The sequence below is a fragment of the Castanea sativa genome, chromosome 9 (assembly GCF_040712315.1).
Source record: "Castanea sativa cultivar Marrone di Chiusa Pesio chromosome 9, ASM4071231v1".
Lineage (NCBI taxonomy): Eukaryota > Viridiplantae > Streptophyta > Magnoliopsida > Fagales > Fagaceae > Castanea > Castanea sativa.
The window spans coordinates 10,241,132-10,313,220 of NC_134021.1; the positions used below are offsets into that span (position 1 = coordinate 10,241,132).

The 72,089-nt window shown below is 34.1% G+C and overlaps 5 protein-coding genes and 1 long non-coding RNA gene across 8 annotated transcripts; 5 read left to right on the plus strand and 1 right to left on the minus strand.

The window, feature by feature from the left end:
• Positions 1-11,204: 11,204 nt before the first annotated feature.
• Positions 11,205-14,896, plus strand: LOC142608724 (putative purple acid phosphatase 20). The gene is made up of 5 exons (XM_075780414.1): positions 11,205-11,369; positions 12,339-12,630; positions 13,072-13,646; positions 14,116-14,207; positions 14,713-14,896. Exons 1-5 carry the CDS (start codon positions 11,205-11,207, stop codon positions 14,894-14,896), a joined length of 1,308 nt encoding a protein of 435 aa, XP_075636529.1.
• Positions 14,897-17,839: 2,943 nt separating this feature from the next.
• On the plus strand, positions 17,840-21,549 carry LOC142608725 (putative purple acid phosphatase 20). Its single transcript, XM_075780415.1, has 5 exons — positions 17,840-18,007; positions 18,675-18,966; positions 19,550-20,124; positions 20,800-20,888; positions 21,369-21,549. Exons 1-5 carry the CDS (start codon positions 17,840-17,842, stop codon positions 21,547-21,549), a joined length of 1,305 nt encoding a protein of 434 aa, XP_075636530.1.
• A 7,693-nt stretch (positions 21,550-29,242) lies between these two features.
• On the plus strand, positions 29,243-34,959 carry LOC142609482 (uncharacterized). Its single transcript, XR_012839617.1, has 2 exons — positions 29,243-29,424; positions 34,587-34,959. It is a non-coding gene; the product is annotated as an uncharacterized LOC142609482 (long non-coding RNA).
• An 8,047-nt stretch (positions 34,960-43,006) lies between these two features.
• LOC142611031 (protein LITTLE ZIPPER 4-like) lies at positions 43,007-44,853 on the plus strand. Of its 2 annotated transcripts, none has more exons than XM_075783038.1 (2): positions 43,007-43,122; positions 44,312-44,853. In XM_075783038.1, the coding sequence occupies exon 2, from the start codon at positions 44,350-44,352 to the stop codon at positions 44,581-44,583; it is 234 nt and encodes a 77-aa protein (XP_075639153.1). In that variant the 5' UTR covers positions 43,007-43,122; positions 44,312-44,349; the 3' UTR covers positions 44,584-44,853. The 2 variants fall into 2 exon arrangements, with proteins under 2 accessions (XP_075639153.1, XP_075639154.1); XM_075783039.1 differs by lacking the exon at positions 43,007-43,122 and adding an exon at positions 43,976-44,065.
• Positions 44,854-53,095: 8,242 nt separating this feature from the next.
• LOC142609527 (CAAX prenyl protease 2) lies at positions 53,096-58,485 on the minus strand. 2 transcript variants are annotated; one of them, XM_075781130.1, is made up of 8 exons: positions 58,118-58,485; positions 57,851-57,910; positions 57,475-57,687; positions 56,932-57,043; positions 56,379-56,450; positions 56,217-56,279; positions 55,089-55,166; positions 53,096-53,339 (listed from the first exon to the last, which is right to left on the minus strand). In XM_075781130.1, the coding sequence occupies exons 1-8, from the start codon at positions 58,319-58,321 to the stop codon at positions 53,206-53,208; spliced, it is 936 nt and encodes a 311-aa protein (XP_075637245.1). In that variant the 5' UTR covers positions 58,322-58,485; the 3' UTR covers positions 53,096-53,205. The 2 variants fall into 2 exon arrangements, with proteins under 2 accessions (XP_075637245.1, XP_075637244.1); XM_075781129.1 differs by lacking the exon at positions 55,089-55,166 and having other exon boundaries at positions 58,118-58,461.
• A 3,317-nt stretch (positions 58,486-61,802) lies between these two features.
• Positions 61,803-62,831, plus strand: LOC142611305 (uncharacterized). The gene has a single exon (XM_075783412.1). It carries the CDS (start codon positions 61,882-61,884, stop codon positions 62,644-62,646), a length of 765 nt encoding a protein of 254 aa, XP_075639527.1. The 5' UTR covers positions 61,803-61,881; the 3' UTR covers positions 62,647-62,831.
• Positions 62,832-72,089: the final 9,258 nt, after the last annotated feature.

Consider the following 72,089-nt stretch of genomic DNA (forward strand, 5'->3'; position numbering starts at 1 on the left):
CTTGTGCAAACTTGTTATGTTTTCACACACAACATGCAAAAATTCTTTGCTACTTTTGATACATGTGCAGGTACAATGTGATTTGGCCATCACAAGGAATATATGTGTTAATGTATGCACACTAAATTGTCTTAACTTGTTTTTTAAATATAAAATTAGTTAGACTTGTTTAGTGTGTATGTGTTTGTGTGTGTGTGTGTGTGTGTGTGTGTGTATGTGTGTGTTTTTGGATCTCTGAATGCTTTGCATGTGTTGTGAGATGTTTTAAGAGCTGAATATGTTGATTGGATCTCTATTTAAGTTGCTTACTTGTTGCATTCATATTTATGTGTTTTTCCTCCTTAAAAAACTCTTTTTTCTCAAACTCGACAACTTCTCGACAGATCTCGACAGATTTCTCTTCTATCGAGCTTTCTTTCTTCAACCTCGATAGAATCTCGACAGATCTTCGATCCATCGAGACTTCTGGGGTTCTTCTTAACACAATCTCGACAGCATCTCGACAGCTACTCGATCCATTAAGTCAATTTTTCTAAGCTCTCTGTTTGGCCGATAGATTCTTGCTAGCTTCTCGATCCATCAAGGTATTTTTGCCATTAACAGCACCTTGACAACACCTCGACGGATTCACTTCTGTCGAGATTTAGTGCTCGACAGATACTTTGATCCATCGAGTTGCGATTTCCTTATATAGATTGAGCACGAATCAGACTTCATATCTCACTTCTCTCTTCGACAGAAAACACCCCACTCTTGACCCAAAACCACTTTTCTCTCTAAAATCCCTCTACCCATCTTGTTTTCGGCCTATTCCAAGCTTGAACCACTTGGTAAGTCTTCTTTATCTCTCTTTTTCATGCATTTCATGCATTTAGACCTAGGTTTTGGGGTTTTCCAAAAATTTTTGGGGTTTTTAAGTTTTTCTTGAACTTTTTGGGTTGGGTTTTGTGAAATTGAAGTTATATGATCATGCATTGCATTCTCATTGCATTATAACCATGTTTCATGAATTTTAGATGTGCATTTGATTAAATATGGATTGTTTGCTGGTAGGTTTGGATTGGGTTTTGCCTATGATGCACTTAAATTTTGCACATCACATGTTCATGCATATTTCATGCATACGTCTCTTTTCTTTCCTTTCTTTTTTTGGTTTGTGATGTGATTTTCTCTATCTTTCCCTCTGTTGTGAAATTTTAAAATACTCGCAAGTATACGAACCGTACCGAAATATAATTTGACAAGAACGAGGTCGAACCTACAAGGACTTGAATGAACGTAAAAAAATTAATTAAATCTTAACCAAATTAATCATATTCTAGTTTAATAAAAATTGGTTGTTTTGAAATTAAACAAACTAAGCAAACAATCAAATAAAGCAAATAGTTAAACTAAGCAAAAGATATAAAGCAATAAAAAGATGTAAACAATCAAGGGAAAGGAATTAAGGTTTTGGAATCCACCTTGTAAGTCATATCAGCATCTATTTATGATCATTAATTTTTTTCAACTACTACATGATAATCTAGAAATCAATCTTGCTATCATGGAAAATATTCTCATTAAAATCCTTATTTTAAAAATCAAAAGCATGTTCTTCTTCTCTTCTTAAGTATAAAATCAAATCATCAATTGTATCTGTAGCCAAAAAAATCACAAGATATATCCAATTCTAAAAATCAAATCATAAATTGTATCCATTGACAAACAAATCACAAGCGATATCTAATTTTATAATCAAGAATTAATAATCCAAGCATTCAATTAATTAAGACAAATCCTAAATCATGAGAAAAACATGATTGAACTCATATCTAGAATCTCATCTCAGTCAATTGATATGAAGCAAGAACAATTTAAATCATTAAAGAACAACTATTGTGGAAAAAATCAAATCACATAAATATTATTGATAATCCTTAACAAGGTTTTATCCTCAACCCCAGTTATAAATTTAGCTACTTATAGTAATTAAAATAAAATACAAGAATAAAATACTAAACATTAAACTAGACAAATAAAATAAAACTAACTGTCATGGAAGAAAACCAAAGAAGTAGCCGCACTCTCTATGTTCAGCCCCCAGCCCTAACACTAGCCTTCCTGAATTTTGCCCTAAAGAACCTTTAAATAGGTCAAGGAATCCTATTACAAGTTAAATTCTCGTTTAGGGAAAATCCCAGATTTTTAGGCTTCACTTAACCGACGATTTTGGCCCATTTAATATCAGAATTAGGACTTTTGGTAAACTACAAAGTTGTAACCCTTTAAATTAAATTTCCAGCCCAACTTGAATCATCTCGATTGGACATCTGAGCTGAAATTTATACCAAAAATACTAACTGATGTGCAGGCTGAAATCCCAATCCGAATTGGACTTGGATTTGATGCAAATTTCATTTGATTCCCTGCTCCAATTGGACCTAAATTTAATTGGTTTGGCCTTCTTTAACTTCATCATGGCCTTTGCAAAATTAAATTCCATTAGCTTTCTTCTTTGCACGAATCCACTTATTTAATTCAATTCTCCTACAAAAGACAAATTCACGCAATAAGATTCAATTAAGCACAAAATTGATTATTTACCATTATTCCAAAACCAAATATAAAATGTATGAATTACCTCAAAATAAGTATGATAATGTTTTCTAACAATGATATAAATATGCAAAATTAAGCTATTATCAATGCACATTACCCTCTTTCTCTCTCTCTCTCGGATGGATAGACTGCATCATGGCACCCAAGGGACGCAAATCTAATTTGGCTCAGAACCCTCTTCAAGGTTCTAAGTCTTCTTCTTTTTATCTTCCCCCTCTTCATGTTCAGTTCTGTGATGAGAAGGCCCGAAAGGATTTCTCGGAGAACTTTTAGCAACATGGCGTTCTTCCAGAACGCCAAGTCATTCTGTCAGACTTTTCCTTCACTCTTCTCCCCGCCATCATTTGGACCTAGGGTTGGGCTTCTCTCTGTGAGAGTTCGTTGAGGTGTCCCGTCATGATTATAAAGGAGTTTTACTCCAATATACATGGCATTGATACCTCTGTGCCTTAGTTTGCTACTTACATTCGAGGTACACGTATCGTAGTTACTCTAAATCTTATATCTGAGCTACTACATATACCTAGGGTAGCGCATCCTAACTACCCTGGCTGTGAGTGTCTTAAGATTGTGTCTAGAGACGAGCTTCTGTCTCACTTTTGTGCCACATGGGGTGGTAAGCTTAATACCCCATGCTCGGGCTTTGCCAAAGGCCTAAGGTTCCTTCACATGGTGATGACATTTATTCTTACTCCTTTTTCTCATTATAACTTTATCACAGAGCCTCGTGCTCGTTTTCTTTTATCTCTTCTTGAGGGCCTCTCTATAGACTTCCCCTCTCACTTCATCACTTCTATCCTTAATGTCTATCAGGATACGGCAACCCGTGATAAGTTCATCTTTCCTTCAACTATCACGCAGATCCTTCGCCATTTTTCCATTCCCATTCCTGATTCTCTTTACTTCACCATTATGGGTGTCACCAGCGCCGGTTCTATTTGGTGGAGTGAGGCTCAGCTTCAACCAAAGTGGCCACGTGTAGAGTCTATCAATCCTACAGCTTCTGCTGTTCCTTCCACCTCAGCTCCTTCTTCCTCGACTGGTGATGTGACCCTAGAGGCTAGCATGGCGCAGCTTCAGCGTATGGATGCTCACCTTGATACTCTCTCTGATGAGTTGTATCAAGTGAACACCCATGTCGATCGTATAGCACAACGACAGGCTTGCCTTGGTGGCTTCGCTGCTTCTCCATCTCCTTCTGCAGAGGCTTCGACTAATGAGGATGGTGAGGATAGTGATGATGGTGATGAGGATGCTAGCTCTTCCAGTGATGACGAAATGACGCCCTCTCAGTGACTTGCCCTTTGTCATTCGTGACAAAAATGTAGAGTAGTTTTAGTTGAAAGTAGTCTTGTACTTAAGAGGAGAGTTGGTATAGGACATTTTTGGTAGGGGGAGTGTCTATACATTTTTTGAGGGATGTAATGAGGTTCTTATGTATTTCTCTTCTTTCTTTACTTTACCTTATGTATATTGGTCTTGTGACCATTTATTTATTGACATACATTGTACTTATTTTTTGATATATATGATGATGATGCATGTTTTCTCACCTATCTCTCCATGTGTTGTTTCTTTTCTCTCTTTATACACATGTTTTTTTTTTTTTGTATGAAATATTTTATTTCTGTTTCACACAAGATGCCTTAATAAGTTTTGTATAAGTGTTTCAAAAAGACAGGTTGTTAAAGTCTACCATGCTATGAACTCTCTTCTTGCAAAGTTTTTCAAGAGTTTGTGTTAGATTTAGATTTGTTTTGTAATTCAACAAGTGATTATGAGTTTAATATTTTAAGACTTCTCTTATAATTCATGTGTTTGTTATGGTTTTGTCATGATTGCCAAAGGGGAAGATTGTTAGGGATATATCTGATGTAATTGGCTAATCATTTGGTATAATTGGCTAATCCTTTGATAAAACGCACTTTACTTATAATTGGGTAGATCTAGGATGGTTTAAGACTTCAAGAAACATATTGTTCAAGTCAAGTGTTAAAGCCATACAAATCTGTCCAAGAAACAAGTGAAGAAGTAGTGTTTATTAAAGCTCAACAAATGTCTCAATAGAAGCCTATCTATTGAGGATTAATGTTGATGCTCGACAAAAGCTCGCCAAAATCTGTATCTATAAAGAATTATGAAATTAGAATTTCCAGATCTGATTACACGCATATTTTGAGTATTTGTGTAGGGTTTTTTTTCTCACAACTCTAGACATATATAAGGATTATTTTAAGGGTTGTGGCACTTGTTGTTACATGCATATTGTAACTGGAGACAGAAATTTCTCTAGTTCATCTTTTTCTCTAGAAGCTACTGCGTCTTTACACCAAGGGTTTTCTGACCAAGGAGCTTCTTGATCTTCATGTTGATGAACTGAAGAACTTTGCATCCAACATCTTCCTCTAGTTGGTGTGTTAGTTATGTACTGGGATCCGTGCATCATTGGTTAGTCACGTACTAGGATTCGTGCATTGAAAAGAGAGATTGCAGCTACAATACAAATCCAATTGGGTATTGAGGTAAAGGTTCAACTGTAGGTTGGTATTAGGTACTGAGATTCCTTTTACTTGTAACCACTTGTTTTGATAATAGTGGATTCTCGAGAATAGTAACCTTAAATTCATTCAGTGGAGTTTTGCCTCAGAGGTTTTTTACATTCGTAAACAAACCACCATGTCAAATTTACTTTCCACTGCATTTAGTTTAATTGGTGATTTGTTTGTACTACCACGCTATTTCATGTTAAATTGACTTAATTAATTAACTTAGATAATTAATTAATTAATTTTCCAAATGGGTCAATAAATTTTTGGCCTATGACAGATGATGACAAATGAAATCGGGATCCACCCCAAGAACTTCATACGCACTCCAGGCAAAAACATCAACATTCTTTCTAAAGAAAACTAATAACTCCTCTTTCTCCTGAAGAGGCAATTGAACCCCAACTTGAAAATACTTTTCTGCATCAGTGTCAACAATCACCCTCTCAAGCTCTTCACACATTACTCCCTCATCCCCAATATCTGGGGGTCCAATTACTTCTACTAGTTGCTACAAGGTCTCTTGTTGGGTAGCCAAGGTCCCCTCTTGGGACTGATGTCTGACAACGGTGACCAAGCACTGCCTTGCCATGGCCTGACTTCCAATCAACTCCCTCGACCTGCCTCCCAAGGGGTACTTCACCTTCAGATGCAAAGTCGAAGACACAGCCCCCATAGCATGGAGCCATGGTCTTGCTAGGATAACAGTATAAGGTGAATAGGTATCCACCACAATAAAATTTACGTTGACCACTTCTGACCCTATCTAAATAAGCAACTTTATCAAGCCCTTAGGGATGACCGTCTTCCCATTAAATCTCACCAAAGGGGAATCATAGCTAGCTAAGTCCTCGGGTTTCAAATTAAGTTCATTGTATAGGTCGGGATACATGATCTCCGCCCCATTGCCTTGGTCTACCAAGACCCTTCTTACATCATACCTTCCAATTCAAAAGGTTACTACTAGGGCATCATCATGCGGTTGATAAGTTCCAACATTGTCTTTATTAGAAAAGCTTAAAGTTGGTCGAACTTCCAATCTCCCTCGCTTAGACTCAGGGACCGTGTCCTCGATATTTGGTCTTGCTATGGACATAATCCCAGAAAAGCATCCCACAATCCGACTTAGGGATGCAAGAATAACAGTTATTGGACCCAGGGAATGTCTCGAGACAGACTCCCTCTGGTATGCCGGCCCAACCTGACTTCCCTTTTAAGAAGGCTGATTCATAAACTGTCTTAGTTTTCCCACATTGACCAATTAATCCAAGTAATCACAGAGTTCTACAATCCTCGATAGTGTGCCCATGATCCTAGTGATACTGACAGTAAAGGCCCTGGTTACGCTTCGTGGGGCCACCTCCCATTTTCTTTGGCCACTTAAAGTATGACTTAGCTTTTATCTTCTTAAGAATTTAATGAACAGGCTCCTTGAACACTGTACTAACCACTTGCGCACTAAGATACCCAGTATGTCTAACAAAATCCTACTTGGTTCGATTGTTATTATATCTCTTCGACCTTAAATCTCTTCAGTCAGGAGGAGAAATCTTTGCCTTCCCCTTTCCCTTGCTGCTGATCCTCCTCGACCCATTTGTGCTCGTCAATCCAATTTATAAGCTAGCACATGCTTCGCACAAGTTTCATTCTTAACGACTTTTTCAAATCATGCTTGATGGTGAGGCCAACCTTAAATGTCCTTATTGCCACATCTTCAAAATCTCCATCTATCTCATTAAATGTTCCCAATACCTATCCGAGTAAGTTTTCAGGGTCTCACCGTCTCTCATTACCATAGATAGCAAGGAATCCAAAGGACAAGGTACCCTACTACATGTAACAAATCGGGCCCCAAAAGCCCTAATGAGCTCTTCAAAAAAGCTAATTGAGCCATCATCCAGCCCATCAAACCACCTCATCACAACAGGTCCCAAGCTAGAGGGAAAAATCTTGCACATCAAAGCTTCATTCCTAGAGTGAATAGCCATCATTTGATTGAAACAGCTGACATGCTCCACAGGGTCGGTCCTCTCGTTATAAATAGTAAAAGTAGGCTGCGAAAACCAGCGAGGGAGTTTAGCCCTATCAATTCTGCGCGTAAATGGTGATTTAAAAATTTGACGCAAAGCCTTACTCATCACATCATTCCCCATGCTCCTAGGGGTCGTGCTTTTATCCTTCTTCCAGTGATATCGCTCCTCCCTATCCAACCGTGAAGACAAAGAAAAGGATTCACTAGGTGACGTTCTAGACCTTGGTCTGTAACTGCTATCTCCACTTGAATCAGTTCTGGAGCTAAAAGGGGATGCATCTCATTGTTTACGACGTAATTTTCTACGCAAATGGTCTATTTCTAATCTGAGGTTCTGAGTCTCCTCCCCATGTGAGACATGGCTTCTAGTTCTAGAGTGACTCCTACTGGTATGAGTTGTATATACACTAGGAGTCTGATTAACTTCACGATCTCTCTTTCTTTCAAGATTAACAAACTGATCTTTACATTGCGATCCCATTAATTCTTCTTTGTTTGGTCCTAAGCCCACTATGGCTGGTTAAAACTGTAAATGCTTCCCTATTCCTCACAAACGGCGCCAATTGTAAGTACTTGAAATGAGCTCAAGCCCACCAAGAACAATGGACAATGACCCACTAAGCCTAAAATAATGTATTTGTAAGAGAATGGGTTGATCTAGGGAATGACACTACAAATAAAAATGGACCACAGTTGATAGGACTCAAGACAGTAAGATTAAAAACACAGATTAATGGATATAACTCTCCTTAGTCAAGTCCGAGGAAGAGATGTTCTTATATTTAACCCCAGTTTATGTGTATACACATTGTTCTCCTTTTTCTTTTCTATTCCTTTATTATTACATGCCCCTTTTTCATGGTGGTCACTTCTTTCTATAGTCCTGCTCCCCTTCATCCCATCATTCCACCTGTTGATCTAGTAGAAAATCCTTTAGATGCTTGTCCCATTAGGACCTCCTGGAAGCTTGGTAGGTAGCTCTGAGTTGAATTGCCATTGTTTAGGTGTCATTTCTCCATAAATGTGGACAGTTTATTTGGTGCAGTGTATTTAATGTGGCAATGACAGCCTTCTTTCTAGATATTTTATCTTTTAAGGTTGACTGAGTTTTCTGCTACTTTCCTTGAAACTTATCCTTCCATAACAGTGACCTCCCTAAACCCCTCTTGAGATGGCCCAGCTCCTCAGTAGTCAAAGTTGACCCATTACTCTTTACCTTTGTCCTCGGTCCATTGATCCAAGCCTAGCAATCTCTTTAACCGTCCTCAGGCATGGCCCATAGACCAACATGCCTACTCGGACCTCCTACCCTCACAATAACATTTTGTAGTTTTTTCATAAGTTAATTATAGATTTTATTTCTAAATATTTACTATTTTATTTCTTTATTTAATACATTATATTTATTCTGAAAGCTATATGTAAGAGCACGAAATCTAGTGGCCCAAGCCCACTTAGAATAGGGAGATAAAAGTTCCCAAATTCAGCCCAAATCAATAGATATTTGTTAAGAGAGTGGGATGAACAAGTTTGGATTTCGCCTGAGGACACAGATAGAGTATGAGGAATCAGAGGTCTAAAATATAAATGTTCAAATGAGTCTTTATAAATTTGCCCAAGGACAATGATTTTGAATTTTACAAGTACTGTTCACTCTCTTTCTCTTAGTTACTGTTCTGGCTATGACCTATTTTTCTTTGATTCTTTTCTCTGGATCCCCCCTATCTGAGAGTCCCTTTCCTTTATATACTCCATGGCCACTTGCATCTTAGCTCTCCATCTCCAATCCTCCTCAACCTCCTTAGGACACTTGTCCCTCTAGACTTCTAGTAAATGTGGTTGAAAGAGCTGATGAACTGTGAATCTACTGTTCAAGTCACTTCCTCATTAATGTAGCTGATAAAACTGTTGCCAATTATTTAATGCCGAGAAACAGGTGAGACTTTACAAGAAACTTTCCACAAAGAACCATTTAACTCCTGAGGCACCCACCTTCACCCATTATATCCCCCAAGGACGATTCGTCACTTCCCATTCTCTCCTTAGATCACCTCACTCCTCGGGTCGTAGATGCTCCTTCAAGAGGAACAATTGAAGGCTACAACGGTGCTTCTCATCTTCGGTCCTTGGGTTCCCACACTATATATATTGGTTGATTTGGATTAGTTTTTTCTTTTTAACTTTAGCTTATTTCTTTATGTATAACTTTTTGAAACCTCAATTTTTTTAAATACAACCATAATTTTTCCAATTTTCAACCAGTAAACAAGTAAGATTTAAGAAAAAAATTTGAATTTAAAAGCATTTATAGGTGGGTTAACTTTATTTGAATTTTGATGTTTAAGGTATAACATGTATACATGTTTCCTTTTCTTCTTCTGTGCAATTAATAAACTAGTAGACTATTACATTTAATTATCGGACCATAAACTTAAGGATTTAGATACTATTCTCAACTTTTATCTTTGACTCCCTCTCCCCCCCCCCCCCCTTTTATTTGTTATTGAAAAGATATAGAAAAGAAGAAGTACGGTAAATTTTGTTTTTATATGAAAAAATATGGATCGTTCTTAATTTCTTAATTAGTTGACTCAAATATAGGATGATTGGAATGACAATTCGTTTTAATATTCCAAACCTAATTGAGCTAACCATTTGCCAAATCTCGCTAAAACAAATCACTTACATAAAAATAAAAATAAAAATAAAATAAATAGAGCCATGATGGAGTGAGATTTTAAAGTAATAATTTTTCATGGAAACAAATCAAAACGTTTATAAAATAAAAATCAAAAACAATAATCTTGACGTGATTTTTGCCCTTTTTATTTTTATTATTTCTTGACTTATAGGTAGAAGGAGAGGGTGGGTACAACTTACAAGGACTTGAACTCCAAATATAAGATGATATCTATTCCTATTTCCCTTGTCTTCCGCAAGATAGAAATGAAATTCTGCTAGTAACAATTTATGAAAATTTTGTAATTAAATAGAACTGAAACGTTAGAATATTTTTCTTTTAAATTGTAAATGCGAGTTTTACTAGAAAATACATATGTATAAATAATATACAGTATATTATGCGTAGTTTACTAACAATATTATCAACTTGACGGGCATTTGTTAATCTTGTTTGGCCATATTTATGTTGAGTTGTTGACCACACATATTTTAGAAAATTATCTTGGTGTGCATCGGCAACTTATAATGTGAAATATTTGAAATAAAATTGAGATAAAAGGAAAAGAAAAAAAAAATAGTTTATTTTGAAATGTGAGAAAAAAAATACTTTCAATAAGACTTATCATTGACAAAAATAAGTTGAAAGAATATCTCTTAGCATCTCTTATCTAGCTTGGCCAAAAAAAAAAAACACCATTAAAAAAAAGCCATACTTTTAATAACGTTTTTCATTCACCATTTTTAGATTCTATTGACCTATTTTTTTAGATACTACCAAACACAGCAGTTTATCCAAATGGACACCATAGATGGGCAGTTCTAGAAATTTGTTTTCAGAAGCTGTCACTGAAAAGGAAGCCATGGCCACAATTGCTTGCAACCACCACACCCTGAAAAAATGTTTAGCAAAAACACCTATCCCCAGCAAACTCAACACTTTCAACTATTATCATACTATTTTGTGCCACCTACACGACAATATAAATATAGATAGTAAATAGGTATAGGCTCTTCAATATCTCATCAAAAGACAGGTTCTTCAAAATATAAATAGTAAAAAGAAATTTTCCATTTTTGAATCTTAAGAGTATCTAAGGTACGTACATTCCTTTTATGATTCCTTTTGCTAATTATGTCATCATACATTGTCATGGCTTTTTGCAATATATAATAACACCAATCCTTGTATCCAGGGAGACAACATAACTGGAGAGAAAAGTATTCACAAGTGAGCCCTCCTCTTATTTTTCGAGGGCTAGCTCTCTGTGAATATATAACTTACTCTCATTACGTTATTATATAATCTTTTTCATCAAAAACGAAAACTCTAATCTTTAACCACAATGGGTTTGCAAGGGTTGATGCTGTTTCTAACATTTACAGTGGTCTTGGCCTATGCCGGATCCATTGGTGGCGTTTATTCATACAATCGCCCACCTATGCGCAAAGCCCTCGTTGCTCGTCACTTGGATGAAAAAGACGGCATAGATGAGTATAAACCGCAACAGGTATTAATTAGTTTTTATTTCTGTGAAAAAAATTAACGGATACCTAAAAATATTTGGTAATAGACTATTATTAGATATTTTTATAAGAAAACAAAAAATTAATGCATATTTTTTTTTCTTCAATTTTTTTATATTTCTCATGAAAGTTGAATTAAACTTTCGTAAAATTTTCAATTAACAAATGTTTTAAGGATATAAAATTCTTATTTTTATTATGAATATGCGACCAAAAATCATGGAAACAAAATTTTGTGCCTTTTTTTTTTTTTAAATCAATAAAACTATCCTCTAATTGTGTATTTGTGGGGAATTCTCTGTTGCATGAAAAACACCCAATGGTGAATGTTTTGTTTTTATCCCAAGATAAAAGAAGTAAACTTTAGGAAATGCATACTAGTATCAATAGAAACAAATTTGTTGGCTTTCATGGGATGAGGAAGTTTGTCTACTAGTTAGGTTTAGGGCCAAAATTGGTTATTAAATTTAATCTTAATTTGATTTTCTTACTTATCACTAAGAAAGAAAGATGAGATGTTGCGAATTTCTAGTTTCGTTTGAGAAAATGTTTTCATATAAGATTTGATTCTAGAAATGATTTATTAAACTCTAATAAAATCTCTTGTGATCTTGTCATCAACATAGAGTGAGAATTTTTTATTTTTTCCCCCTTTTTTTCAACCTTAAGGCATAAGTAATTAAGTATTACTTGAAACACTTTAAGTCATTCTCGTACAAAAATTGATTGTGTATATATCGTACAATTCGTTGCGTACTCTCTCTTTTCCTTGATACAATCAAAATTTTAAAAGCAATCAATATCGATTTCATCCTTTCCATGCAAATACTAATAGTTAGTGAATGTTGATCCAGTCAAAGTGCACCGATATATGGTCGAAAGTGTCTATTATCAACATATATTGGGCCTGTAATGGTTTATACCTTCCAATAATAATGCTTTACTGCATGCAGGTGCATACATCTTTCGTTGGCCAAGACAAAATGAGGATTTCATGGATTACTAAAGCCTCAACCAAGCCAATAGTATATTTTACAGAAACTACTGGTGTATACCAGAATTCCGTACTTGGGACTTCATCTTCGTACAAATACATGACGTACAAGTCTGATCAAATTCATGAAGCAGTAATTTTTCCATTGAAACCTGATACAGTTTACTTCTACCGTTGCGGTATAAATTCCAGCAAAGAGTACACTTTAAGAACTCCCCCAGCTCAATTCCCAATAAGATTTGCTGTAGTAGGTATGTAAAAGCTGACTATACACACATTACTACCAAGAGAATGTTACACACATACGCATATATATATATATATATATATATATATATTAAGTTATAATTAGTGAGTAATTTAATTTGAAGACCTAAAGAGTTTTTACAATATAAAGTTTTAACTAATTAAAATATATTTGATAAATTACAGTAACTAACGTTTTAAACTTACGGATTTATAAAGAATGAATAGTGATTATAGAGGTTTTTTTTTTTTTAAAGATTCAAATTTCAGTTTTAGTTTTCAACTATTAAGGAACAATTTCACTAAAAGAAATTTAACCTCCTGAAAACACTTTTAGAGCCCTCCAAGATCAAAACCCTTGAGAGCTGAGACACACCCATATGTTTTCCATATATCACATTCATATATACCATTTTTACTTGATGTTCAATGTATATATAATGCAGGTGATCTTGGACAGACAAACTGGACCAACTCAACCCTCCAACATATAGCAAAATCGAACTACGACATGCTGCTATTGCCAGGGAACTTAGCATATGCCGATTTCTTACAGTATTATTGGGACTCATTTGGAACGCTTGTGGAGCCACTGGCTAGCAAGCGGCCTTGGATGGTGACCCAAGGCAACCACGAAATTGAGAAGTTCCCATTGTTTCACAAAGAAAAATTCACAGCCTATAATGCAAGATGGCGCATGCCATTCGAAGAGAGTGGCTCAGACTCAAACCTATACTATTCTTTCAATGTAGCCGGGGTTCATGTTATCATGTTGGGTTCATACACAGACTTTGATAATACTTCTGCACAGTATCATTGGTTACAGGCAGACTTGGGGAAAATTGATAGGAAGATAACTCCATGGATCGTCGCGGTTGTTCATGCACCATGGTACAATTCCAATTTCGCTCATATCGACGAGAAAGAGGAGGTTGATATGAAGGAATCCATGGAGGGCTTACTTTATAAAGCTCGCGTGGATGTTGTTTTTGCTGGACATGTAGATGCCTATGAGCGCTTTGTAAGTCCCACTTTACCCTACTTCATTGCCCATCTATGGTGCTTGACTGACTATATGCTCTATGTACAACTCAGGAAATTATTAGGTATTCTTAAAAAAATCTGCATCAAATGAAAAAATATTTTTAATTAGTTATTCTTGATAAGATAATGAAATATTTTTAATTTTTGTATTAATTGACTTGTTTCTTTTTTTCAAAAAAATAAAATGACTTCTTTATATTAATTTCAACATTCGACTGTCACCTTCATTGTGTTAATATAAGAAAAGTTTTTGTTTATATATTTTTTTATGTTCATGATGGATCCTATCAAATATTTAATTAACATGTAATTCACCATAATTATGAAAGTAAAAAATACCATATTAATTACCATACTCTAAAAATACTTAATAATTACTCATTAAGTAGTAATAGAATTCTGTGTGACTAATATGTTTTCATTTGTCATTGTTGCTTCTCTCTCAGACTCGCGTTTACAAAGATAACCCCGACATCTGTGCTCCAGTTTATATCAACGTTGGGACTGGCGGTGGAAATAGTGAAGGCCTTTCATTCACGTAAGATTCTTCATATCTTCTATATCATGGCTAACCTTGTGATCAACATAATACCGTAAAATAATGCTTATAGTACTTGTAGGAATAGGTAGTGAATTGTCTAGACTGAAGCTAACTGACCATCTCTTTTATAGCTTGGTTTTGAATTAAGCAATAGAAATACTTTATTCCAGTAGATATTTTATTTTTATTAATTTGTTACATGTGAGGAGTGAGATTACAACCCTAGTTTTTCTTATAAAAATGATCAAACAATACTACTGAATTACACGACACTCAATCTAATAGACATTGATTAAGAGTCATTTTTTCCATTTGTTTTTGGTTGAGACACCTACTCAAATAACTCGCTATTAATTGCATTTGCTTTGGTTAGATGACATTGTTAATCTGAATCATAAAATTGATGCATTTAAAATGAAAATGATTTTATACCCATAGCAAGGACAAACACTATTGTTTCATTTCATATAAAATTTAACTTCATGCTTTCTTGGTCTTATAGGTTTCAAGAGCCACAACCCGGAACATCAGTTTTCAGGGAAGCAAGCTTTGGGCATGGGGAATTCGCCGTGGTTAACTCAACCCATGCGCACTGGACATGGCGCAGAAATGATGATGATCAGGCAATTGTTAGAGACATGGTCTGGTTGATAAGCCGATCATCTGACTCAAGTTGCAGTACTTAAGTGTAGAACTAGAACCAGAATTTGAAATTTTCATGTTTTATTTACTTCAGTAGATTATAAGAAAAAAAAAAAAAAAAAAGCTAAAAATATATTAGTCATGTTTCTCCCACTAGTCATAATTCATAAATATGCATGAGACTAATTGTTTACCAGAAATAATCGCTGTTCCTGGAAACATATTTCAGTTTCTTCAAATTATTTAATGTTAAAAGCGTGATAAATAATAAATTTTCCATTCTTCTGTAGTCAAATCTAGATTGATTTTTTTTTTCCAGCTTTTTAAAAAGGAGTAAGCTAATAATTTTGACAAAATATTTGTATTCGTATGTAAGTTATACTTTTATTTATGTTGGAATCTTCAATTTTTAATGCAATATTATTTTAAAAATTTTCACTATTGAATCATAAGTTCTTATCAACATATTAAAATTTTAAATTTCATGTTAATCATATATTATTAATTTATTATCTACTCGATAAATATATGCTATACATAAAGTGTTAAATTAAAAAAATAAATACAAAGGAAGAAAAACTTGAATTGTAGAGAATTTATAGATAAGATACCGTGAAGGTATCAATTAATGAATCAACACGTGTTTACTTCTCCCATAAAAAAAAATAAAAAACTCATTTGCTTCTTAAAAAAAATCAACTCATTTGCTGGCCAAATGGGCCGCTTTTTTGTGATTGTATTGGGCTGGTGCCCTGTCGCTCTCTTGTCCCAGAGTGTTTTCCGTAAACGACGTGATGCATAGTCTTCTTTAAAGTTTAAACTACTTGTAGCCGTAGTCTTGAAATACGAAGAGTTTTTTAAAAACGACTTTTGGCTGGTGCATTTTCTTAACTTCCAAATTTAAACGACACGAAGTCTCGGTGAATCCATATGCACCCAGAGGTCTTACTCGTAAGTAATTATATCAAAAATGAAAAAATAATCACCGCCTATACCAAAAACTGATTGGTGTCTTGGTCTGATGATAAAAAGCGATCATCAGGAGAGGACGCCATAAGTTGAAACTCTCTCAAAAAAAATGAAAAAATAATAATAAATTTTTGTTATTAAAAAATTTAAATAAAAAAAAAAAAAAAAAAACTTGACTAGACGAAATTGGACCGAAGTGAACACCTTCTTTATTATTTGGTTTGAATTAAGCAATAAAAATATTTTATTATTTGTGTTACACTACTTATCATTTTTTATCGTATTAATATTTTAAACTTTTTACTATTGGGTCATAAGTTCTCATCAATAGATTAAAAACATAAAATGTTGTGTTAATTAGATATCATACGTTAGGTAATCAATAAATTTATGTTATATGTAAAATTTTGAAATGTAGAGAATTTAAAGAGTTACCATGAAGGTAGCAATGAATCAACTCATTTACTTCTCCCACAAATTTAATAAAAAAATCATTTAAAAAAAAACGGACTAGATTGGACCGAAATGGACTGAACAAGACCAAAACAAAATGGACCGAATAATATATATATATTGGCTGATGACCTAAGCTTGTATGTGAGTGTGAGAGAGTTGGAGCTGGAATCCAAGTTCACTCTCTCAAATCATCATCAGCGAATATGCCACATCACCACTGGCCTCCACCGTAACTAGTGCTGTGATTACAAGAGCTAGGGTTTCTTCCAAATTTCAATAAGCAGAGCAACTATAAACAACTAAATTTCAAGATTAACAAAAATCAAACAAATAGTTTCACAAATATGAATTTGTATTGATGAATATATGGTACAATTCTCTAAAATTACAAAAGAGCGATCTACTTGAAAGATTTGTTGATTGGAATTGCAATAATATGATTTTGATTTGAACACCAAATATCCTAAAATTTGGTTGAAGAATGGATTGAAGATCTTTTAAAATGGAATTACAACGAAACTCTAGCTATAAACTTGTTAGATATTCTCTATTCTTCATGTTCTTTGTGTGTTCTTCATGCGTACTTAGTTTTCGAAGGTTTATGGTGAAAATTCTTCAGGGCTTTGGAGGCTTAAATCTATAGATTTTTTCTTCAAAACACATGACATCATCTGATTGGCCGAAATGTGTTAATTTCCAAGATAACACATGTCAGGACTCAATTGGATTGACCATTGCCAACACATGTCGACGTGTGATTGCCTCTTGCGTAGTTTACTAACTATATTATCAACTTGATGGGCATTTGTTAATCTTGTTTGGTCGTGTTTATGTTGACCTTGCACATATCTTAGAAAACTAACTTGGTGTGCTTAGGCAACTTTTTTGTATAATGTGAAATATTTGAAATAAATTTGATACAAAAAGAAAAATATTAGTTTATTTTCAAAACGCGATAAAACATATTTTTAATAAGATTTTTTGTTGATCAAAATGAGTTAAAAGAATATCTCTTGGCATCTCTTATCTAGCTTGGCAAAAAACATCAACAAACAAAAAAACCATACTTTTAATAGCGTTTTTCATTGACCATAAATATTTTTCTATTGATCTATTTTGTAGACACCAAAAATGGCAGTACTAAAATTTCGTTTTCTGAGGCTGTCACTGTCACTGAAAAGGAAGCCATGTCCAAAATTGCATGCAACAACCACACACTGACAAGATGTTTAGCAAAAAAGCCTTTACCTAGCAAACTCACCACCAACAACTATCATACTATTTTGTAGCACACACATGACAATATAAATATAAATAGTATATAGGCTCTTCAAATTCTTATCAAAAGACGAGTTCTTAAAGTTATAAACAAAAATAGTAAAATTGCTTTTCCATTTTTGAAATCTTAAGAGCATCTAAGGTACGTACATTCCTTTTATGATTCTCTATGCTAATTATGTCACCATGGATGGTTATGGTTTTGCATAATATATAATGAAACCAATCCTTGCATCAGAGGAGACAAAACATAACGGGAGAGAAAAGTGTAATCTATAACCACCATGGATTTGCGAGGGTTTAGGCTGTTTCTAACAGTTGCAGTGGCCTTGGCCTTTGCCGAATCCATTGGTGGCGTTTATTCATACACTCGCCCACCTATGCGTAAAAACATAGTTGATCGTCACTTGGACGAAGAACCAACTCCAATTGATGATTATGCTCCACAACAGGTATCAATTAGTTTTATATATATATATGGAAACTCTTGTTTTCTGTATGAATCTGTTTCTGAAATTTGTGCTACTTGTTTTATCAATAAAACTATACTCTAATTATGTATTTACGGGGAATTTTCTTTTGCGTGAAATACAGCCAATGATGAATGTTTTGTTTTTATCCAAGATTATTAAAAAAAAAAAAAAAAATAGGAAGGAAAGCTTCATGTTGAATCCTAACCATTAGGAAATGCATACTAGTTTTAATAGCAGCTTAATTTGTTGACTTTCATGGGATGAGGAAGTTTGTCTACGAGTTAGGTTTGGGGCCAAAAAACCAGTTATTAAATTTAAACTTACTTTGATTTTCGTACTTATCACTAAGACCGAAAGATGAGATGTTTAACGTCATGTGTAGTAAGAATTTCTAGTTTCATATATGATTTGATTCCAGAAATGATTGGTTAAACTCTTAAGAAAATCTCTTGTGATCAACTTAGAGCCAGATTTCTTTTTTTCAACCTTAAGGCTCTAAGTATTAGTACTTGAAACGCCTTAAATCATTCTCTTACAAAAAATTGATTGTGTAATAATAGTCCAAAGTGTCTACGATCAACATATATATATTGGGCTTATAATGGTTTATATATACCTTCCAATAATAATGTGTTACTGCATGCAGGTGCATATATCTTCAGTTGGCCAAGACAAAATGAGGATTACATGGATTACTAAAGCCTCAACCAAGCCAATAGTATATTTTACAGAAACTGCTGGTGTATACCAGAATTCCGTACTTGGGACTTCATCTTCGTACAATTACATGACGTACAAGTCTGATGAAATTCATGAAGCAGTAATTTCTCCATTGAAACCTGATACACATTACTTCTACCGTTGCGGCGAAAATTCCACCAAAGAGTACTTTTTAAAAACTCCCCCAGCTGAATTCCCAATTAAATTTGCTGTTTCAGGTATGTAAAAGCTATCTATACACATGTTAATACCAAGAGAATGTGACATTCATATATATATTAATGAACATTAGGTTATAATTAGTGAGTAATTTATTTTGAAGACCATGTGTCTTTTCGGCATTACTATAGGAAGTATAATTTTAAGAGTAGAGTTTTGATTAAAAAGTTTTTACCATATTAAGTTTTAACTAATTAAAACAGTTTTTAGCATTTTTAGTATTTGACAAATTGCAGTAAGCAAAGTTTTAAATTTATGGAATTATAAAGGATTAATAGTGGTTCATTGTGATTTGCTCTTAATGTGATGCATATTACGATTATGTAATATTAAGGTTTTTGGTTTATTTTATTTTTCTAACATTACCATAATCTAAAATTACAAAATATATCACATCATCTTTTTAAATAATATAAGATTGTATTTTTGTACAGAGATTACATTAATATAAAATTATAATAATGTAATATTACGTGTAATGTAAGGAAAGAAACGACCTCTCCGAGAGTTGAGACGCCCGTATGTTTTCCATATTTCATATTCATACCATTTTACTTAATTTTCAATGCATACATAATGCAGGTGATCTTGGACAGACAGAATGGACCAACTCAACCCTCCAACACATATCACAATCGAACTACGACATGCTGCTATTGCCAGGGGACTTAGCATATGCCGATTTCTTACAGTCTCTTTGGGACTCATTTGGAAGGCTTGTGGAGCCACTGGCTAGCAAGCGGCCTTGGATGGTGACCCAAGGCAACCACGAAGTTGAGAAGTTCCCCTTGTTTCACAAAGAACCCTTCACAGCCTATAATGCAAGATGGCGCATGCCGTTCGAAGAGAGTGGCTCAACCACAAACCTATACTATTCTTTCGATGTAGCTGGGGTACATGTTATCATGTTGGGTTCATACACAGACTTTGATTTTGAATCTCCACAGTATAAATGGTTAGAGGCAGACTTGCGGAAAGTTGATAGGAAGGTAACTCCATGGACTGTAGTGATTATTCATGCACCATGGTACAATTCCAATACTGCTCATCAAGGAGAGAAAGAGTCGGATGACATGAAGAAATCCATGGAAGTGTTAATTTTTCTAGCTCGCGTAGATATTGTTTTTGCTGGACATGTACATGCCTATGAGCGCTTTGTAAGTCCTACTTTACCCTACTTCATTGCCATCTGTTAAATTTAGTTTTGTCTGCTTGACTGACCATGCTATATGTACAACTCAGGAAAATTATTGGGTATTCTTAATAAAAAATAAAAAAAACTGCATCTAATAAAAACAAATCACTTAATAAGATTATTATGAAAAATCCACCTTGAATGAGAAAGGAAAAAAACACAACTTTAGAAATATCTAACAATTACTTACTTGTTTCAATGGAAAACTTTGTATGAAGATGATTTTTCGCATTTTTCTATATTTGGTAGTATTAGAAAAAACTGGATAAAATAAAAAAAATTATTTCTTAACTTTCTTTATTTAACTTAGTATGAGATAGAGTTGTTTTCGGCAACAAAAAAAAATCTAGAATACAATACTATTATCTTAAATTAAGCTAAGTAAGGAAAATAGCTCTATCTAACACACTAAACTAAAAGAGAAAAGTTAAAAAATAGTTTTTCAACTTATTTTGAGGTTACTACCAAACGTTTGTAAGAAAATGATATAGTTTACTACAAAATACTCTTTGAGAAATGATTTATTTTCCAAAAAAATGCTAGTGTCAAAACAAACAGTAGTAGTAGTAATAGTAGTAGTAGAATTTTGTGTGACTAGCTAATATGTTTCCATTTGTCATTGTTGCTTCTCTCTCAGACTCGCGTTTACAATGGGAACCAGGACAATTGTGCTCCAGTTTATATCAACATTGGGGATGGTGGAAATCGTGAAGGCCTTGCCACCTCGTAAGATAATTTATATCTGCTACAACCTTGTGATCAACTTAATACCGTACAATCGTGCTTATATTACTTGTAGCAATTGGTAGTGAATGGTTTAGATTGAAGCTAACTAACATCTTTTTTATCGCTTGGTTTTAAATTAAGCAATAAAAATACTTTATTGCTTATATTTTATTTTTATTAATTTGCTACAACTAGTGAGTAGTGAAATTATAACCTTAGTTTTTCTTATGGAAGAAATAAGGAGATACTACTAAATTACACGATGCTCGGTCCAATCGATATTAATTAGGAGTCATTTGTTCCATTTATTTTTGTCTCTACTCAATTAAATCACTATTGCATTTGCTTTGGTTAGATGAAATGGTTAATATGAATCATAAAATATGGATTCATTTAAAATGAAAATGATTTGTATACCCATAGCAAGGACAAACACTACTGTTTCATTTAATTTAACTTCATGCATTCTTGGTCTTACAGGTATGAAAATCCAAAACCCAGCATATCCGTTTTTAGGGAGGCAAGCTTTGGGCATGGGGAACTCGACGTGGTTAACGCAACCCATGCGCTCTGGACATGGCACAGAAATCAAGATGATCAGCCGATTGTTAGTGACTCAGTCTGGTTGAGAAGCCATTCATCTAACCCCATTTGCACTTGAAGAGTAAAACAAAAGTGTGAAAAAGTTGTGTTTCATTTACTTCAATAAAATAGAGAAAAAGAAATGCGCTTGAAATAGTAATAGGTATTGTAATGTAATAATTGTTCTTATAGTTTAACTATTCAATAAACATTATAATATAATAGTTATTCTGTTGAATATATTTTCACAATTTACTTTTGTAATAAAGAAAAAAGAACAATACACAAATCTAAGAATAAGTAATAACATAAATAAATGTAATAGGCAAAGGCAATTAACAAATATTGAAAATATATATAAAAAGAAATCTGCAAAATAATTAACAACTCACAGACCAAATGCGTGAAGGATGAACAATTCAGATCAAGTCTTGTGTTTGACACAATCTCTTTAAAGTATATTTCACCCCACACAATCACTGTGGTGCTTTGAGACTCACGACCGTCTGCCTCCTAGGATAAAATGATCTATAGTACGAAAACAAAGCACACAAGGTCGTGCTCTGCGAACTACTCAATATCTCTTTATCTTCCTTTGACACAAAATGAAATGCACAAAATATTCTCACTGTGAGAGTTTTCTAAAAAGGTTGTTTTTATGAATGAGGAACTATAAAAAATTATACGTTACTGAACAGACACTTTGTTTCAGTAATAACTGTTGTGCACAGACTAATTGACTCAAAAACTTAAAATAAAAAAATATTAATTTAGACAAGTAGGCTCAGTCCAAATATGCCAAAAGCCCAACCCAAAGTCCAACTCATAAGCATATAAACTCATATATTATCTCTTTCTTTTCCTATGTGGGACTCAAAATTTTTACCACTTATAATAATATCTGCAAGTGAACATAGAAATCATCAATTTCTTATTCACTTCATGTTATTTTTTCAACAATCCCCCACATGAATAGAAATTGATAAACACAATGCAAATGATGATGCAAACACACAGAGAGTAGAAGAAAAGTTACTGTATCGAGAAATAGCTTGTGGTTTTGAACTTTCATTTGTGAAAGACTATTGGATATACTAGCTAACCAGTGAACATGATGTCTTGAACTGTTCAGCCGTTTGTGTATACCAAGACAATAGAATTCACATAGCTCCTTTTCATACATATTTCGTTCTTATAGTTGTGTTCATTTCGGCCCTAAACGTATCCTGGTAAATTTATAAAGTGCTTTAGAGAATTCAGCCTTAAAACTCTCATGGAAGCGGCCCACTTCACACTCATATAGGTGATTCTTATCAAGAGTATCCTGCTATACACCACTCGGAATTCCAAGATATAAGAATCACTAAAAACAAAGCTTACCCTAAACATCGCTTACATGCATCACTATTTCATCATAGGAATGGGAGGGAGATGTTATCTCTATATTGATAAAACTAGTCTCTATGATTCGGTTGTCTCTTTCAACCTAGATCTTAGAATCTCCAGTCAACTAGGTTGGGTTACCATCCCGGAGACTTTCAAGTAATAAGTTTTAACCCCATTCCCCTCAATGAGCATTTTACTTGCTCTCTACTCAAACATTTGGCTAACAGATCCACTATATTCTCTTTCAACTATATGAAGTCAATGGAAATAATTCCATTAGAGAGCAATTGCCTCACGGTATTATGTCTTCGACAAATATTTCAAGACTTACCGTTGTACATATGACTCTATGGCCTATTGTGGAAACGGCCACGTGACGCTTCTCTGGAGAGGTTTTTTTAAGGAAAAGAAATGTTTGATTTTGGAAGTATATTTTTTTTTACTAAGAAAATCATGAGTCTGAAAAAAAGTTGAGGAGTCGCCACTTATTTTATTTTTTACTTTTTCAAGGGAAAACAAAACAAGAAATAAAAACCCTTTCTTTTTTATTTGATTGACTCAATAGATAAGAAAAACGGTCTACGTCCACCAAAGACAAATTTGGGGGTCAAATTACGCCGTGGGAAGGTATGAGGCACCCACGCACGCCCGATATGTCTACCGGCATCTACTAAATAAGTAAGGACTATTTGATGTTCAATTAATTGTTCAATAGGCACAATATTATTAACCAAATTCATTACACCAAATCAAGCAAGTAGTTGATTTTATGGCATGGTGGCCTAGAGCTAGATCATAACATAAGATAACGATAAATAAAAAGAAGCGGCAAGTTAATAACAAAACAAAATGATGACCAAGAAATTAACAAGCATGTTAAGAAATTGATATAACAACTACTATAAAAAACATGTGTAAGCTTAAACTCTTTCAAAATATAATCTGAGCAATATGAGAACATTTCATTTTTAGGAAACTAGAAGGATTATAATTTTTTAAAGAAAAGAGTGGGGCTAAATCTGATTAGCTTGTGGCTTAGTTTTGATTTGAAGTAAAAGAAAAAATTTTATTTTTATTTCTATTTGTGGAAGCCGAAAACATAGACTTGATAAAAAAAACAAAGTGTATTTTTATTCTTGTTTGTAGAAACCGAAATCAAGGACTGCTTTGACCTGAAGTAAGAAATAAAGTATGTTTTTTTTTTATTGTTTGTGAAACTCGAAATCAAATATTTGCTTTTGCCTTGAATTAAAACATAAAGTATATATTTTTTATATTGTTTGTAGAAACCGAAATAGTGGAAGTTGTTGGGAAAATCATGGGTCTAGGCAACTTGTAGAGATTAGCTACGGTGAAAGAAAAAATAATAAAAAATAGAAATAAGAACCTATGTCCTCATCCCAAGCCACCAATGCACGGTCCATCTTTTAAGAAATCACATGCTTACAAGATTTAAACCCACTCTTCCTTTTAGCTTTCTTTTATTACAACCAATTTTTGCTCTTTGTTCACAAGGCAGCCAAGCTTCAACTTTAACATTCAGACTGAAAATGAAACACCCAGTAGAACAAAACAACTGAAACACACAAGAATAGAGAATGGGAGGGTTGAAAACATACACAGAACCCTTGGACAAGTTTGACGGCGACTCGCCTGAGACAAACGGTGTTCTCTGATGGATGGTCCTCCCCACCACATGACGCTCGACCGGCGACAGTTGACGGAGAGGTGCTGAAAAATCCGTGTACAGTGTGGGGTTCGTCCCCCCTCAGGACCGGATTTTCTCCCAAGAAATCTCAATCTCTCAATGTTTTTTTTTTTGTTTTTTTTTTTAAAGCTTTTTTTTTTTTTTGAAGATTAGAATGCAAAGAGGTGTGATCAAAATGAGTTTTTGAAATGAGGAAAAAAATGGGTCTCTTCTAGTTCTAGAATCCAGTGGAAAACAAAAAAAAAAAAAAAGTGGTCTCCGTCCCCTTGTTTTCCTTTCTTTCTTTTTTCACTCTCTGTTCTCTCTCCTTTTTTTTTTTCTCCCGACCTTATATGGTCTGCCCCTTCTCTGTTTTCCTTTCTTTCTTTTTTCACTCTCTGTTCCCTCTCCTTTTTTTTTTCTCCCGGCCTTATATGGTCTGCCCCTTCTCTGTTTTTCAAAATTTCAAAATCCCCGCCTGCTCTCGCTAGAACAGTGGTATGACAACCAGGACAAAAATCCCTAGAGGAGGGCATGCTGGACCTGCTTAATGTGGGAGGTGTCTGTCTTGTGTACCCAAAGTGTACTCTTTCACCATTTTGTTGTGTTTTTTGTCCTTTTCTTTTTCCCCACTAAAGCTAGGTTTATACCAATATATTTTGAAATAAAATGCAATTGTTTCTAAGTTAAATTAACAGAGAAGAAGATTGAGGGACAAAACTTGATTTTTTTTATATAACTTTCAAAAATTAAGGATTTTGTGAAAAAAAAAAAAAAAAAAAAGAGAGGCATGCATGGATTAAAATAAAAACGGTTGGTTCAAATGCACCTTAAAAAAAAAATTGACAGTTAAAACTAAGAATAAATAAATATAGGAGTTAAAAAAAAGTAAAGAATAAAATAAAGATGTGCCAAATAAGAGAGAGATTAAGGAGTTATACATTTCATTTAATCAGTTCATCATTGGGGGGATGCATGCGCAAAAGATATGCATTATAATTGAGGAACGAAATAGGGTGTCTACACCTACCAATAACTGATTTGCTATCACAATGTATACAAATAGAGGGCACAGGTTTCATCCACATTGGTATATCTTCCAAGAAATGACGAAGTCACTCTGCTTCTTCTCCTACTTTGTCCAATGGGATAAATTCTGATTCCATTATGAATCTAGCAATGCATATTTGTTTAGAAGACTTCCAAGATACCACTGCACCACCAACTGTAAAGACATATCCACTCGTGGATTGGTGTCTTTTGTGTCGGATATCCAATTAGCATCACTATACCCTTCTAGTACAGCTGGATACCGGGTGTAGTGCAACCCATAGTTTAAGGTGTATTTCAAATATCTCAAAACCCTAACTAATGCCTTCTAGTGGTCTTCCCCTGGATTACTAGTGTATCTACTCAACTTGTTGATAAAATATGCTATGTCCAGTCTAGTGCAGTTCATTATATACATAAGACTGCCTATTATTTTCGAATACTCCAATTGAGATATGTCTTGCCCTTTATTCTTAGTTAGATGTAAATTTACATCTATAGGTGTTCTCACTGAACTGTCATCATATTTCTTGAATATCTCAAGAACTTTCTTAATATAATGTAATTGAGATAAGACAAGTCCGTCAGATTTTCTAGAAATTTTCATTCCTAGTATCACATCTACAACACCTAAATCTTTCATGTCGAACTCACTAGTCAACATTCTCTTGATAGCTTTAATGATATCATTATTGCTACCTATAATGAGCATATCATCAACATAGAGACACACAATGACATAGCCATTTGCATTATCTTTAATATACACACATTTGTCACACTCATTGATTCTAAACTCATTTGACATCATTGCTTTGCCAAATTTCTTATGTCATTGCTTTGGAGCTTGCTTTAATCCATAAAGAAATTTAACAAGCCTACACTTTTTTTTTTCTTGACCAGGAACAATGAACTCCTCTGGTTGTTCCATATAAATCTCCTTATTTAATTCACCATTCAAGAATGTTGTTTTTACATCCATTTGATCTATCTCTAGGTTATGCAATGTTGCAATAGCTATCAACATCCAAATGGATGTTATTCTTGTAATAGGTGAATATGTGTCAAAATAATCCACACTTTCCTTTTGTTTGTAACCCTTTACAACAAGTCTTACCTTATACTTGTCAATAGATCCATTTATGTCAACAATTTACTTTTGTGATAAAGCAAAAGAAATAATACACAGATCTAAGAATAAGCAATAACACAAATAAATGTGATAGGCAAAGGCAATTAACAAATACTGAAAATATATAAAAAAAGAAATCTACAAAATAATTAATAACTCACAGACCAAATGCGTGAAGGATGAACAATTCAGATCAAGTTTTGTGCTTGACACAATCTCTTTAAAGCAGATTTCGCCCCTCACACAATCACTGTGGTGCTTTGAGACTCACGGACGTCTGCCTCCTAGGATAAAATGATCTACAGCATGAAAATGAAGCACACAAGGTCGTGCTCTGCGAACTACTCAATGTATCTTTCTCTCCCTTTGACACAAAATGAAATGCACAAAATATTCTCAATGGGAGAGTTTTCTGAAAATGTTGTTTTTATGAATGAGGGACTATGAAAAATTATACGTTACTGAACAGATACTCTGATTCAGTAATAACTGTTGTGCACAGACTAACTGACTCAAAAAATTAAAAAAATAAAATATTATTATTTGGACAAGTAGACCTAGTCTACATATACCAAAAGCTCAACCCAATGTCCAACTCATGAGCATATAAATTCATATATTATCTATTTCCTTTCCTATGTGGGACTTAAGATTTTTACCACTTATAATAACATTTTCAAGTGAACATAGAAAATATCAATTTATTATTCACTCCATGCTATTTTTCCAACATTCTTATGGTTTTATTCTTCTCTATTTATTTTTATTCTTTTGAGAAGAATAAATATTCTTTATTTTGGTTATGTTTTTATTATACGAAATAGTCATTTCTTATGAATAGTTATTTATCAATAGGTGCAATAATATCTATAATTAATTTATTTTTTAAATAAACAAAATTTTCATTTACACGGAACAATTATAAAAATAAAAAATCATAAAAAATAACTCATCTCTCTCTCAAATTTTGAAGAAAAAAAAAACTATTTTTAAGGAAATATAATTGTATAAGTAAAATATTTCCTGAAATAAATTTTAATTAAGCTTTATTCTAATATTACAAACTCACTACCAAACTTATGAATAAGTTTAGTTATTCCATTACAACATATTTTATTCGCAACAATAAAGATTGTCATATCATAATCCTCATTCAATATACCAAACAAACCTTAATTGTGTACCAGGAAATAATCACTGTACTTGGAACCTATTTCAACTTCTTTAAATTATTTAGTGTTAAAAGTGCAATAAACAATAAATTTCCCATTCTTCTATATATATTAAACTAGAGTGAGTTTTTTATTTATTTATTTATTTATGGGGATTACACTCCCCTCCCATTAGGTTTGGAGAAATGATTTTCCAGCCCAAACCTTATAAGGGAAAAAAACGCTCCCCTCGCTTGAGATTTTAAAAAAATAACACTTCCCCCCAGTTGTTTTTATATTGGTATCAGAATATTCAATCTTTTTAATATGATTCCCTTTACCAAAGTTTAACCATGATTAGTAAAAGCATAACTAAAAATTTTAAAATAATAATGCAAATTTTATCAAGCACCAAAATATTTGCAATAACAGATCTCTCCACAACCCGTTGAAAAACTAAAAACTAAGAAAAAGTCATACTAAATATTTTAAATATTCTTTAATTAAAATTTTAAATCTATTGATTTTGATTTTGAAAGGGGGGATAACCTACCCTTAAGCAAAGAACAGGTTAGCATGCAACACTTTTAATATCAATTTAATAGAATTTGATCAAATGGATGTGAAGGAATAAAAAATAATTCCTTCAAATTTAGAGTGGAGTATCATTTCCCAAAATCTCAAATAAGGAGGGTGTACTAACCCTAGTTTATTAAAGAGGAGTAAACCAGTAATTATAACAAAATATGTGTGCTAAGATGTAAATTACACTTTTATTTATGTTACTCCACTCATCAATTTTTATTGTGTTAATATTTAAAATTTTTAACTTTTGGATCATAAGTTCTCATTAACATATTAAATTTCGTATTAATTAGATATTATTCATTATCTATTCAATAAATTTATGTTATATATAAATTTTTAAATTAAAAAAAAAAATGACTAGACTAGACCGACCAAACTAAACATCTTTTTTATATATATACATAGAAAGAAACACATTTTTTATTGCTCGGTTTTGAGTTAAATAATAACAATACTTTATTATTTATGTTACGCTACTCATCAATTTATATTATATTAATATAAGTTATCATCAATGCTTTAAATTTTTTTTTGTTAATAAGATATTATTCATTACTTAATCAATAAATTTATGTTATATCTTTCTCCAAAAAAAAAGTTATGTTATATGTAAAATTTTAAATTATAAAAAAGAAGAAGAAATGTAGATAATTTATAGAAAATATATGGTGAAGGTAGAAATGAATCCACTCATTTACTTCTCCCATAAATTTTTATATATAAAAAAAAAATAAAAAATAAAATCTTTTGAAAAAAGAAAAAAGAGAGAGTTGGTGAGAGATAGAGGGGAGTTGGCGCTGGAATCCAAGCTCACTCTCTCAGATCATCACCACCGTCGTATATGCCACGTCACCAGCGGCCTCCGCCGCAGCTGGTGCTTTGATTACCGGAGCTAGGGTTTTCTTCCAATCAGCAGAGCAACATTGGCCTTTCAACTTTCATGGAAAAAGCACTTCTCGTGTACTCTCTCTCTCTCTCTCTCTCTCTCTCTCTCTGCACTCTGCTATTTGGTTTGTTTCTTTTTTCTGATTTGGTTTTGTTTGTTCAGAGAGAAATTTACTTTATCAAGACTTGAATTCTAATGCAAATTATTACACATAAAGAAGTTGAATTTCTCGAAGATTACAATTGCATTAAGCATTTTGCCTTATAACGTAGAAATCAAATTTAGTCCCAACAATAAGTCAATAAATAGTAGTGTGCATAACACTTTGATTCCTAGCATTTAGTGTTAGAATCCTCTCTGTTTGGTTTTGTTTGTTCAGAGAGAAAATTACTTTACTAGGACTTGAATTCTAATGCAAATTATTACACATAAAGAAGTTGATTTTCTCGAAGATTACAATTGTATTAAGCGTTTTGCCTTATAACGTAGAAATCAAATTTAGTCCCAACAATAAGTCAATAAATAATAGTGTGCATAACACCGTGATTCCTAGCATTTAGTGTTAGAATCCTCTCTGTTTGTTTGATTTTTGAAACAGAGAGGGACTATTTCAATCAAGGTGAGGATTTATGATTATTTTTAAAGTTAGCCCAACTCAAATCATGACCAGAGTTACACACTTACACTATCTCTAATGTTGGTTACTTTCGCTTATTTCTGCAAATTGAGAATTGAGAGAAACGAAGCCCCCCATGAGTGTAACCGGCTGGTGAGCTCATTGGTCTGGGGCATGATGTAAACCTGGAGGTCCCATATTAATTCAATCCACCGCACTATGGGGTTTCCAGTGTCTCATGAGCAGGGAGTAGAATAGTTTGGTCAAAGGTTTTGGACACTATTATTCTTCTCCTTATTATGCTTCTCGAGCTCATTCGCCTATGTTTTTTTATTAATCCATTCAATACATATAAGCTGGACACTTGACAGAAGCAAATGGGAAATATATACACCTCCTGACCTCCATGTGTGAGGGTCTCTTAATAAGTAAGTGAATTTCTTTGAAATGTGGAAATAGAGGCACAACTGTAGTACATGGGAAGTATACGAAGGAAGATTCGAAAAGGAAAAATACAAAGAAATTAACTTCTAAAACTCATACCATCCAGAAAATCCAAGAAATAAAGGGAAGAAAATTGAGTAGCAGTCAAGGTTCAGTCCACTCATAGAAGGCATAGGAACTTGAGTAGGCCATCAGTAACTCCCTCACCACAAAAGTGTGTGAGTTGCTTTTTTTCTTTTTTTTAAATGCACTACTTAGGTACAATGGAGCTACCATCCAAATGTGAGTCCCTATTAGATTAGAACATGCAGCACTAATCTGCAATTACTATACCTAGTCTTCTCAAATTATCAGTTATCAAAACTTTTCCCATGCTATAGTTCATGTGAAGAAAGCAATGCACCTCTTTGGTGTATTGCTAATGTTGAACCTCAGTTGTATTTTTAAAAATCTTGTAATCAATTTTGAGTTTCATCTTGTTCTTTTTGATCGATAGAGGCTCCGTTTTCATTTTTTTTTTAAAGGCATTTCAATTTGCTTTTTTTTATAGGATTCTGTTGATAATCTTAGGTTCTGTTTTCTTTTTCTTTTTTTTGATAATATATGGGAAAATATGACATATTTATTTGCATTTTTAGTCAAAACAAAAATGTATAAGTTTAAATCCTTGCTTTGTGTGATCTAAGAGAGAGAGAGGGGGGTTACTTACGCCTGATAAAACTTTTTACTTTTGATGTCTAAGGTTTCAATTTCAAGAATAAAAAATTTTAGGATGAAAAGTATCCTTTTTTTTCCTGTGCAACCAAAAGGCTTAAAATTTATTAATTTATTTTTTCCAATGTCATAATCTCAAACATATTACAACTTCTTTCAAAATACGGGTTAAACATTAGCATTACACAAGGAGGTGCATGGAGGAGTATTTGGAAAGTAAGACTGTAAGAGCTCCACCTACAGTTGCTTTTTTCACATGACCTATAGCATAGGAAAAGTTTTGACAGCTGATAATTTGAGAAACGGGGTATGGTAATTGCAGATTGGTGCTGCATGTTCTAATCTAATGGGGATTTAGTTTTCTTATTATTTGGGGTGTTGGGTAATGCCAAAATCAATGACTTCTCTTGGAAAGGTAGTTTTAGCAAGTGTAATTCTGGAGAGATTTGGATGGTAGCTCCATTGTCCATAAGTAGTGCATTTTAGAAAAGGAGCTTATGCACTTTTGATGGGAGGGAGGGAGTTACCGAAGGCCAACATAAGTTGAGTTCCTATTTCTAAAGACCTTATATGACTGGACCTTGACTACTACTCATTTTTCTTCCCTTTGTTTCTTGGAAATTCTAGACGGTATGAATTTTAGAAGTTAATTTCTTTGTATTTTTCCTTTTTGACTATGTCCTTGTATACTTCCTGTGTAATTTATCACATTTCAATGAAATTCGCTCACGTATTAAAAAACCATCACACAAGGAGTGAATTTACTTCCCATTTGCTTCTGTTAAGTGTCCAGCTTATATGTATTGAATGGATTTTATTTTACCGAAGTAGACTCTGGTTTCTTTTCCTGATAGGCTTACTCAATTATGATGAGATTTTGGAGGCAAGCATTTTGCAAATACATAGGTAAATACACTTGAAGATTACTCCTGTCACCATGCTGAAAGCAACTTTGGAGGGCTATATTTGTGTTTGTGGCTCCAACGGGGAATGCCCCTGTGGGAGTATGAGTTTCAGTCTTCATGCAGTAAAATGGGTGGAGATCATATATTTTTTTGTCAAAACTCCACTCTTTCGAACTTAGTAGATAGTATTCCAAAATAGCAACCTTGTGTACATCTATACGGAATATAAGAGCAACAGAAATTGTCAATTTGGCAGAATGGGGAAGACAAGGGTTCATGATAAGTTGTTTTGGGTGTATTGATTCTAAAGTAAGCAGGAACTTTTGAAGGGTATTCTGAAGAGACTATAAGTGTTCCCTTGTTTTAGGGAAACACTAGTAACTTCACCAAACCTTCTCGGTCATCATTTGACAGCAAAACTTGGTAGTCTCATAGGATTTTTCTTTTCTATCTGTATATCACGTTGAGGCTTTAGATACATCTAGTGAACTGTTGATTAAGGGAGATCATGGTAGGCTTGCAGCTTTTCACATTGAATCCAAACTGTTTGAGGTTGTGATGGATGAAAGGGTAATGTTTTCACATTAAGGATCTATGAGGGGGAAATACTATCTGTGTTCTACATTCATGGGACGTGATAGTACAAAGTAGCTCTTGGCCATGTTGGTTGAGCTCTTCATGCAAATTGTTCCAAGGACTATATAAGGACTAACAGAGAGGCAGACAAAGTCTTCAGGGCCCAAATATGCACCAATACCTTTGGAAAATAATTGAATTTAACTGGGTGCAGCAGTGGTGGTTGAAAAACGACAGTCATCATCCTAGAAGGCGATATAGGGAGTTGAAGAAGTTAATCTACTCAATGAATTATGAGGAAAACCAAGGTTTGAATCCCCCTCCCCTATTGTTGTGACCATCAAATTTAAAAATAAATAAATAAAATTGTCCAAATGATAAGGGGAAACGGGAAAGGGTAAAGAATTCTAATGAGTTGGAAGGTGGATGTTGTCTGTTTGCAAGGAACTAACAGAGAAACTGTCCTAAGTATCAGGGGAAATCAATTTGTTGATTGGCTCCATTGGGGCTTCAGGAGGCATATGGATGTGGGACACAAGGATAGTTGTTAAGATTGATGAATTCGTTGGTGAGTATTCTATCTCTTGTTGATTCAAAAATGTAATTAATGGCTTTTCTTGGGTATTCTTTGGATTTGAATCTATGGCCCAAATGTAGACAAAGACAATCTGATTGTGCAGGAATTAGTTGGGGGGCCCTTGGTATATAGGAGGTGATTTCAACGTCACCAGATTCCAAAGTGCAAGAGACACCTCAACTATGTGGGTGTTCTCAAATTTTATTTTTAGCTTGGTCTGGTGGATTTTCCACTAGAAGGGGGGCATTCACTTAGTTAAGCAATCAAGCTAATCGACTTCATGGAGGAGTAGGGATTGTTATTGTTTGAAGAGAGAAATAATAAAGTAGCATTGGAAAAGATCATACTTATGGAAGAAATTAGTTAGAGGCAAAATTCTTGGACAATTTGGCTACAAGATAATTGTCTACAAGAAGGGGATCGCAAGATGAGTTTCTTTCACCAAATGGCTAACTCATACAAAGGAAATTATCATATTGGACAGCTGAAATTTGAAGAAAAAATATTAAGTAGACTATAATAGCCACCTTCCCTTCGTTTTAGAAAATGAGAGATTCTCACTAAGAAAGATAGCCCTCACTAAGGGATATGGAATCCTTCTTTGAGCTTTATTTTTATTTTATTAATATAATGTACTATTTCCTTGGATTAATTATGGGGTGCATATATCAAAAATTCAGTGTGAAAGTTGAATGAAATGCCGAGAGCTTTTATAGCTCAACTAACATCTTTTGGTGTTTCTAATGGAGACATCTAAGATTCAAATCCCCCCTATTTCATTATAACTATCGAATTATCAAGTTGAAAAAGATTATTTTTAACCAACAGAGTTTGAGTTGGATTGGTACCTCACCAAGTCTTATGGCTTGGGGGTGGAGTTGGAGTGCTGCAGGGTGCAGCTTAGATTACAATATAATATAAACTTTCTAACCGTTTCTTAAAGCTTGGTTACCGTGGCATAATATCTTGTGAAAAGCAAGATTCATAGTGCTTTCACACCCATTTTTCTTCCATTCATTCCCCTGAAGTTCTATTTGGTCATGATTCCCCAAGACTTTAATGTAATTTGAGTTTGTTTTGCTCTTGCTAGACAAGTGTTGCCCATCGCAAATGCTTTTCTGCTGCAGCTTTTTTGTTCTTTTATTTTTTCCCCCGGCATATTCTTTATTATTAGCCAAAAGAATGGTGCCATGAGATATTCAAATGTAATTGAAAGCTAATCGATATCACAATTTAGCGTAATTTCTGCAGCATTATCTGTTTTGTTCAGCTGTATTATAGGACTTTTCTCCCTCCTCTTTGTCTTTGGTTGGGACATTAGGATCTTTGTAATCTCAGTAATTTCATAATTCCCCCTTTCATATTTTACTGATTCCATTACTATATCTGGTTTTATCCATATAGTCTCAAGGATGATTTGCAACTGGATATACTGGACAATGTGAAAAATATGATAGCTGTGGAAGAAGTTGGATTTGATGTCCCCCAAAAATGAGTCAACAAGATTTCAACCACAGATCATCTCCTTGACATTCCTTGCAACCCATCCACAGGCCAAAAATGAGATTCTCTTTTTTGCAAAGTGAAATTTTGTAGACAAACATCGTTATGTTCTTGCCTATCAATGTGGCGTACATTGATAGTTCGTAATTATTATCCTTGGGCCATTAAAGACACCTTTGCCACAATTTATGCCTCCTAAAACCCGAGCCTTATGCTTTGTAATCATAATGATGTTCTAAAAAGTCAAATATAGTGATCTTCTTGTTTTATGAAACTGTAGTTGTTGATGTGAACTGGAGTTTCCTCAAATGAGTGTAGAGAAGAAATCTTGGTTTCTTTAATCTTTATGGAACGTGTGGATGAGGTACACAGCGGTGGGGTGGTCCCTTGTGGATTGTCTTAGAAGTTAGAACTATTTTTAAAGTTTTGGCCTTTGGAATAAAAAGGAGATAAAGCATCATTTTGTTTTGTATTTTTTCCCTAATTTAAACTTAATGACAATTCGTTATCACAATGAAATGAAAGTATGGTCTTGTGTGGAAACTGTTGTGCCCAAGAATATCATGCTGCCACAGAGACCAGATTGTTACTGTAGAGTGTAGACTACAGAGTTAGGATGCATGGTACTGCTACGATATGGCAACACGAAATTTTTTTGAAAAATTATAATATGATACAACAAATAGGACATTGTTATGATATAAATACAAAAGTACAAAATGGGTATAATAGCTCAAATGAAATGTTTGTAAAAAAGATTAACCAAGTTGGATTACGAACACAGAAGAATACAATTTTGAGATAGCAAATTACTGTTTTTCACTTTAGATATGTCAAGCTTACCCAATAAAGAATGGATTAGGTTTTTGGCTGTTAACCAAAGATTTTCAACAAGCATGATGGAATAACAACTTTTCCGTAGGTAAAAGCTCACAAGGATATGACTCCACTCCACAGTCCATCCACAGTGCAAAATAGATGATTGGAAATTTGGAATTTGGAAGCACTAGGGATGTATCAGTTCAACAATGGCATTGATGATTATGATCTCTGTGTCTTACCCGTGCACAAAGTAAAGCCACTCAACACTCGTATTAAGGTGGCCATGGCCGCAACTATGTCATTAATTTCATTCAAATAGTCAACTGCTGTAGACATTAAAATCTGATTTCTCTTTTATTTTAGGTATCCTTTTAGCATTAGTGGTAATCCTTCAACATCAAAGCTCTTTTTTGAGAAACAGCCTTGGGGCCCAGCTCAGATTATAGGATGGGAGCAGTTGAGATTTGAGATAAGTATTCCATCTGGATCTTTGAAAAATGAAAGAACAAAATCAAAGCTTTGAACAAATCTTAAAAAAATTAAAATTATACTAGGAACACAATTTTTGGCACAACTTTGTGACTTGTGATTGGTAAGGATATGTTTGTGGGCCATGTGGGGACACACACCAATCACAACTTTTCATGTAGCGAGTTGTAACACAAAGTTGTGCCAAAAGTTGTGTCCCTAGCATAATTCATAAAATTATGACCCTTATTACACTTTGTACTCTGACATTAAGTTTACTATTAACTTGGATGGAAATTCAATATTTAGGATTCAAAGTGTAATCAAGATTATGGTTTAAGATGGTAAAGTGTAATTCCTCCTTTGTTTTTAAGGGATTGAGAAGGTGTACAATTAGGTCCTTCATGTGGTGACTTGTTTTTTCATCCAAGTTAATTACAAACTTGATATTGAGGTGCAAAATGTGTAATAAAGATTATAGTTTATGTTGTAAAATGTAATCAGATGTATAATTTAAGGTGATAAATTATAATTATCCCCTCCCCACCTTTTTTTTAGGACATAACTCTTGGTTTGTCAATAATTGAATCCAAATATGTTGTTAATACAAAGATGTAATAAGAAAACCCTCTTTAAGATGTAAGTAAACGACAATGAAAAAAGAAAAGAGAAATAATATGTCCACAATATTTTTACAACAAATCCTATGTAGCAGGATGTTACTGGTTATTATTGTTGGGACAAAAAAATAATCTTAGTGTTAGGTTCAAATTTGAACCAATAACAACTAACCACCTATGATTTATTGTAAAAATGTTGTAAAAATATTGTGGACGTAGCACCTCTCAAAAGAAAAAGCTATTAATATCTAGTTGTGATGATTCCTCCATGACCCTCCCAAGCATTGATCCTAAAGAAAATCTCAAGAAGTTATAACTCAAGCCGTATGAACACAAAGACAATGCGTTCAAGTTGGGTACCATGAGTACTTTTTTTTTTTTTTTTTTTTTCAACTTGTGGTCCCTTAAAGTCAACATTACTAATGGTAACTGATGAGTGATCAAAGGCCTAAGATCAAAGAACCCCTCTTAGTTCACGTGTAGGATTCGTATATTCAATGCACTTGCTAACCCATAATAATTGTAAAAAAAATTCATCATTAGCCATGCAGGGATTGGTATTATGTGAAATCATTAAAATGACTTCAGAGAGGAAAAAAAAAAAGTGGTAGAGACTTAAAGGCTCTCACAATAATATTGATGACCTCATGCCCATGGCCTGGTTTTAAAAACATAACCTAACTCATTACCTGTGGGTCACGTAAACTACAAACCCTGCCAATCAGATCACAACATGAGATGGATAAAATCATAGAACTTAAAAAGTTAGGGATTTTTTTTTCTTTGCTTTTGTTCGATTTGATAGAGAATAGGAAATCTTTAAAACTTCACGTGTATATTGCATCATGTTGTCCAATCATAATACACGGGTCAAACACTTAGCTCGCCCCATGGGTGAGGTAATCATCTCTCCCTCTCTCTCACACATTTTCTTTGGGTAAAAAAATTGAAGGGTCATTACCACACTGCATAATTGTAAAATTGTAATTATAGGCAATGTGGAAGATGATGATAAATATTCATGAATGCCTCTGTTATCTGTGGCCATGCAAATCTTTTGAGCACTGCCAAACACATTTATGAAAATAAACAACCCCTTTACCCCCCCCATTAAATCATAACCCCAAAATCATTTCTTTTTTTTCTTTTCTTTTCTTTTTTTTTTACAACTTTTTAAAATTAAAGGACGGCTTAAAATTGCTGCACGAAAAAGAGAAATGCTTTTTATTTAAGAGGGGTTTGAAGGATTACAAGAGGAAGGAACCATTATTATTTGGGGCTTGCCATCATTGTTTGTGTTCAGAGAAGATTTATAACCCTGGATATTCATTAACAGTTTTGAGCCAAAATTTATTTACTTCCCTATTGCACGTTTTGACAGAGCCCTTTTGCCCCCCTATACTTTGACTGTATCGTAGTTTGAATGACGGATGGGCTGACCTGGTAAAAAATGTTGCTAATTGATGTGTGGACAGAACTGGATGAGATCAAAGCTAAGAGCATAGGTTGTGGCGTAGAGCTTTTCTATGAGCCAGAAATAATGAAATATGGTTTAGACTTTAAATGCAATGCAAGTACTCGTAGTGGTTATTCAGCAAAAAAAAAAAAAGTACTCGTAAGTGCTTGTTTAAAACTTTAAATTAAGACGTACTCGGACAACGAAATTTGTAGATAATTCAATTTAATAAAGAAATTCTTGTCAACTTCGACAGTGTGATAATGTGACAAAAGTCACACAACCATAGCAAGTAAAGGAGAATGACCCCTTTCAAATGTAACTAACAATCTTTTTGGAAATCAAAATTCACTCCATATGGTTTTGTTCTATTACAATTTAGTTTAGGAGTGGCAAAATTTAACACTACTCATGAACCCGACACGACTAACCTGCTTATAAACAAGTCATAGGTTGAGGTTAAACGGATTCGGGTCATATTCGAATTGACACAGTTAACCCGTTTAATAAACGGGTCGGGTTCATGTTCAGTATTCGAACCCATCTGACCCGTTTGACCCATTTAGCTTATAAAATTTTAGTTATTTTGATATTATTACTTAATTTATTGTTGTTTTTATATGTTTATTACTATATTTATAGTTGTTAATGTATTTTAATTTTATATACATGGGAATTGATAAAGATTATATTGGTTAACTATGACCTATTGATTAAATAGATTATAAAACGGGTCATTTGTATTGACTTTTACATAACTTGTTAATTTAATGAGTTAAACGTGTCGAGTTGACCTGTTTAATCAATAGGTCGTATTCGGGTTGAGAATTGCTGACACGTTTAGTAAACAAATCGGGTTCGAGTCAACTCATATAGCCGAATACTCATGACTCGACACGATACGAACCTGACCCACGAACACAAATTGACACCCCTAATTTGGTTTATTAACTCATTATTAGAGTTGTCCTATGTGCTTAATCTAAACCTAAATTGCTCACATCAGGTTAATAAAGGAGCCAACAGCCACTAACTATAGGTCAAGACGTTTCTAGTTTGAGTGGACAATGGTCGGATTCATTCAAAATCGTTGAAGGAGCAGTAGTGAGGTGAGTCACGGGATTTAATCAAGATCTCGTTGGATTTAAGACTAAGAAAGAGAGCGAGGACAACGGTTGAGAGAGAATTGCGATTTCCAGTGGGTTTTATGATATTGGGTCAATCAATTCAAATTTTTGTCAAGTTTCAAACCTTTAACCTGCCACTCAATCCACTCACATTGGTTGTTGAAGCCAGAGACCCACTATTGACCGCCTCTTTGCATAGATCGAGTCGGTTTTATTTCGGGTGGCGCCAAGTTAGATACTTCCATCATGTGGCTAATTGGTCTGGATAGCCCTACTTGTAATTGTTATATTTGACTCCCCAAAGGTTTGGAATTGAATGGAACTAAACTATTTTATTTTATATGTTTAAAAATAAATTAATAAAAGAATTTTTTTTTTTTAAAAAAAGTAACCTTATTTGAGATACCACTAACATGAAAAAGAATAAGATTAATAATTTTTTTTTTAATAATATTACTTCTTATATCCTTTCTTTTATAAAAAGTAGTGTTGTTATTTGTTGATGGTATCATGGTAATATTTGAAACTTATATAAATATATATATATATATATATATATATAATTGGAATCATAGTTTTAAAAATCGGATCGGACTAGCTAGTTCAACTTGGAACTGAGCACTAATCTGGTCTTGTAAAAAGCGCTATAACCAGCCAAAACCAGTCAAAAATCGGGAACCAAATCTAAAACTAGTTCTTAGACCATACTAGTTTTTAAAACCATGATTGGAATATAACTCTTGGTGTCCAACTTTCATTATTTTGAAAAATATCCTTATTGTTTAGTTTAGGTTTATTTTCTCAAAAATACAAATTAAGGTGAAAAAAAGTATTGTAACAAATGATTAAACGGCAAACTAGAAAAACAAAACCCAAGTTCACATAACTTATTACCCACTTTTAGGTTATTTTTCTTAATTTGAATTTAAATGTTTCTTACCTGCACGACATCAGAGTTCTTAAATAATAATAAAATAAAATAAAAAAGAGAAGGACGAGAAGAAACAACCACCACTCTTTCTTGTCTTAAATCTTAATTAAGAAGATAACAAATGTCTTAGGAACTATTTTTAACAACTTTTTATGGTAAAGAAAAAAGTAACTAACTTTTTTTTTTTACAGCTTTTAATATTTTCCATAAAAATTGTATTATTAAAACTTTCATAAAATGGCTTGCAGGCTATTGACAAAAGTAAATATGGATTTTCAAATGTATGGTAGAAAAGAGTAAGATAAAACACCTATTTTGACTTATTAATAAATATACAATTTCATACTAATCTGCAAAAAAAATTTAAAAAAAAAATTGAAATTAAACTCCCAAATAATTTATAAAAAATTATAATTAAGTTTTTCCCCCTCTTGAATGCGATTAAATATCTATGAAGAGAATGTTTATTGGTTACATAAGGGGCAAAGGGAAAAAGAGATAAGTTGATTGGAGTTTTTTTTTTTTTTTTTTGGTTAAGAAATTATTCCTAAATAAATAAATAAAATTATTAGAAAAATATCGCATCATTTTAATTTATTATATTATTGAGATAACAGTAATCATATTTATTATCATGTTAACCTATAAATAGTCTATTATGTCAAGAGTTTTGTAGCTCAATTATTTGACACTTCTTATTTCTGTGATATTTCCAATAGAGACCTCAATGAGTTATATCTCTCCATAACCCGCCCCCACCATCAAATTATAAAATAAAATAAAAATCCATAAAAATTAGTAATAATTTTAGTATTTTTTTTCATAAATTATCAAGAATTTCAAATTGGTTCCCTCAATCATAGGAGTGGATTTTCCAATTTCTTCGTTCCTTCTTCTTTTTTTTTTTTTTTTTTTTTGGGAGTAAAGTTCCAATTATTTGCAAACATCACAACATATGATTTGATTGGAAGTTCCTCTTTTTATTTTAATAAAGATATAGTTTGAAGACATTTTCCATCAAATGGTAGTGGTAGACAACACAAGGACAACCTCTCCTACTTTCCTTTTTATTTGTTTACTAATTTATCTTTTAGGTGGACAAGAAAATCAGCCAATCACACCAATAAGTTGGGAGTCATTTTACCATGCAACCTCCAATTCAACATTCTTTTAAAAAAAATACTATTGTAAATATCATGTTTATCTATTATAATAAACCAAAGCAACTATCCTAAAAATCCAACGTAGTATCTTTCTGTATTTTGCACTAGCTATTATGGACACAATAAAATTTAAATTTATAACTTTCATTCGATGATATTTATTATCATACAATTTCAAAAGTAGGGGAAAGTGCTTTAAAAGAAACAAACTGTGAAGTATATATGCAGCAAATGACCTTTTTATCTCTAATTCCTCTTGGTATTTTTTTTTGGGTAAGTTTTTAAATTTCTTGTATCTATGTAGCACTATTAATTGAATTTTGTTCTTCAATAAATAAAAATTGAAGAAAAGAACCGTTAAGGTTAATAAGGTAAGTTAAGGCAGTGCCAGCCCATGGATTGAGAACCCCATAATTACATTGATGTAAGTATATAGCCCCCCAGATGAAGAGTGATATATAAACGAGCCCCACGAGGGGGCACCAAAAACTTGTTGACAATTTCACCCATTCAAGAAAGACCCATCCAAAACACCACCTGTCCACCATGATGTTTCACGTTAAGCTACTCATAACCCGTGAGGGCTGGCCCCAACTCTCTCACCCAAACCCTCCAATCCATTATTTCAAGCCTATAAACCCCTATATTTGGCAAAAAATTATGCTTTACTTATGATACTAGTTTGGCAAATATAATTATGGGAATAATAACGTAAAACAAAACACCATCAATGGTGCAAAGAGTGCAAATTATAGGAGGTAAAAATGGTGTTTTAGTTGGCATGCAACAACATCCCCTAGGAAAGCCTTTCACAAGGTACTCGTACTAAAACAACATTGCCATCATGTAATCCTTCTTTTTTCCTTCATTTGTGGAAAACCCTTTTCTAAAATTTCGCATTTGGGTTACACAATACACTCCCCTAGGCACATAAACTAAAACCCATCATGAATAATTCTTGAAACAACATATTGTCCCCAAGACAATAATAAGATTTTTCCAATTATTTATTTATTTATATAATTACCCCCTACACATAGATGTAATCTTTTTGGTATGACTCTATAGTTGGGAATAATTATTAGACAACAATGACATACGCAAATGTGTCTTAAACACACAAAATGATTATTACCAACAGTTCCCAACACCAGGAATTTTTTTTTAAAAAAAAAATTTGGAAGAGAAAAAAATAGACTAAAAATAGAAGAAGAGGAAGACATAGATAAATAAAACAAAAGAGTAATTGATGATGAAGGAAGGGGTGTGGTGGATGGTGATGATGGTTCGAAGCCAATCCAAACCATCATTGCGAATCTTGGGACGGCCTAGCCCACCATCATTTTAGAAGCCCTAGCCAGAAGTCACATAATTGTCCCTCTCATACCCATAATGCTACCAATTTATGCCCCAAATGTCCTTTTACTCTCTGCACAAACCCAAAAAACCCATCATAATTCCCATGACGCCAATTTCCATCATCATATTCATATTCATAGAGAAACCATAAACACAAAAAGAAAAAAGAAAAAAGAAAAAAACATTAAAATCTTTTGGGTTCCTAAGCCTAACTCGCCGCCTTACATGCTTACAAATGCATGATTGCTGTGTCAGAAAGAGAGAGGCATGTCTCCACACCCTCTCTCACTCGCTCGCTCGCTCGCTCAAACTCAACCCCCATTACTAATTTCTCTCTCTAAGTTTTTTTTAGCTCTATAAATTAACACCCTTGTTTCTTCACTTTGTCACGCACTTCACAAACTCACTCACTACTACAACTCTTCGTTTTTTTTACTGCTGCTTCTTCTACTTCCTCGGCCAAAGCTCTCTCTCTAACCAACCACTAAAAGGTGATCTTTTTTGAAAACATAAAGAGAGAGAAACCAAGAAAGAGGTCCCCACCTCTCTCTCTCTCTCTCTCTCTCTCTCTCTCTATCAAACTTCTTTTATCTTCTATTCTTTCACTAGAGGGGTACTAGTTTTAGTGGCAAATTCTCAACTAGTTCAACTAGTTCTATGTCTATATGCTATATGCCATACTCTCTGTCTCACTTTTTCCTTCTTCTATTTTGTATGATAGTTGCAAGAGGGGGTTCGCATTGTTGTGTTTTCTTTGTTTATCTTTAAAAACCTTATTTTGTGGGAGAGAATGTTCTTGTCTTTTGAATGTTTCCCACCTTGGATTCTCAACATTTGTTTCTCTCCCCACTTTTTTAAATGGTCTTCTTGTCTTTATCTAGCTGTGGCCGTCTTCTTCTTTTCTTTTTTTTTAATTTTTATTTGTATTTGTATGTATAATTTAACTTTCGGTCCACTGCTTTATTGTTTAAAAGATGCAATATTCTTTGGTGTAAGTATGCATGTTTCGAATTGTACTTATAGACACAAATATAAACACAAAACAAGTTTAAATCTTCATTTTGGAATGTTATATGAGCTTTATCCTTTTCTTTCTTGTATGGACAGCCGAAAGAAATCTAATGAGTGCAGATTCAGACAACTCATATTCCATCAATATATCCTCTTTTTGTTCTAAAACAACCAATTTGCTCTATTTATTTGTCAGGGTGGTCCAAATATTGAGTTGCTCATGCCCTCCACCTACTCTGCTTTTCTGTGATATAATTGCCATTCTTGCTCTCATTTTTTTTTTTTTTTAATTATAACTAGCAAAGCATAGGGTACAGCAAGAAATTTCCAATTGCTACAGAATCTACAGATTTTGATTTGTCTTTGGACCTTTAGTGTAAGATCGCACTGGCTCCACTTCCACCTTGTATTTGAATTATTTGGGTAACTTTTCTTTAAATACTTATATAGGTTCATATACCATTAGTCCATGACAAAACTGGGTGCACTTCAAAATTTTCCTTTATCATTTTATATGGCCGATTAATATATATCTTTGTACACTTTCTGTATATTTTGTTACAATAAAATATAGTATAATAGGATTTGTCTCATGTGTTGTATTAAGAAACATTATCCGAAGATACTCTTTCTCATGGTTCTGATTCTTTTTCTCTTTTTTGGTTTCAGGGGCATTACAAGCAGTTAGGAACACATTTATCATAACAATGGATAGGCTGAACTCAAAGCTGTACTTGCAGAACTGTTACATAATGAAAGAGAATGAGAAGCTAAGGAAGAAAGCACAGCTTCTTAACCAAGAGAATCAAGCACTGCTCTCGGAGCTCAAACAGAAGCTGACCAAGGGATCAAACCCAAAAAACAATGCTCCAAACAATAACATTCCTGACCTCAATCTCAACTCCAGCTCAAATGCAAATCCTTCCAGTTCCAGCAACTGATCTAGCAGGATATATGTGTATCATTGACCCCACTTAGATGCCCTTTCCTCTTTTTGTGTAAAACCATAGTCAGCCAGTGTTAGTTCCAGTTTCAGTTATATAGGACAGTTGTAGTATCTTTCTACCAGGGTCACTTTTGCTTCTATTTCCATCTTTTATCATATCTTCTTTTCTTTTTGGGGGGGGTTAAGATATAGATTTCTGAACTACAAGGATGTATCAGACTATCTGCTAGACAGGAATATAATATTTATCATAATTTTAGCTCTCTTTCTCTCTCTCACATTTAAGATCAAATTAATATCTGCATTATTAGCTAGCTGTAATGAGCCAGTTGCTGTTTTCATTATTCATCATATCAGAATGCAGCCATTCAGAAGAAAATAAATAAACAAAAAATAAAAAAGAAGAAAGATAATAGAATGCACTGTCACCCAGGCCTGTACTCTGTAGATGACTCTTTGGTTTAACCACATCAAGTGGCATCCATTTATTTCCCAAGATTCAGCATAAAGGATAAGATGACCCTCTAAGCTGGTTCATTTTAGAAATGTGGCAGACAGACTTGTGCATTTTATTAAAATGCAGTGCTTTTTTCTTGCTTATTATGTATGATAATTTATTTAAAATGTTTCTCATTTTTTTTCAAAGGATGGTGACAATTTTAAATGATGCCAAACGGCTACCATATCGTATCGTATGTCAGACAACGTATAGATCCAGCCTATGGAGCATTTTATTTATTTATTATTATTATCATTATTTAAAGATAATCTACGTTGTGTTTGTGTCCAAAGTCTAAACACACGGCTAATATCAGACAAATTAAGGATGATCACGGATCGATCAGTGAGGTGGGAGACTGTAAAACGTGTTTCACCAATTCAAATCTAGATGTCTCCTAGTAAAATATAAAAAAAGGCATACCTTATTTTGTTTTTTTATTTCTCTTTTTCTAAGAATACCAATTTCGATTCTTCTCCAAACTTGTATCGAATTGAATATGTTGAGCCAAATCTTCTTTAGGTAAACTTGTGTAAGCTTTTTAGAATTTCAAATAGTTACCAACCAATCCAATAAGCTTAAATTGATAATGAAATCGGTTTAACTCACGAGTCGTCTTTAGATGCTGGTAATCTAGGTGGCATCATTACGAGGTGATGGAGATATCTGTTGAATTTGTTAATGATATTAAGATCTCTAGTGAAGCCTAAATGAAGATTGAGCCAACGAGGAATGACGAGTAATGTTGAGGACATCAATTTTGGCACAATTTTGTGCCAAAACTCACCACATGACAATTTGTGATTGATAAGGTTGTATCAGTGGGTCATGTGGAGACACACCATTACCAATCACAACTCTCCATGTGGCAAGTTATGACACAAAATTGTGTCAAAGTTGGTGTCCCCAACATTACGCATTAAGTAAAGTAGACATAAGTAGAGGAACGATGACACGATGGTGACCAGAGAAGCATGGTATTGGGTGAAGCTCTTTGGACATGTCAAGTTCATTAGATTTCCATATGAGAACCTTGATACTTAACATGATTTGATTGGTTTTGTTGGTGCCAACCCAATGTTGACCAAACCTACTTTCGAAGCCAACAAATTTCAAATCACATGACTTTGGGTTTTTTATTTTTTTTGAGATAAAATTTTTACTCTACCTTAATCTAGATGTATATTTGTGTGAAACTCCTCCCTTAATACTTGAACCATAACTCTTGCCTCCTTCCCACCCTACAAGAACTTATACTTGTAGAGTAATCATCACGTTAAGGGTGTGCAATGATACGTGGCTTTGGGTTGGATAGTCATTATTGAGTGCAAGCTTGATTGATCAATCCTAAGACAAAATGCTTCAAACTAAAACACATGAACCTAATGCAAAAGGGTAGCCCAAGAAATAGAGCACTTCTATTTCAAGAATAATTTCTTAAATCCTTAAGAGTCTTCTTGATTGCATAAGGGAAAACTCTTTAGAATCCATATATATATATATATATATATATAAATGAGAAACATTCTAAATTTTAATTATTCAATAGTCTAAATGTCCATGAGTTACAACCACTAATATATAGTAAAGAAATTTTAGGGCAGCTAAAAATCCTTATTTAATGCTAGGTCAAATATTAGGATAAAAATAGGAAAATTTGAGAACATTACATAAAATAATATTACAAACTCTAGGAAACATCCTCAAATTGACAAGACCTTATTCTAACTCTTAATTGAAAAAAAAAAAAAAAAAAAAGTATTTCCTCAAAAAAAAAAATCTTAATTGAAAATTATAACAAAAAGAAAAAAAAATCATAAATAGCAAATTTGAATAAATCTAGCCTATCATAAATAGTTTGCAGCAAATCTTGCAAAATATTGATGTGTAATATCCAAAGAACAACACCTATCCGGTACTTTACTTGCTCTAGACAAGTGTTGTTTTCAAATATTGACACATTATTATTTTATAGATTTGAGTTTGCAGCAAATCCTTGCCTCCAAATTTTATACAATTCGATCATTGGCCATGATGATTTCTACTAGCCAGTACATCTTACTTTTCAAACTTCTTACAGTTTGATACTTTTATAATCAATGAAAGTTTGGACTGTTAGTTCTACATCAACCAAATACTAGAAAAAGCAGAGTAACTAACAAATAAGTTTGCTATCATACTTGTTAGCTGTTCAGAATCCAATTATCACGCAAATCTACCGCGATCATCATTGTCTATCCCTAATCCACCAGGAAATTCTGTGAAAAACTGAATCCTAATGAGGATGTTGGCAGAGCTTCTAGAAGTCCTTGCAAGCAAAATTTTCTTTACTCCCTCAGTTTATTCTTGACCTTAAATTGTACACTCTAAAACTAGTGCTGGTTTGGCAAGATTGCCAAGTACCATAACTTTGTACACTGTGACCGTATCACTACATAAGATAAGAGGTCAAGCTTTGTAGTGTGTCTTTTTTTAAGAGGAAAAAAGTTTTTCACTCAAAAACCAAAAAAAGGAAGAAAGATTGAAAAATTGTAAGATTAGAAAAGGGGCTTTTCATTTAGATTCTGTCTCAGAATAGAGATGATGGGAGGATCAAATCAAAGAGAACGTCATAAAAGATTCAGCAGAAAAAAAGTCAATGAAGGTTTATTAAGTTTGACAAAGTGGTAACCCACACCACAAGGCCACGAATATGAAACTCTTGGACAAGACATAGCCCCATGGCATTTGCCAGGTTGACCATCAAACAAACAAAACAAACCCATCACAATAATATGAAGAATGTCTAATCAAAACTCAAGTGCATCTAACAAAGCCAGGCCTCAACCTCCATGGCCCTCCCTGCACATTATAGACCCCTGGACTCCAGTCACAACACCATGTCACCAACTCAGCAAGTCAATTTGGGAAGCTCAATTAAGGGCCAAGCTATGATGACTGAATCTAGGCTTTTAGAATGACCCGGAAGGAATGGGGTCAGCTGACAATTAGACTCGGTCCCAATTTCTAAAAATATATACCAAAAAGCTAAATAATTTGTCAAAGCAACGGAAGCAAGTATTTCTAATAAAATCATTCAAAACTCAAAACCCTCATCTTTATAATCGAAATTTTATATTAAAATAAAAAAATTAAGCAATATCTTTCATAATACTTTTTCGCAAAATGACTTGATTTATTTGGTGCATAATAAAAATAATACTACTTTAATTATAGTGGTTCAGTTAATATATGCCCTTAGAAGTTAGGACGTACATTAATCATTTATTTTAAGTAATTTTAATGGAAAATTTAAAAAGTAGTTAAAAAAGTTAGGGTCTGTTTGGTTTAGAGGAGTTTCGAGTGAGTGATGGAAACACAAAACAAGAATCCAGTGTTTTCAAAAACTAAGATACATAACTTACTAGCACCATTGTAAATTTTCGAACTCTATGGAGCCCACAACTTCTATATTGTCATGTCAGCTCAAGGTTGTTACTGTTGCAAATTCAAGGCGAAGACCATTTCTCTTTTTCACTTCCCTCAAAATATTTCAGCCAAAAATTTCCCTCCTTTCTCACTTCCCTCTCTCCGTTTTCCTTTTCTCTTCTCTTTAGATCAGCTGATGGTGATGGTGGTGGTATGGGCTGCTAATGGGTTTTGCGTGGGGGTTATGGCTGCGTCTGGGGTTGGTGTGGAGGAGGCTTGAAGGAGAAGGCAGCCGTGGGAGGTGGATCGTTGTTGGTTGGGTTTTAATTCCTGGGTCATTTCAGTCATGGATGGCCCTAGGTCGTGGATCGTGGAGGCTGATATTGGCTAGGTTGGGTTTGAACTGATGTTGGCTAGGTTTGAACCGGTGGTGGGTCTTGCTTTGGTGTGGGTTTTGCTTCGGTGTTGGTTTTGCTTCGATTGGTTGTTGGTTGGGTTTGAATCGATGATGGGTTTTGCTTCAATTGGGCGTTGGCTGGGTTTTGCTTCGGTGATGGGTTTTGCTTCAGTGTTGGCAATGGTGGCTGGTGTTGGTTCAATGGTGGGTTTGTGGTTCAATGGTGGCTGGTGTTTCAGTGGTGGTAGTGGGTGGTTCCACGATGACTCAGTGGGAGAAGTAAAGTAGAAGAAGTTTTTTGGTGAATGAGACGCGAGTAGCAACAGTAGGCAACACTTAGTAGTGTCAGTGGTGGGGTCCACAGTTTTGGGGAAAAGTTGTAGAGATATGTGACTGAGAATTGAGTCCAAACACGTGTTTTGTAATTTTTTTAGTGATGGTGAGGTTTGAGTAGGGAGTTATGAGTTTCGAGTTTGAGTTATGGGTTTTGAAAATTGAGTTATAAAAACTCAGCTACCTCTAAACCAAACGGCCCTTAGTCATTTTTCATTTTTTTAATAAAAAAATTTCTTAAAATAATTTATTTACTTATACCCTAAGAGCATACGTTAGTAAAACGCTAATTACAAAACCATAGCAATAATTATGAAAAAATTATAAGAAATACTTCTTACTATGAGAAAATTTAGAACTGCAACCTTTTATGTCATAATTTTATCACAATTTATTAGTGGTAGATTTACACAAAAATAATAGACAACTAGATACAGTTATCACATATAATAATTGTAAAAAAAAAAGAAAAAAAGTTATAGTAAAATTTAGGTCCTATAATAACTATCCTACATTCCTACTATTGGCTAATGCTCAAAGCTGGAATGAATGTCATGAACCCATGACATGACAAGAGGTGACATTTTTTTTTTTTTGCTGAATAACAAGAGGTGACATTTGGATTTTGGAAACGATCCAAAAACATTTTAAATAATATGACCTCTGTGAGTGTATATAATATTTTGATAGGATGTCTGAAACTGGTCTCACTACTAGTGTGAGGTAGCTCTGTTTGTACTTCCCTTTAACCAAAAAAAAAAATTGTAACGGGTAAAATGGCTTTTGTGTGGCTACAACAGGTTGAATATAATATTTGCCAAGTTTCCCCTTGTTTCACTAAGATACCCTGCAGATTCTGGGTCATCATAACAATATCTAAATCCTTGAAGCGTTCAGAATGTCAAATGAGAAGAGTCAGAAACTCAGAAATCAGAATACACCCAAGCCTTAAAGGAACAACCCCCCCCCCCCCCCCCCTCCCCAACCCAGTTTCCAAATTGTTCATCTCTTGGTTCTTCTTGTGATGGTCCAGTGGATCAGTATTTAATATTTACCAAGGCAAATGTGTCCTTTCATTTTAGTTATGATTAATATTATTTGATAGGGGTATTTTTGTCTAAGAAAGTCTTCTGGGCACTTTAACCCGTCAGGGTGAAATACCTTGTCTTTGATCCATCAAGATAGATGCCTTCTCCAATGGGACCTACCAACCAAAGATCCGTTGGGATAAAGTCCCCATTCAATCCCTTTAAAGTTCCAACAATTTGGCGCTCCACTCTCCTTGAAGACCCGTCGGGCAACCCACGTAATGTACAAACGATTCGCACCTCATCATTTGCATACCTACAGATGGATAATCATGCCGATGAATGGATGATCATGCCAACGAATGGATGATCATATAAACAATTAAATACACAGGGTCCCACGAGCCTTTACATGTTTTTTGCGCATGTGTCCCTACATAGAAATAACTTGCACACTACTCCCAAAGACCCTATTACACATTCGTATCTTCCCTTAATGGGAAGAGAAGCCCTAAGATCTTAGAGCCTTAACTCCAAAATTTTCTCTATAAGAAAAGCTCCTACATTTAAGGGATTTTGATCAGCTCTACATCACTATATAAGCATCAAACATCCTCTTCCTTAAGGTACGTGAAAATTTCTAACTTTCACACTATTGAGTTCTTGGAGATTTTCTCATTACTGACTTAACATTCGAAAGGTCTTTAGCCGGCATCCAACTGGTACTCTTTGTTGATTTTTCGTTCTCTTATTCTTTAGGTACCCTAATTGGTGCACCTATGGACAATCAACCCACTGACGATTTTGTGCATCATCATTATTGGATATAAGCCAATGCAGCGTGGCCTAATTGGCATTCACCTTGAGTTGGCCCGAATCACAAATTTGACTTAAAAAAAAAAGAAGAAAAAAGAAGAAGAGATGTGATATAGAGACTTATCCCATTCATGAATACTGATTTCCAATCCATTTGGTACGTAATATATTTTTCTTTAAAAAAAAAATTATGAGGACATATTATACTTTTCTTTTCCTTCTTTTTTTTTTTTTTTTTTGAATTTCAAAGACAATCTACAAATGCTAAATGGCATAAAATATATATTTAAATAACAAAACTCTATTTTCCGAGAAAAACATAACAAAATTGTAAAAGAAATTAGCTTATCAAAAAGAAAGCTAGCGGGTGAGTCCAAGAAAAATAAGAAAGAAGATTTATTTTGTATTGTTGGAGAATCAAATATGCCCGATACAGTTACAACTACTAATTTAAAGTATTCGTGCTTCATTGCTAAATGAAGATTATTACCATTCACTAGAGAAGAAGTTTCAAAAATAGACAAGAAGTTTCAAGAACTACTTCTCTAGGTATTGTGTAGCCAATAAATCAGTTAAGACTTTTTTTTTTTTTTTTTTAAGTAAGCTTTAGACTTGTCCTAAGAAATGGGAAGAGAAGATTAAAATGGTAACCTCCACTCATGAGACATGGTTCCTAACTGATTGTGCTATTTAAAAGTGTTCAAAACCTAGAGAACCGACCCCCCAACCAATTGGGTTTGACCCAAAAGATCATGGGCAAGTTCAGTCCCTTGGGCAATCAAGTAACAAATCTAAGATGGGCGAAACTTTAGGTATTCGAGCAGATATCAAGTGTGAAAATCTTTCACCCAATAAATAATTCGACCCAACCACAAATACACGCACACATATAGCCACTTGGCTTTTGTGTTATTGGATAAGAGGATTACACATCATCCTCTTATTTTTACCCCTAATCCTTCGAGGATTATGCCTAATTCTGAATCCATTTCTATGACTTGGTCCATTGACCATGTCTCTCCTCTCTCTGCCCCCATCCACCTCTCCTCCTCTCTCTAATCTCCATCATGCAACCACCACGATAAAGCAAGCCAGGGTATTATTGAGCTACTTCTGGAAGCGTTCCATGAATAGCCGGGATATTGAAGAATATCCACAGAGGTATTTAGGGAATCGGTCTTATTCTATCTCTGGTTGTTCCGTTTGAAGAAAGGAAGGGAAAAAAATTGAAGACCAGTAAAAACATATTTTCCCAAAAACAGTAGCACCCTTGCAGTATTCTCCGTCTAGTGTCTACGCTTTCACACCCAACGGACCAAAATTCTTATCCAAACCAGATATAATGATACCCTTCAAGAAGCATAAAAGATGGTACCTGTGCATGGAACAATGGAATGCTATGTCTAAGCTGTGAATGTTGATCTCCAAAAGTGTTATCCGGATCTTGGTGGTTCTGCGTGCACAACATTTTCTACCGTAACTCCACCGAAGTCATTGAACGAGCATATTCAAAATTTATAATCTTTATATGTCTTTGTATTAATACCCAGTATAGGCCCATTTTACACATTATTAATAAGTTTCACAAATGTGTTTTGCTTGTACTATAAGCCCACAGCATAGGAAGATAAAGGAGTACAAAATTGAAACTATGGCTAACGTGTAGTGGAGATGAGAATGTGCCCAAACTTGGTCTCAATCAATCAACCACCTAGCACAACCCATTGCCATGTTCGCACATAGCGCATAGGACATTGTGTAACACACGGAGTAAGACTACAGTTTAGGATGTTGAGAAAAACAAAACCAAACTCACATGGCACAAGCAACTCACATAGCACAAGCCACCCTTGGCGTGCTGGTTTGCTGAAATGCCGATGGGACAATGGTTAAATGCATGTGGTGTAGCCCAGAGACAAATTCTCATGGTAGGTAAAGGTTTCTTACTATTTGGGAAGAGATTATGGCCCAATAATAGCCAAGAGTAGCTGAAATGAATGACATAACAAGTAATATACCAACGAGGTTGCATAAACTTGTTTTTCCAGTTTCCTTTGCTTTCTTTCTATTTTCCCCAATTTTCAACTTCAAGTTTTATTTTTTATAAAACTATCTATTCTCTAAAATTTCACATTATTAGTTCCGAGAACAATATCCATGCCAACATTTGCAACTATCTGATCTATCATTATACAAATCTGGATGTGTCATTGGAAAAAGAAGCCAGAGGAAGCCCACCATTCCCGCAACAAATGCTACACTTACCATCCCTGAAACAATCGTTAAAAAGAAAAAGAAAAAAAAAAAAAAAAAAGGTAAGCTTTGATAAAAGAAGGTTCAAGAAATTAATAAAATGTGATATCAAGGACTTAGAAAATTGAAGTTCAAAGGATTTGACTATGTTCGCATGTAAATCTGTAATATATTATTATAATGAGCAAATGCATGTTTAATATTGAATAGATCCAAAGCAATGAAATTAGAATCCCCAGCAGTTTAGATTATAGTCAAAGACACAACAGAGTGGTGAAATTTCTAAGATGATGAAGCTTGGCCAACATTGAAAAACTTAAGTTTTAACTTTTCCCCACATACATTTGGAGAGAGCCAACCAACCAACAACCAAGCCATAGTCCCAAAATTTTGCAATCATATTAGCTATAGATCCTCAACAAACTAGTCACAGTCTGCCATATGTATTCTTTTACGTCATTTTATTCTGTCTGATTATTCTATCCAAAAGCATACTCTATGTTACTTCCTAAATTAATATGTACCTTTTTACTACTTCTATGAATTTTATTGTCTTCCTGTACCTTTTTTGGTTCCCTTAAATTCAATGAACATGTTCATTAATCGCTCATCTCTGAAAACAAATCATCAAAAGCAGCTTTCCCTCATCTTTTCATCAATAGGGGCCACCCCTATCTTTAAATGAATTTATTTTTTTCGAATTTTATTTTTTTCTTGTATTTCCACTTATTCATCTTAACATTCTCATTTCAACTACACTCATTTTATGTATATGTTGCTTCTTAATGGCCCAACCTTTACTGCCATACATTTTGGACAGAGCACTAAGGTGTCCCCCCCTCTCCCCCACCCCTCCTCTTTTTAAGATAGTCAAAGCATTGCCAAGAGGCTTGCAACTTAGTTGGCACTACTTGGTGTGCCAACGGAGATGTCCACGGTTCAAATCTCCTCTCTTCCATTATAACTATTGAATTATCAAAAATAAGATAGTAAGAGCATTCAAAGGATTTTATTCTTGTTTTCTTTGATCATATAAAGCTCACCAATCACACCATTGACTTCTCAATTTGGTAACTATAAAACAAAACAATAGGAAATCACTTGTTCATACATTACACATTTGAGCCAAGAACCAACAAATTTTATAAGTGTTAGACTTATGGTTAAGTGATTAAATTCATCATTTCCTAATAGCTTAAGTTTTTGGGACAATCGGTAATTTAACATGGTATCAGAGCAGGAAATCCCGAGTTAGATTCCTGATTTTACTTTACCTCCCATTTAAAATGTTAAATTCCCACTTGTTGGGCCCCCACTTATAAAAGGAAAGTTTAGGCCTACAAGTGAGGGGGAGTGTTAGATTTATGGTTAAGTGATTAAATTCACAATTTCCTAATAGCTTAAGCTTTTGGGACAATCGGTAATTTAACAATAAGGAAAAAAAAACAGAAGCAAATGGCCTATGGCTTGGCCTTAGGACATTCATATACTTTAAAAGGTTAACTCCACTTCTTTTTAAGATATTAACATCCCCCAAATATCCAATACCCTAATATATAAATAGTGTCGGGACTTGTAGAGAGAGAGAGAGAGAGAGAGAGAGAGTGATGGAGGGGGGGATTTGAATTTTGAACCAAAGTCTATGATGGATATTTTATCTACAGATTTAAAGAGAAGCATCAAGAAAAGGTCAGAACTACTAGTAGTGACAAATAAACCCAAGATTTATTTGTTTTTCAATAGCAAAGAAGCAACTAATGGCATACCGCTCCTCCGTGAAAACAGCTTAGGCAATCCCATAAAATTGCAGAAGATATGAGCAACTAATGGAGCAAGAAGATGTCCTGAAATGAGTAAAAGTACACAACAATGAGGTGGAATATTATTTTTTGATAATTGCTAAGACAAGTGGGTGAGGGGGATTTGAACCCCAGTTCTCCTTATGAGGGAGACCATGTAATGCCACTAAGCTACAAGGTTCTTAGCAAGTGAGTTAGAATATTATAAAATGAATAAAGAGACCAAAGGAGCCTCCCAATACCTAAGAATGAACTGTTAAATAATCCATGTAAAATAACTAAATATTAAAGGGGGAAAAAAGAAGGAAAATTTAAAAGCATCTAGAATTATCTTAATTGAGTTGTTTGGATGACTATATATAAGGATCAAAAGCCAAACCCAAATACCAACAACTATGTTATTCAAGCAAGTATGGGTCATTGATCTTTGAACAGAATAATATCTGTGCTTAGGCATCTTCGCTAAATAAAATAACACATCACTTATCAAGAATAAATAAATAATAAAAAATTCATCTTTTTCTGGTAAATGATGAAATTAAATAACTCAAAAGAAGATGACAAAAATACTTAAAACAACTGCATACCATTTGTTCTTCAGTAATCACAATAAACTGTAGAGTTTAAACTCTGCATTCTACTGTGATAATAATCATTAGCCTGAGACCCTTCCATTTTCATTTTGAAAGGTATACTTAAATCTAAAGCTTGAGTAACAACTACTACCTTATTGCCTAGAACAACAATATTCTGAGAATTTCCAATGCAATGAAAACATGATACAGTATGCTATCTAGCCCAGCAAAATCCTAATTGCAAATTGCTATGGACTACTTATAGATAAAATAGAGGTGAGAACCATTATATGCATGTCTATGTCCACTCTAATTATCATCAAGAAAATTCAATTAGGCCCACAGTAGTTTATCTTATTGACCAACTGGCAGCGCGGCTTCAAAAAATATAGTAAACTAAATATGGTACAATCTTAGATTCTCCTGGAAGCCAGCAGAAGGAGTATTTATTTTTTATTTTTAAAAATTCTTCTGGCCCTTGCATTAGTTATAAGATGCCAGCGTGTCAAAAATCACTAACCAGTTCGAACGTAGAGGAAAGATGCATATGAACCAAATATTACAGTGTAGCCAAGCTGGAGACCTGAAAACCACACATATAACAAGGGAATTGACATCTGATGGATAGAAAAGTTTTTAGAAATTGCATGTATCCCTTGGAAGCAGTAAGTCATGGGCTTACCTACAACCATGAAAGTTTTTATCAGGCTAAAGTTTTGCTTGCTGTAGAATTCCATTAAATGGTTTAGGTGTGCTGCAAAAAATGTCAAAAACAGTGAAACTGGGAATAAAAAATGATCAGGATGAATATTTTAAATGCTCAGGTAAACTCAGGATGAGGATTCTCCTGATTTTTTTATTAATGACTTCAAAGGGTGAGATGATTCTCCTTCTTTTCCACAATAGCAACTCACTTTTGTCATATTTTAACATGAGGGTGAATTAATCGTGATTTCTTAGAATTAACTCCAAAGCAGTGACGGATAGATTATGTGCAAATCCATTTTCACATTAAACCTGAATGTCAGTTTCATAGATCAACAGCTGATTAGAAAAAAAATTGATTGCACAACAACCTTACTCCTAAGGACCATCTAATTCCTAAAACACATCAATGATGGTATACATAAGTCACCCTCATCACACCATGCTCTATGTACATCAGAAAAGAAGATATATATAATTATCTAAATCATAGATTTAACATATGCTCAAAATGACTTTTATAAAATTACCTAAACTAAAGAAAATAGGGCAGAGACGTATGGCAGTGTACGGTTTAAATCCTCCACAGAGAAGTAGAGGTATCATACATGCCCTGAAGACCAGCTCCTCGGTAAGTGGTGCCTGTTCAGTAAAGCAACATTAGAAATCGAGGTATAATTGAAAATACTTGGGGTTCCATCTTTCAATCAACTGAATTACAAGTAATCAGTAAAGATTCAATAATGAAAAGGGCAATCACAAATCAACTAATCTTTCATTTTGATAAATTTCACAATATAAGCAAACAAAGCAATGATGAGGAAACTCTTTTTTTGATAATTCAATAGTTGGGGGAAAACGGGTGTAAGATTCATGATGCATTTTAAATTAGGCCTAATATCATCAATGGTTAAAGTCTTACGAGTATCTCTCTCTCTCTCTCTCACACACACATGCGCGCACAAACGTTCCTATGTTATAGTACACATCATTACAATGGTTAATAATGAAAAAAATCAATACCATCTGGCATAAATTCTTAAAATTAAATTCAAAGGGCACACCATACTCACCACAACATAATTACGCCAAGCTGAAACATTGGAAGCAACTGAAATTATAGAATCAACAAACCCTTGCACGGAACCTTGGATGTACTCATACGAAAGTTCTTCACCTCGACTCACACGCTCTCTCCACCAATCCACCAATAGCAGAGCCTTGAGGACCAAAGATCCCGCATACATTAAACAAGTCAAGGAAACAGGTAACACCACAGCTTGCCACTGTTTCATACACAAAATCGCAATTTTTCAGCGTGCAAATTTAGCAACCATTCACTCTTTTCCCAATCTGCATACCATAAAAAAGAATGCAAATCGAAAAGTTACCATTCGAAAACATAATTTTAGCAAGCATTCAATCAAATAATCGATACGATCAACTCACTAAATGATCAACTCGGATTCCGTAAACATCGAATAGAATTGACGCCTCCTTACTTCTTATCTGAAATTATATCATAGATAATAATAATATATTAAAAGCGAAAGCACAATCAAAATTCAAATTAGTTTATAAATTTGTGCCAAGTGTCGTTTGACTCATTGATAATGATCGCTCTCGGCACAAAAGCCGAGGCGACCACCTCGATAAACTCCGTCTTTATCATCATCACTACTACTACTGGTGAAAGTCAAAGTAGAGAGTGCTTACTGGGAGGATGAGAGTACAGATGAGGAGAGAGAGAACGGAGGAAACGGCGGCGCCAATGAAGCGTCGGATCATGAAGCTGTTGAAGGAAGGAGGAGGTGGGAGGCGGAGAATCAAAGTGGGAGCGTGAAGAATCGCAACGTACAATAAAGCCATGGCGGTGCAGGCCGTCGCCGCCGCCGATTTCGAAATGGCTTCTTCCTCCATTGCTGTGAGCTTTACCTTTTGTTTCACAAACCCTAAAACACAGAGAGAGAGAGAGAGAGAGAGAGAGAGAGAGAGATTTTTAGTTAAGGGTGGTTTACTTGGAAGGTCGGATTGCAGGTTTGTTATACTTTTCTTGTGCTCAGTGTAACTGTTTGGAATCTCTCTCTACCATTTCTAGTTTTCTACTCGGTACTCACTTACTATTTCTTTTCTTAAACCACTAGGCCTATCCAAGAGCCAAAAATAAAAGTAAAAATAACTCGAGAAAACGGGAAGGTTTCCAAACGGTAATGCTTAGGAACAAATGAAATTGTAACAATTTTGCCGCAAATCGACATGTGTACTTAATATTATCATCACATCGATACTATTCAAGAGCCAAAAGTAAAAGTCAAAATAACTCGAAAAAAGGGGAAGGTTTCAACTAACAAGCAAGGTAATGCTTAGGAACAAATGAAAGCCATGCGTTCTTATATGGTAAAGATACGTCCTCGCATAAACTACCACATTTATACTATTCACAATTTGCCCAATTGGCGAGCTGTGCAACTTTATGGGATGTTAGCATTTCTCTTTTTCATCGTAACTTTTTTTTTTTTTTTTAAGAAAACTATATTTGTACTTATGTATAATTAATTTTTAAAAAAAATAACATTTTTTGGATGAATATTATAGGTTAAACTACATAGTTGCTTCTTAAAATTTACCTACTTAGTGTTTTTGGTTCTTGAAGTTTGAAATGAACACTATTAATTCCTAAGATTTTAAAGATGAGATCTATTGGTCTCTCCATTAACTTCCGTTAGTTTTTTTTTTTTTTTGCTTAGGTATCTAATGGAAAAATTGAGTGGCATTTTTTAAATGACGTGACTTAACAATTAGTATTTGTTGAATTAAAAAATAAAAATAAAAAGCATGGTAGTATTTGCTCAATAAAAAGTGGGTCGTTCATAAAATAAATTTGTTCATGTTTGTTTATCTATAAATAAACCAAACTTGAGTCTTAGTTTAAGGCTTGTTTAACACACGAGTTGAGCCCACGAAAAACAAATTGTTTGTGAACAAACTTATTAGCAATAAGACTTGATTTATAAAATTTATAATAAAAAAAAAATTATGAGCCTAGGCTCAATTATCGACTTAGTAATAAGTTTGATATGTGCTTTAAAATAAACTCATATCTTGCTGATGAATATCAAGCTTGATAATATACTTTTATTGGATATTGAGATCGAGCTCAACTTAACTAATAAATCAAGTTAAGTTCAAGCTTTGGGATTTTTTGATGAGCTCGAGCTCAAATATTGGTTGTAGGTTTGGTTTTAGCTTAAGCTAAACTTAAACATTTTACTTTTATTATCAAGACAAAGTTGAACATTTAATACTTAACAAAACTCTACCTATTATGAAAAAAAGATACATATTAAGGGAGAAGCATGATAATTTCATTAATCTTTATTCTATAAAATTGTTAAAAATTGGTTGCCAAAGTTCCAAGAATAGCTATTATTTATTTATGTACTTAAAAAAATAATTCACGCTTGCTTTAAATTAAACTATACATTTAAAAAAAAATTATACTTGATGTATACGTTTGATTATTCTCAATAAAACTAATTAGTTTTTTAATGAAAAAATTGGAATTTTTTTCATTTTGAATCATAACCATCACTTGAAATAATAACACACACACACACACAAAAAGTTGTAAGGACACGATTTGATTCACAGCCTAGAAGATTTGGACAATGGCCCAATGAGCTTAAAACAATAAATTTGATAAAGAGTGGGTCTGTTACTGAACGTTCAATGAGTTAGAATCTAGATCACAATAGGCTAGTTGGTGTTAGAATGCGTAAGACAAACAGTTTGAAAAGAAAGTGTACTAGGTTAAGTCTGAGGATGGCATGTTATTCTATATGTCTCCTATGCTAATACAAATATAAGTTCTTGGTTACATAATGATTTCTTTTCTGGATATCTGATGATCCCCCTGTAATGGAATCCTTCTCTTTTATATTCCCTTCCTTTCTTTCATCGCAGTCTTCCACGTGTAGATCAGATTGCTAATCTTCTTGATACTTGTCCCATTAACACCTTCCTGAAGTCTTTGTGGGTAACTGTAAGACTGAAAGTCACTATTCAAGTATCACTTCCACATTAATGTGACCAGGGGGTTAGATGCAGAGCATTCAATGCGGTAGTAGCAATTTTCTTCCCAGATATTTCTTAATTTTCTGTTGACTCAACTCTCTCTAAAGCTTATCCTCCCAAGCACGGTTGTCACTGCCTAGTATTTGATGGGTGATCGGACTTTAGGCTTCCAGCCTATTAGTCGATGAAGGATTGCTCCTTGGACAACATCACTTGTTCATTATGATCAGACATTTTCCTCGGCCCAACAATCTACTTGTCTTCACTAATACGTGCTTGTCTTCAGACTCTTTGATGTCCTCGGGGTACAGCCCACGACCCAATATTATTATCTAGGCCCTTCATCCCTACAAAAGTCATCTACCAAAAATAAATTATAAAATTTATATATGAAAGTATAATTTAGTTCTCAAAATTTGGGATTATTTAAATTTTAAGTATTTATTATAAATTTTTGACCATTATGTTTAATTTCATTTTTATATTCATTATCTTGTTTATTTTTATTAGTAATTTGAATATTAAATATCTTTAAAGTGATATTACTAACTAAATAGACATGAGGTCAATGTAAAAACAAAAAAAATCAAACTTTTATAAAAAGAAAAATCAAACGTAAAATATTGTCATAAAAATGTTTAAAGTGTAAAAATCAAGATGAATACAATTTCAAAATTTAAGTGCGTAATCTATACTAGTAAAATTTAGGGTAATATATTATTTTTGGTGCTTAAATTTTATTAAAAATTTATTTTTTGTTTTTAAGCTTTAACAAATTCATTTTTTTGTTCCTAAACTATATAATTTTTTTTTTATCATTTTAAACTATTGAAAATGTTTCACTTTCATCTATAAATTTTAAAACATCTTTTTTATACTAAAATTATTTTTTCCTCTTTAATTTTATCTCTAAAATTAAAAAAAAAATCTTTACAAATTTAACGATGAAAATAGAAAATTTTAAAATTTGTGGATAAAAAAAAACTTTTGATATTACGGTATTTGGGAAAAAAAAATATTATTTTGGTGCAAAATTAAAATGCAATTTACATTTTTTTTTAATGTGAAATCTAATTTACATATTTATTCACCGTAAATTACATTTGGACACACGTGCTGCCCACTCGATGTATCAAGTGACGCGTTTCTTCTCATGAAAGGCAAAGTAATTCACTTTACCTTTCGAGGGGCAAGAAGGTAATACCGAGTCCCAAGAAACGTCACCTCTCAAACATCGCGCCGTTAAACCCACCTGAACTGATAAACTTTCAGCATACAATGTCAAAATTGCCCTCACGCACAAAAATCAAAATCTCACTGTACATTTCAGTTTTAAAAAAACAACAAACTGAACTGTTTGTAGCAAATTGAATTCTCTCCGTTACCCTAAAAAAAATAAAAAAAAAATGACGAGGGAGTTCGCAGTACCGCCGGTGGTTTTCCCGTCCGGCCCAAACCCGGCGGCCGGAACCGGCGTTCAGCAAAGGAGAGTCCCAACGGCACCGTTTCAGCCACAGCGACCCTCGAGCTCAAGCATCCCCTTCATGTCATTCGATATCGGATCCGCAGCGGCCTCCACTTCCTCAGCCTCGATCTACGGCGGTCCTATCGGCGGAGGAGGTGGCTCTATGCCCGGAAGCGGTAGTTTCGAGGACGAGGAACCCTTGCTCGACGAGCTCGGGATCCACCCGGAGCAAATCTGGAATAAAACCAAGTCGATTCTCAACCCGTTCCGGGTCAACCCGGTAGTACACAAGGACTCGGATCTATCCGGTCCGATCCTCCTCTACATGTCTCTCTGTCTCTTCCAATTACTCGCCGGTAAGCTCCAATTCGGCGTTATACTCGGCTGGATCGTCGTCTGCTCTATCTTCCTCTACGTGGTGTACAACATGCTCGCCGGAAGGAACGGTAACCTGGACCTGCACACGTGTACGAGCGTGATTGGCTACTGTCTCTTGCCGGTGGTGATCTTCTCGGCCGTGTCGCTCTTCCTGCCTCAAATCGGTGGGGTCAGGTTCTCGATCGCCGGGATCTTCGTGTTCTGGGCGACTAGGGTTTCCACGGCACTCATGGTTGCGCTCGCTGATGGCGGCGACGAGCATCGCAGCTTAATAGCGTATGCGTGTTTCTTGATTTACACTCTGTTCTCGTTGCTTGTTATATTCTAGTGGGATTTGGTTTTGGAATTCGCTGTTTGGTATTAAAATTTCTGTTTAATAGAGAAAAAAAAAAAAAAAAAACCTTTTGTTAGGTGTAACTTTTGGCTTATAATTGATATTGATTGTAATGCTATGATTTTGTGCTATAATGGGCGTTTGATATGGTGGAAATGGATATATTATTTGTAAATGAATTGTCTGAGTTTTTAGGTGAATGCTTTGCTACATTGGTGTGTTAATTGTTGAACTTTCGAAGCCGATAGATTTTTATTTTGGCCTTGGAGTTTCATATGTAATGTGATTACTTGTTATAATGTATTTGAGTTATAACATTGAGCACCAAAACAAGAGAAAGTGAGGCTGAACTAGATTGAGAAATCTGTGCCCATGTTCTGGTTTATTATTTGCCCCTGTTTGGAGAGAATCTGCTATTTTGTGTCATAAATTGTTATCTTCTCTTCTTGAAACAGCTTATATAAGATTATAGTGATAATTTGCCTAACATTGGCCTGTTCATTAGGATATTTTCTTTTGGGCAAGACTTAGATGCAGTACCTAATGTCCAGTACCCCTTCAATCCATAACAATGGATTTTCTTCGTTATACCCAAGTTTTGGGTGGTTACGCAAATACACAGGTTTTGGGTTTGAAGATTAATTAGAGTTTTAGGTTCAATCTTTTTTAGGTTAGATGAGAGAATTAGTCAAGAATTACTGAATTAGCATTGTACTTGGCAAATTCACGGTGGTAAATGGAGGTTATGCAAACCCACTTCAGTAATTTATCCAATTTAGGGTCTTTGTCGATTTGTTTTTTCCTGCAACTTCAATGGGTTGGATAAAGGGTGTCAAGATTTGCTGTCCATGGTTTTTGTTGACACATTCCATACTATGGTCACAATGTTTGGTCAATGTGTTATCAATTGGAAGAATGAGCCATCAGATCTCTTTCTAAAGGTATATTTTCAAGACTAATGGCCACTTAATCTCTTTCCAAAGATATATTTTCACGAGCCAAGCAATTGGGTGCATGAAAATTCTGCTACGTCTGGTGGATATGACGAGGTCCACAGTTTGTTACAATTGAAGGTGGTGGCTGATGGCTGTTCAAGAGGGTATGGGTGCTTGATTTCTAGCAAAGAGAGTTGTGGATTGAGAGAGTTTTGTTTCTTGAGTTCAATCGAAGTGAGAGAGAATGAGCTGTTGGACTGGGTTCCCTCAGTTTGTGCGAAATTTTAACGCCGTTTAGTGTATCTGGCTAAGTGCCACATGTATTAATATTAAAAGGGGAACCTAAGCTACTGTACTTAAGGCACTATACTTAAGTTTTGCCCTTTTCTTTCAGACCATAGTTGCTCTTTAGATGTTTACCATTTGTCTTGCATTAACAAATAACATTTTATGTCATTTCCTGTAATTTTTGTTGTAAAATTCAATATTGCTTTCACATGAATAGTTTAAATAGAGCTCGAGCGACTCCATTGGGCCAATGAAGGCAGTTTGGGAAATGGACTGGATGGCTTCCCTACTAATGTAGTGGAATGAGACAAGGAATTTCCTTATTGAGTGAGCGTTTAGTTGAAATCCAGCTAATGGGTGATTTGAGAAATGAAGCTTCATAGAGGAGGGGATATATAATATTTAAACTGATAAATTGATTTGTTGCAAAATGCCTCTACTTCCCAGTCACACTTTTACCTGTTTGTGGTAATTGAGTAATTCTCTATATAACTCTTCAATTAACCCCAAAAAAAAAGGATTTTCACTTGGCCCCAATTCACATTATAAGTTGTGATTGGAAAAACATAATGTATTTATAAATACACCAATTATGCTACTTATATTCTGCACCAATTGTAATAGGTCCCATCAACAATTATGAATTGTGTCCAACTTATCGTTAACTGGGATAGAGTAATGCTGTATTTTATTTTGGTTAATTCATTAGTGAAATTCTTGTTTGCTGCTGCATTTTGAAACTTATGTTGCAGAGAAATTTCAGGAGAATAAAAGAAAATTTAGATTTAGTTTTTTCATGATATTATTAAATGAAATATGTGTTCACGGTCCTCCATTAATTGAATGCCATTCTGCTATTTGGTTTTTTTGTGATGAGTTCAAATGTAAGATTCTAATTTTTTTTAGGTAATTCCTTCAACTTTCTTGGCTGAAAAATGTAATTTTACTGTTATTATATACAAGTATTTGGGGGGAAGGGGGGGGGGGGGGTTGAATCAATGGTTGTGTGATTAGATGTGGGCAAGAAGAAACCATGAATCTGATATATTCGGGGCCAGGGTTGGGATGAGGAATCATAGAGTCTCAAAAATGCTCCTGCTGGTAGACCTGAGAGCCCTAGTCTTCTCTCCATACTTGATAGTCCCAGCAATGAACATTGGGATTGCTAGAAAATTAAGTTTAGCACTTGTCCAGGCTTGAACAAAAACATAAGCAGCACCCAAGACCTGAACAACTAGACATGGAAGTGCCTTAGCCACAACTTACTGTCTTCTGAGAAGTAGGCAGTAATCATATTAGGTCTACCAAGGTGCAGGAGAAGACATGGAGCCCAAAAAACTGTTATTGTATTGTATGCGTCTATAAAACCATTTTTAGATAGTTCATGGTTGTTGGATGGTATTCCGTATTTCAAGTGAAGCTATTGAACTAAGTCTGCTGATAGCAAGTTACAGAATATGTTGTCTATTTAAAAGTAGTCATGGATACAAGATTGGGTTTGATGAAGATAAAGTCATATGCATACAATGTGATCCATAATTTAGAACATTGGCTTTCTCTGTTCAAGTACAAAGGGCCATTGATTTTATAGAAGGCAATCATTCAATGTCTAATGAGCTTTTTAAGTAATAGAAAGGTTTTCTTTTGTTGAATGGAGTTTCAATCTGCCAGAGCGTGAACACATTCAACATTATGATTTTACTAGAGTTCATGAGTTTCTCTTAAATTTTCCCTTGTGATAAGTTAACCTTGCTTTTGAAAAATGAATGGAGAACATTATTGATCCTTTTCGGGAAGAATTTATTGAACAAGAATTAGGAAAGATGAACAAGAGGCGTGGAAGAGTGATGTTGGTTAAACTTTGTGGAGGAGGCAATTTGATGTTTACCAATGTATGCATGGATTCCTCATTTCCTCTTTAGTATTTGCTTCACATATTTCACCATGGAAAAAGAGGACAAGAATAAAAATTCATTCATCAAGATTTATTATGAGCAAGAAAAGATTGATACATAGCGAATTGATTCATTTTGTTTTGCAAAGGAGAATACGAGGATGGAAAGCATTGGTTGGACATCCGAGAGATTGAGGTGGGGATGGTTTGAACTTAAGGATGAATCTTCTCCAACCCAGAGAGAACTAGTGTAGAATAATTCAAAATTTTAACCCCAAAAAAGAAGAAGAGGTGCTTTAGTATTTTGTCTTTTATTTCTAGATGTCATGTTTTATTTAGTATTATGTCTTTAGTATTTTAAAGGTCATGTGACTAGCATGTAGCTTCTAATGTAGTTGGATGGCTAAGATTTATTTGTTATATACTTATAGTTATATGTAAGATGAAGGGCTATAATTCTAGGGTTACTAAAGGCTAATATAAATAGCCTATTTTGAGTCGTAGGCAGTCTTTGCTCATCTACTTTATGAAATTTCACAATTGAATATCTCTTGAGCTCTTTGAGCCTAAGAAAAACTATTTGTTGCTTGAATTTCTTACTCTTCTAAACCTTATCCATGTTCTCTACATTGCATCACCTACTCTGAGTTGAGAAATCCTTGTCCACCCATGTTAGTCCTAAAAACCAACCTAACCCAAGTTGGGTTGGGTTGGGTTGGGCTTTAATTCAACTATTTAATTTTTTAATTTTATAAATGATTGCAATTTACACAATTGAACCTTATATTCCAACTTCATCAAACTAAGTCTTAAAATTCTATGAAGATTTTTGGGCTTAGTTGACACTTAGGTGTTTCCAATGGAGACATCTAGGGAATCCCACTTACCCAACTATCGAATTATTTTTACAAAAAATCTAAAATTCCAAAATATATTTGTATATAAGGTAAAATACCTAAATAAATTAACTAACAAATTTAAGCTAAGTATTAAAATTCAAAATAAATTAAACTTATATTTTTAAATAAAAATAAATTTTAAATTATTAACAGTGTTAACTAGTTCGGATTAATCAAGTTGAAATTTTTGTGAATCTAAACCCAATCTAACCCGAGTTTCAAATGGAACTCAACCTATCAACCCATTAAAAACCAATCCATGGTGTCAGATTGGGTTCATGGGGTCGCTTCCTCCCCCTGTGAGAGCAGGGAGTCATGGGTTCAAGACTTATCAATTGCGTGCAATGACCGAATATAAATGTATTTTGTGGATCTTGTAATCAACTAGAGGAGTCATAGCCAATCTCAAAGTTTTAGACCTAAGAGCTGAGACTTTGATGTTGTTGCAGCCAACAAAAATGGCAAAAGTTTATGAAGTAAGTTGTTTGTTATGCCAACCCCTCCAACCTGTTCATGCCTTATCCAGATTTGGAAATGCAAAACTGAATATTTTATTATTAGTTATTGTTGGGGAATGTATTCGTTTCTAATTAACAAGCTTTCAGTTTTAGTTTTTGGAAAATGTTAAAGTTACTACTTAGCTATAAAATTGCCACATTAACATAATAAATAAATTTCATAACTACATTTTTGTTTTGTGTTTGAAAGTTGACACATCAGTTTGTAAAGTTAATGTAGTAAACTTTATCATATCATCACTCAATGTGATATGTTGTGGGTTTGCAAAAAATGAAGGAAACGTTTATTCGTAATTCAAAGCATGTTTCTGTACAACTAATTTTTAACATGCAGTATAACTTAAGGGACATGAAAATTGTTTAGCATCCTTTTTCTAAATCTATGGGTGTATTCCTTTAAAAGTGTATTGGGAATTCATCGCTGATGATGGATATTATAGTCTCTTTGATTGCGAAGGATGCCTATTGGGAATTCATGCCTATTGGGAATTCATCAATGCAACTTGCAATGCTGCTGTGGTAATTTTTTGGTGTATTGGGAATTTCTCAACATTGATGGATATTAGGATATTGTGCTCTACTTGGTTGCCAAGAAGGGCTGTGGATAAAATTAATTATAAGCTAGGTATGGTATGGAACTCCAGCCCCAGTGGGTTTGTGAGAATCCTTCTTATCATCTATCTATTTATGCCCCCCCTCCTCCTCTCTTTTTTCTCTATTTTTGTATATTAGTGAAAGTCAGCTGTTTGGGAGTTTTTCTGTGTAGGAGACTTCTAATGTGTTCATGTAGATTGTGCTTGGTTATTTCCAAGGGCACTGAGATTTCAGGACAGATTTTTGAATCTTACCTTTCAGTCTGCAATGTTCTAGTAGTACTTGATTCGTTCAGCGTGCTTGATGCATTTCTATACATTTAATAAAACTTATTACTTATCAAAAGAAAAAATTCTTGATTGGTTCAATTCTTAAAACATCAGCACTGCATGAGGGAAATCTATTGCTTGGTTGTAGCAAGACCTAAAAGGGTTCTCCCCTGGATTGTCTGCAGACGAGATTCTCTTGACAAACCATGGATAATGTGATGTCCTGTTTTTCCTACTATTTAGGTGTAGAGTCAGGGTTGTGTATGAGGAGCATATTTCTCCCTAGTTTGTTTTTTTTGTGTAATGGAGTTATTTTCACAAGGTCCCACTAGCAATGAATTCATAACTTAGCAGTTCCTTCTGAATTTGAAAATCAAGTGCGTAATTGAGTACAACGTGAATTTTTTGTTGTTGTTGTTGTGGAAATAGCACTACCCTTTCGTGTGTTGGCTCTCTTCTTGACTTATTTCTTTCTCCTTGAACAAATTTGAGTGGAATTTAGCTTTGATTTTAGTTGAAATTTTTGTTTAGGGGAAAACAATCCTTGAATCAGGGTGTTATTGGTCAGGGCTGTTGATTATTGGAATTCCAAGTAAAAGAAATATTATGAATTCATAACTTAGCAGTTCCTTCTGAATTTGAAAATCAAGTAAGTAATTGAGTACAATGTGAATTTTTTGTTGTTGTGGAAATAGCGCAACCCTTTCGTGTGTTGGCTCTCTTCTTGACTTATTTCTTTCTCCATGAACAAATTTTAGTGGAATTTAGCTTTGATCTTAGTTGAAATTTTTGTTTAGGGGGAAAACAATCCTTGAATCAGGATGTTATTGGTCAGGGCTGTTGATTATTGGAATTCCAAGTAAAAGAAATATTATGAATTCATAACTTAGCAGTTCCTTCTGAATTTGAAAATCAAGCAAGTAATTGAGTACAATGTGAGTTTTTTGTTGTTGTTGTGGAAATAGCACAATTCTTTCATGTATTGGCTCTCTTCTTGACTTATTTCTTTCTCCTTGAACAAATTTTAGTGGAATTTAGCTTTGATATTAGTTGAAATTTTTGTTTAGGTGAAAACAATCCTTGAATCAGGATGTTATTGATCAGGGCTGTTGGTTATTGGAATTCCAAGTAAAAGAAATATTGTGATCTACCTTTCCAATTGGAGTAGTCTTCCTGCTTTTGGCATAGTTGGTTGTGAGTTGTGACTTAAGCTGCTGTTGCTTGATTATTTATTTAAGAAAATGTGCAAAATAGTCAGTTTTTGTTGAGGTAGTTAGGTCTACTTCAGTTGACGTTATTTGATGGTTTGGGTAGATGTGAATGAGAAGCCTCACTTAAAAATAAATTATGAGCTTTTCTGTATTTTAAGATGGCTTCTCACTCTTCTGTTATCGACTGGTAGTTATATACTGTTTTCGAAGCTTTTTTCAATGACATGCGTGGATATTGGAGGCATATTTAACTACCAAGTTAGGAAATAGAGTAGTTCGACTTAAATTTTAAATTATGTAGTCTATGTATTGTGTCTATTTCAAAATGCCCGATGACTATTGTTTCTATAAAGAATATTAGTGTTGAAAAAGTGCATTTGAAAATGAAAGAGAACACGGATAGGTCTGTGTCAGCATTATGGTAGATCCAATTTAGAGGAGCCGCTACAGATACTCTATTGAAACCAACCACATTTGTTGAAGGCTGTTTTACTTACCACCACCAAAAAATTTTCCAGGTATATATATAACTTCATAGACTTAATGAAACCACACAAGCCAGTCATCATGGGTTCTGTAGTTGAAGATCCTGTAGAACATGATATGTCTAGTGTAGGTTTAGCAGACATGGAGGATGAAGATCTTTTTGAGATCAATTTGGAAGCTGTAAATAGTATCCCCCCACCACATTACTGGGATAGCTATATCACGGCGACTGGAAATGTGCTGCTAGCGAATTGTCTCCTGCCCATATCCGACATTTCCAGTGCTGTTCCGATTGTATCCAAAGATGTTTCTAGCGCTGTCCCGATGGTATCTAAATCAAGCGAGCCATTGTCGTTGGCGGGGAAAGCTAATTTTGTTGTGATTGCAGAGCCGATGCCCCTAGGTGAGCTTCTTAGGCTACCTTTCTTGGGTGGTTTTGGGGTATCTCGGACACACAGGAAAATGAAAGCATAATGCATATGATAGGCCAATAACAATACAGGGTTGTTACATTTTTTTGGGTGTCCAGTGACACCTATTAGCAGGAAGTAGGATTAGCCTGTTGCTGTTACACAATACTATAAACGAAAATTTTGAATTTGGCATGTTTTATTTTGTTGCCTTTGCTACCTTTTTTTTTTCTTTAAAATAAATTAATAAGTTATTTTCGCACTAAATAAAATTTAGACTTCAAACGTGTTTGTGCAGCATAAACTTGTGGGGTGTAGGGGGCAAAAACCCACGTTCAAGTCTTCAGGAAGTTTTACGCAAAAATTTTTACTATCAACTGCGTTGTTGGTCCCTCCCAAACAACAACAGTAATAATAAATATTTCCACGTGATTGTAGATTTTTATTTTATTTTAGTAAGAGTACAATGCGTCTTGTCAACTCAAGCCCATTTTCTCGTGAATGGCTCTTTGGGCCAAATAGCCTAGTACTACTGCTTGGTAAAGTGTGCATAGATTTACTGTTTGCTAAATAATTATGAATTTACTAATTTTTTTTTAACTCAAATTTCATGAAATTTTTTTTTATGAAACTTGAGCTTCATAAAAATTGGCACTGCAAATTTAAAGGTTATTTTTTCAAAGAATTTGAGTTTCTGAAACTTGAGTTATATGGTAAACTTGAGTTTCAATAAGGTGATAGATTACTAAATATTTTACAAAAAGTGTTATATTGTTAAATATTTTGTCAAATAATGGTATATGGCCATTTTATAACCTATCTCTTTGGCCAATAAACAGAAGTTAATAAACAAAAGTTGTATAATTTTTGTAAAGTTATATCATTGTTATATTGTACTGAGAAATACGAATGGATCTTTGGCCGATCAAAAAAAGTTATATCATTGTTGTATTGTACTGGGAAATACGACCAGTATTTCTTGTACTGGTACGTGATCCTGTACAAACAACCATGTAAAACGTTTTAATCTAACAAGTATCAACCAATAACACCACAATGTACTGGGTGTTTTGACTGATAAATAGAAAGCAGCCCAGTACAAAGAAAGCTGTAAGAGTATTTGAAGCAACCACCGCCTTTTGCTTCTATTGTTGAGAGAGAGCCCTTTCACCTCTTGTTTAAACTCTTCGTACACTCAATTGGATTTGATTCATATTTTTCTATTCTGCCCTTCTTTTTTTTAGAACCTTTGCATGGGCATCACTATGTATTGAGTGGGGGCAAGTATATTTGCTCAGAAATATTATGGGGAAAATCTGGAATAGTAATTTAGGTATACCTGAAACCTAAATTATAGTAACTAGTTGGATGAGCCACCAAGCTTAGTGAGAGATGGCACTACAAAAAAAAAGGGTTATCTTAGCGTATTTTTCTTGCAAACGCTGCTAGAAATCTTAGATTTATAGCATTGTTTTTAAAGGGTTGTAACAAACATAATTTATACCGGCACTTGGTGGGTCTATAGCAGCGCTTCAAGTTTTATGTTCCTTTCCTTTTTATACAAGGCCTATTACAGCGGTTTAACCGCCGCAATAGGTAGTTCTCATTAAAAATATATTATGGTGATTCAAAAGAGCCGCAATAGGTCCAATTGTCAAAATCGATTTTTTTTTTTTTTTTTAACAAACCTATTACTGCGCTTTTAAACCACTGCAATAGGTTGTTGCAAAATTAAAAACCTATTAAGAAGCTTCACCATGGTGAGGCTTCTTAGTCTTTAATGGTGATATGATGGCCTTCTAAGTGTTGTTGCTTTGGTGAAGGAGTGAGGAAATGGATTCTTGAAGTACATATATAGGTTGCAACAAGATGCTAAAACTAGAGATGTCCACTTTTGCTTGTAATAGGAATCCCAATACCAGAGAGAAAATTC

Bases quoted from the DNA above. Each gene is read 5' to 3' on its own strand.
- LOC142608725 (XM_075780415.1), top strand. From the start codon at position 17,840: ATGGATTTGCGAGGGTTTAGGCTGTTTCTAACAGTTGCAGTGGCCTTG. The intron at 18,967-19,549 runs GTATGTAAAAGC...TACATAATGCAG, and splicing joins AATTAAATTTGCTGTTTCAG to GTGATCTTGGACAGACAGAA. The intron at 20,125-20,799 runs GTAAGTCCTACT...CTTCTCTCTCAG, and splicing joins TACATGCCTATGAGCGCTTT to ACTCGCGTTTACAATGGGAA.
- LOC142611305 (XM_075783412.1), top strand. From the start codon at position 61,882: ATGACGAGGGAGTTCGCAGTACCGCCGGTGGTTTTCCCGTCCGGCCCA.
- LOC142611031 (XM_075783038.1), top strand. From the start codon at position 44,350: ATGGATAGGCTGAACTCAAAGCTGTACTTGCAGAACTGTTACATAATG.
- LOC142609527 (XM_075781130.1), bottom strand. From the start codon at position 58,321: ATGGAGGAAGAAGCCATTTCGAAATCGGCGGCGGCGACGGCCTGCACC. The intron at 57,688-57,850 runs GTGAGTTGATCG...TGTATGAAACAG, and splicing joins GAATCCGAGTTGATCATTTA to TGGCAAGCTGTGGTGTTACC. The intron at 55,167-56,216 runs GTTAGTGATTTT...TACTCATTTCAG, and splicing joins TTTCCTCTACGTTCGAACTG to GACATCTTCTTGCTCCATTA.
- LOC142608724 (XM_075780414.1), top strand. From the start codon at position 11,205: ATGGGTTTGCAAGGGTTGATGCTGTTTCTAACATTTACAGTGGTCTTG. The intron at 12,631-13,071 runs GTATGTAAAAGC...TATATAATGCAG, and splicing joins AATAAGATTTGCTGTAGTAG to GTGATCTTGGACAGACAAAC. The intron at 14,208-14,712 runs GTAAGATTCTTC...TTGGTCTTATAG, and splicing joins AGTGAAGGCCTTTCATTCAC to GTTTCAAGAGCCACAACCCG.